Raw genomic sequence first — 72,089 nt, 5'->3', positions numbered from 1 at the left:
CTTTAAAAAGGGATTTAGTGAGAATTAGCTTAGGAACTGCGTGTCACAGCATGACAATGTGAACGCGATTGGTCGACCGTCTCTTGGACGGGCGTTATATACGCTTTGACATTTTCTGGAATAGTTTTTATTTGAAAACTTTTTTGTTTACTTGCCTGCCTATTGAATTTGGAATGCACTGTACTGTTCATCTCTGAAACTCACTGAGATAATTCCTTTGATCCAGCAGTAGCAATACAGGGATATAACATCTACAGTGAAGACAGGAATGCTTATGGAGGAGCTGTTGCTGTATACAGTGCATTTGGAAAGTATTCAGACCCCTTGACTTTTTCCACATTTTGTTACGTTAAAGCCTTATTCTAAAATCGATTTAAATTATTTTTTCCCCCCTTTCATTTAGCTTCTCTGCAGATTCTCTCAAGCTCTGTCAGGTTGGATGGGGAACATCACTGCACAGCTATTTTCAGGTCTCTCCAGAGATGTTAGATCGGACTCATTTCCGGGCTCTGGCTGTGCCAGTCAAGGACATTCAGAGACTTGTCCCGAAGCCACTCCTGTGTTGTCTTGGCTGTGTGCTTAAGGTCGTTGTCCTGTTGGACGGTGAACCTTTGCCCCAGTCTGAGGTCCTGAGCGCTCTGGAGCAGGTCTTTCATCAAGGATCTCTCTGCACTTTGCTCCGTTAATATTTCCCTCGATCCTGACTAGTCTCCCAGTCCCTGCTGCTGAAAAACATCCCCACAGCATGATGCTGCCACCACCATGCTTCACCGTAGGGATGGTGCCAGGTTTCCTCCAGACGTGACTCTTGGCATTCAGGCCAAAGAGTTCAATCTTGGTTTCATCAAGCCAGATAATCTTGTTTCTCATGGTCTTAGAATCTTTAGTTGCCTTTTAACAACCTGCTTGGAGTTTGACATGTGCCTTTTTACTCAGGAGTGGTTTCCATCTGGCCATTCTACCATAAAGGTCTGATTGGTGGAGAGCTGCAGAGATGGTTGTCCTTTTGGAAGGTTCTCCCATCTCCACAGAGGAACTTTGGACCTCTGTCAGAGTGACCATCAGGTTTTTGGTCACCTCCTTGACCAAGGCCCTTCTTCCCCAATCGCTCAGTTTGGCCGGGTGACCAGCTCTAAGAAGAGTATGCCATTTAAGGATGATGGAGGCCACTGTGTTCTTGGGGACCTTCAATGCTGAAGACATTTTTAGGTACCCTTCCCCAGATCTGTGCCTCGACACAATCCTGTCTCAGAGCTCTACGGACAATTCCTTCGACCTCATTGCTTGGTTTTTGCTCTGACATGCACTGTAATATGTGGGACCTTATATAGACAGGTGTGTGCCTTTCCAAATCATGTCTAATCAATTGAATTTACCACAAGTGGACTCCAATCAAGTTGTAGAAACATTTCAAGGATGATCAATGGAATCAGGATGCATCTGAGCTCAATTTCGAGTCTCCATAGTAAAGGGTCTGAATACTTAAGTAAATACATTTGCAAGAATGTAAAAAAAAACTGTTTTTGGTTTGTCATTATGGGGTATTGTGTGTAGAATGATGGGGGGGGGGGGGGGTTTGGTGGGGGGGTGGGGGGGGATTTTTCAATTTTAGAATAAGGCTGCAAAAAAAGGAAGGTGTCTGAATACTTAACGAATGCACTGTATACCACTGGCAGAGTTTTCTACCTCTGGCAGAGTTTTCTACCATTGGCAGTTTTGTATACCCGATACGTGGTATAGAAAAGTCCAATCTTAGGAGAGTGCATGGGAGGCACTATATTGTGTATCTGCAGATGTCTATCTGGTCAAAACCACTGATACAGGAGCCCCTCCACCCTCTGGTGGGATGGATCATGTCTACAGAGAAACTTAGATTCAAATACTTAGATTTGTGTGTATTGTTATGTTGTGAAATTGTTAGATATCACTTGTTAGATATTACTGCACTGTCGGAGCTAGAAATACAAGCATTTCACTACACCCGCAATAACATCTGCTAAACACGTGTAAGTGACCAATAAAATGTGATTTTGATTTGAAATAAACGTCCTATTTATCAAATGTGCTTTTGGTTGGGGTCAACATGACTCCAAAGGATTTGAATTTGTTAAAAGTCCATATTGATACAGAAACACAAAACCATGATTTATATTTATTAAGAACAAGTTGATTGACAAAGTCATGAAAAATTGGAAGGATTGAATAAACCACATTTTGGCTATGATAAAAGATATGCCTCTGGGGTCAAAATGATCCATGTCAGAAGTATGGTTCAATGCAAATGTGTAGTGGGTGTAAAGTTTGCTTTAAATTCTCATTCATTAAACACGAATCAATCAACACATGCTTCTCTTTGAACGACTTAATATAATATTAACCTTTTATTAAATAAATGAAAAATAAACGTTTGGTTCCTCAACTGCGTTGCCCACTCCAGTCAGCAGATGGCGATGTGCGTATTTTAGGTTCAGGCGATGCTGCCAGTCTGACGTATAATCTAGTGGACGGGACGCTCCTTCAACAACAACAGTTAGTCAGACACCTCGGTAGCTTTCTAGCAAACATAGCTACAACATTCACGCTCTTTACAATGTTTTGGTGTATATTAGTCGCTGTGTATTAAACACACTTCTGTCGTATGTACTTGTTGGCCCATTTAATTATATATTTACGTTGTTTATCAGCTAGCTGGTTTGCTAAGTTAGCTTAGAACTAGGCTAGTCGCTAATGCTAGCTAGCTAACATCTCCGACCATGAGTTCACTAAGTTACTCTCCTCCTGCTAAAGAAGGGGAGGTCTGCTGGGCGGAGAAAGAAGCTTTCGTCAAAGAGGAGGAGGAAGAGAAGGATGTTACAATACAAATACAAGTAGAGGGTGAGGCTGTTACTGTGAAAGAAGAAGAGAAAGACGTTACAGTGAAAGAAGAGGAAGACTCGTTCAGAGTGAAAGAGGAGGAAGATGTTACAGTAAAAGAAGAGGAAGAGAAAGGGGAGGATGCCGTTTTTGGAGTGAAAGAGGAGGAGGGGGAGATGACTGTCACATTGAAAGAGGAGAAGGAAGAAGAGGAGGTTGGAGATCTGTTTAACACCAGTAAGTACCGTCTCTGCAGTCGTTGAACCAATATGCAGTAAAGGGGTTCTACACTTTAATGTTGTTCTGTAGGAATGGCTGAAGCTACACTGTAACGTGTAGAACATCAAGAGTGGACCATCAACAAAACGTTAACAATTGATCAAATGCATCCAAATGACAATGCCTGATACTGTAGTCCTCAATATCTCCTATTAGATTAGCCCAGTATGTAGTCTTAAAGGGGCAATCAGCAGTTGTTTCTTGAATAAATCACTTAAAGTGACTCATAGATAATAAACAGAGAGTAGCAGCAGCGTAAAAGAGGGGTCTTCTACACTACCCACAATGCACTATTCCTCAACATCATATGGAGGATCTACTCTGTGCAACCGAGTTTCTATGCTAGCTTGGTAGCTAGCGAAAGCGTGCAAACGTTAGCCACACCTCATGCTTTCATGCACTTTGTGGTTGTGTTATCTAGTAGAAACGCGTTAGCACGGTAGGTTCTGGTGCCTTCTTCCCGTGGGCTCAAAATGAAAGAGAAAGTCATACCTGCTTGCTCCTTTTATTCGGTGTTTATACGGAGTAAAAAAAGCTTTTATTTTGGGTTCTGATGGCGTACGACAGTTTAACATTTATAGGCATTTATAACTCTACCTACATGTACGTATTACCTCGACTAACCGGTGTCCCCGTACATTGACTCTGTACCGGTACTCCCTGTATATAGCCTTGCTATTGTTATTTTAATGCTGCTGTTTAATTATTTGTTACTTTTATTTTGTATTTTTTTACTTAACACTTATTTTTCTTGACTTCTTTTTGGTTAAGGGCTTGTAAGTAAGTCTGTAGCCTTGAATGTTATCCAATGTGTTAATATGGTTACTGTTGTTCCATGTTGTGAATGTTATCCAATGTGTTACTATGGTTACTGTTGTTCCATGTGACGCTTTGAGCACCGAGATGTCTTAGATCTCAGACAATAGATGTCTTAGATCTCAGACAATTGTTTTTACTCCATCACATTAAACATACCTAGATTCCATGCCATTAAACATACCTAGATTCCATTACATTAAATATACCTAGATTCCATTACATTAAAGGCAAAACATACCTAGATTCCATTACATTAAAGGCAAAACATACCTAGATTGTATTACATTAAAGGCAAAACATACCTAGATTCCATTACATTAAAGGTGAAACATACCTAGATTACATTAAAGGCAAAACATACCTAGATTCCATTACATTAAAGGCAAAACATACCTAGATTCCATTACATTAAAGGCGAAACATACCTAGATTACATTAAAGGCAAAACATACCTAGATTCCATTACATTAAAGGCAAAACATACCTAGATTCCATTACATTAAAGGCGAAACATACCTAGATTACATTAAAGGCAAAACATACCTAGATTCCATTACATTAAAGGCAAAACATACCTAGATTCCATTACATTAAACATACCTAGATTCCATTACATTAAAGGTGAAACATACCTAGATTAAATTACATTAAAGGTGAAACATACCTATATTCCATTACATTAAACATACCTAGATTAAATTACATTAGCAAATCTTGGTCAACCAATAGTCATCTGTTCTTTCTACCAATCACCCCATGTGTTTTTATAAAATCAACTATATGTACATAACTTGTCTGATGCTTTAAGCACGATGTTTGATTAAATAATTACAGATACACAAATTACTAGAGGGAGCCAGTCATCAATATAACCTAACCAGAAGAAGAAAATTATACAAATCTAAAAGTAACTTTTATTGCCATTGCCAACTATGTAAAAATAGCCTACATAAAGCCTACAAATAAAAACATTGCAGCCTGCAGGTAGAAAATATTCTGATTAAAAATAAATATCCTATAAATCACATTGGCTGCACAAACTTGAAACATTCTATCAACTGGGTCAGCTGAAACCCGCGATAGCAAGCTTGCGACATTGTATAAAATATTCTGGGCCCTCAGTTTCCCCTTCCAGTGAGTTCGGGACAGACACAGCTTTAGGCTATTTTTGCAAAGGATAAGAAGTCATCTTAAATACGGGATCTTGTTGTCAGACAGTTTTTTCTATTCAGATCTCTGAAATGGACTTGAACTACCTAACATTAAGTGTCTCCTTATGTTACGCTGGGAAAACAGTTTTCATGGGCACAGAAATCCTAAATCATTTCAGAGATCAAATCAAGTTTATTTTATATAGCCCTTCGTACATCAGCTAATATCTCGAAGTGCTGTACAGAAACCCAGCCTAAAACCCCAAACAGCAAGCATTGCAGGTGTAGAAGCACGGCGGCTAGGAAAAACTCCCTAGAAAGGCCAAAACCTAGGAAGAAACCTAGAGAGGAACCAGGCTATGAGGGGTGGCCAGTCCTCTTCTGGCTGTGCCGGGTGGAGATTATAACAGAACATGGCCAAGATATTCAAATGTTCATAAATGACCAGCATGGTCAAATAATAATCAGGAGTAAATGTCATTTGGCTTTTCATAGCCGATCATTAAGAGTATCTCTACCGCTCCTGCGGTCTCTAGAGAGTTGAAAACAGCAGGTCTGGGACAGGTAGCACGTCCGGTGGACAGGTCAGGGTTCCATAGCCGCAGGCAGAACAGTTGAAACTGGAACAGCAGCAAGGCCAGGTGGACTGGGGACAGCAAGGAGTCATCATGCCCGGTAGTCCTGGCGCATGGTCCTAGGGCTCAGGTCCTCAGAGAGAAAGAAAGAGAGGAGAGAATTAGAGAGAGCATACTTAAATTCACACAGGACACCGGATAAGACAGGAGAAGTACTCCAGATATAACCAACTGACCCTAGCCCCCCGACACATAAACTACTGCAGCATAAATACTGGAGGCTGAGACAGGAGGGGTCAGGAGACACTGTGGCCCCATCCGATGATACCCCCGGACAGGGCCAAACAGGAAGGATATAACCCCACCCACTTTGCCAAAGCACAGCCCCCACACCACTAGAGGGATATCTTCAACCACCAACTTACCATCCTGAGACAAGGCCGAGTATAGCCCACAAAGATCTCCACCACAGCACAAACCAAGGGGGGCGCCAACCCAGACAGGAAGATCACGTCAGTAACTCAACCCACTCAAGTAACGCACCCCTCCTAGGGACGGCATGAAAGAGCACCAGTAAGCCAGTGACTCAGCCCCTGTAATAGGGTTAGAGGCAGAGAATCCCAGTGGAGAGAGGGGAACCGGTCAGGCAGAGACAGCAAGGGCGGTGCGTTGCTCCAGAGCCTTTCCGTTCACCTTCACACTCCTGGGCCAGACTACACTCAATCATATGACCTACTGAAGAGATAAGTCTTCAGTAAAGACTTAAAGGTTGAGACCGAGTCTGCGTCTCTCACATGGGTAGGCAGACTATTCCATACAAATTGAGATCTATAGGAGAAAGCCCTGCCTCCAGCTGTTTGCTTAGAAATTCTAGGGACAATTAGGAGGCCTGCGTCTTGTGACCGTAGCGTACGTGTAGGTATGTACAGCAGGACCAACTCGGAAAGATAGGTATGAGCAAGCCCATGTAACACTTTATAGGTTAACAGTAAAACTTTGAAATCAGCCCTTGCCTTAACAGGAAGCCAGTGTAGGGAAGCTAGCATTGGAGTAATATGATCAAATTTCTTGGTTCTAGTCAGGACTCTAGCAGCCGTATTTAGCACTAACTGAAGTTTATTTAGTGCTTTATCCGGGTAGCCGGAAAGTAGAGCATTGCAGTAGTCTAACCTAGAAGTAACAAAAGCATGGATAAATTTTTCTGCATCATTTTTGGACAGAAAATTTCTGATTTTTGCAATGTTACTTAGATGGAAAAAAGCTGTCCTTGAAACAGTCTTGATATGTTCGTCAAAAGAGAGATCAGGGTCGAGAGTAACGCCGAGGTCCTTCACAGCTTTATTTGAGACGACTTTACAACCATCAAGATTAATTGTCAGATTTAACAGAATATCTCTTTGTTTCTTGGGACCTAGAACAAGCATCTCTGTTTTGTCCGAGTTTAAAAGTAGAAAGTTTTCAGCCATCCACTTCCTTATGTCTGAAACACAGTCTTCTAGCGAGGGCAATTTTGGGGCTTCACCATGTTTCATTGAAATGTACAGCTGTGTGTCATCCGCATAGCAGTGAAAGTTAACATTATGTTTTCGAATGACATCCCCAAGAGGTAAAATATATAGTGAAAACAATAGTGGTCCTAAAATGGAACCTTGAGGAACACCGAAATGTACAGTTGATTTGTCAGAGGACAAACCATTCACAGAGACAAACTGATATCTTTCCGACAGATAAGATCTAAACCAGAGTTTGGATTTAACAATGGTTTTAACCGAGAGTCATCCGAGGTTGATTGACAACACCCAAATGGATACTGTCATTAACGCGGTTCTTCAATAATTACACATAATTCTTAATACTGTAGCTGTTTAGTTAGTCACATGTTCAACTATCATCAGCTGATCCAGGAAATCGTTTTCTGAATGCCAGTCAAATGACAAACATCACGACATAGGTATATTTGTTGTTTGGTGACCTTATGGGTCCTACAGTAGGTCTATATTATTGTTAGGTGAAGTTATGGGCCAATTTGGCAAACACTTACACACCCTCATTGTCAGGCTGATGGCAAAGCTAGCCAAAGTATATTTTACTGGTTGAAGTGTTTGCACGCGCCATGAAGACAGGACGCACCTGCTAAAATCGGTTTCCTATTGAACATACTACTTTTAAGAAATATTATAGTTTGATTACATTTGAGGGTATCTGAGGAGTAAATAGAAACGTATTTTGACTTGTTGAAATAAAGTTTTGGGGTAGATTTTTCGATTCCTTTGTCTGCATGTTGAACGAGTGGATTACTCAACAATTGTTTACAGACAGATTATTTCACTTATAATTCACTGTTACACAATTCCAGTGGGTCAGAAGTTTACATACACTAAGTTGACTGTGCCTTTAAACAGCTTGGAAAATTCCAGATTATCATGGCTTTAGAATCTTCTGATAGGCTAATTGACATCATTTGAGTCAATTGGAGGTGTACCTGTGGATGTATTTCAAGGCCTACCTTCAGACTCAGTGCCTCTTTGCTTGACATCATGGGAAAATCTAAAGAAATCAGCCAAGACTTCAGAAAAACAATTGTAGACCTCCACAAGTCTGGTTCATCCTTGGGAGCAATATCCAAATGCCTGGGGGTACCATGTTCATCTGTACAAACAATACTTCGCAAGTATAAACACCATGGGACCACGCAGCCGTCATACCGCTCCTAGAGATGAACGTACTTTGGTTTTGAAAAGTGCAAATCAATCCCAGAACAACAGCAAAGGACATTGTGAAGATGCTGGAGGAAACGGGTACCAAAGTATTTATATCCACAGTAAAACGAGTCCTATATCGACGTAACCTGAAAGGCCTCTCAGCAGGGAAGAAGCCACTGCTCCAAAAGCGCCATAAAAAAAGCCAGGCTACGGTTTGCAACTGAACATGGGGACAAAGATCATTATTTGTGGAGAAATGTCCTCTGGTCTGATGAAACAAAAATAGAACTGCTTGGCCATAATGACCATCGTTATGTTTGGAGGAAAAAGGGGGAAGCTTGCAAACCGAAGAACACCATCCCAACCGTGAAGCACGGGGGTGGCTGCATCATGTTGTGGGGTTGCTTTGCTGCAGGAGGGACTGGTGCACTTCAAAAAATAGATGGCATCATGAGGAAGAAAATAATGTGGATATATTGAAGCAACATCTCAAGACATCAGTCAGGAAGTTGAAGCTTGGTCGCAAATGGGTCTTCCAAATGTACAATGACCGCAAGCATACTTCCATAAGATGAGGCTTAAGGACAACAAAGTCAAGGTATTGGAGTGGCCATCACAAAGCCCTGATGTCTATCCTATAGAAAATGTGTGGGCAGAACTGAAAAAGCGTGTGCGGGCAAGGAGGCCTACAAACCTGACTCAGTTACACCACTCTTGTCAGGAGGAATGGGCCAAAATTCACCTAACTTATTGTGGGAAGCTTGTGGATGGCTACCTGAAATGTTTGACCGAAGTTAAACAGTTTAAAGGCAATGCTACCAAATACTAATTGAGTGTATGTAAACTTCTGACCCACCAGGAATGTGATGAAAAAAATAAAAGCTGAAATAAACCGATCTCTCTACTATTATTATGACATTTCATTTTCTTAAAATAAAGTGGTGACGATAACTGACCTAAGACAGGGAATTTTTACTAGGATAAAATGTCAGGAATTGTGAAAAAACTGAGTTTAAATGTATTGGGCTAAGGTGTATGTAAACTTCCGACTTCAACTGTATATGTACCTAAATGTTTAAATAACCATAAGTTTTATGATTATAAATTTGAATTACACGCCCTCCAGTTTCACTGGAAGTTTCACGCTAGCGGGACACCTAGGCTTAAGAATGTGAGTTTAAATAGACTGAAGAAGTTCATGTGAGTTTCCTTGAGTAGCACTCCTGATCGTGCACTGATAGTGCGCTGGAATATTCAGAAAACATTGTGGAAAACAAATCTTTGCTCACCATTTTTGCTCTAGGCAGATATGCTACATCCAAACTAGCGGTTTCCTCATTAGCATGGAGGAGTTTCTGCAACCAAATTGCGTGTGCATCACCCTCGTGGCTCAATTTTAGCAAACACAGAAAGGGGCCAATATTGGAAACCAAAAGTCGTCTGGCACACTGCTTAGAGTTTCAACAACATGAATAACTTATTTCTAGCCTACAATCATCGATGTTACTACTAATGTGAAAACAAGATGAAAATATGACTATTCTTCCTTATTTTAAGACATTTGTTAAATAATTTTAACATTCATTACAGACGTCAATTGTTGTACAACGTCATGGCTAAGCTGTTGGCATCACCTTTTACAGTGGATTTCTGCAGTTGTGGGCCTTTAACCGTCTGTCTGACTTTGTTGTTCACACAGGAGAGAGACAGGACTATCGTGGGTCCTCTGGGGAGCCTCAACAACCTCATGATGCTGACGAGGCAGAGAAAAGTCTCTCCACATCAGAACACCTCAAGAAACACCCGGAGAGATCCACAGGGAAGAAATCTAGTTGCTGCTCTGACTGTGGGAAATGTTGCAAATCTTCATCAGGACTTAAAATACACCAGCGAGTACACACAGGAGAGAAATCTAACCACTGTTTTTACTGTGGGAAGAGTTACTCATGTTCAGATTCATTAAAAGTACACCAGAGAATTCACACAGGAGAGAAACCTTATAGCTGTGATCAATGTGGGAAGAGTTTTACTCAGTCAGGCTGTCTGATAGTGCACCAGAGAACACACACAGGAGAGAAATCTAACCACTGTTTTGACTGTGGGAAAAGTTTCTCAAGATCAGATTCACTAAAAGTACACCAAAGAATTCACACAGGAGAGAAACCTTTCTGCTGCTCTTACTGTGGGAAACATTACTCAAGATTAAATTCACTACAAGGACACCTGAGAATTCACACGGGAGAGAAATCTTATAGCTGTGATCAATGTGAGAAGAGTTTTACTCAGTCAGGCAACCTGCTAGTGCACCAGAGAACACACACAGGAGATAAACCTTATGGCTGTGATCAATGTGGGAAGAGTTTTACTCAGTCAGGCAGCCTGAAATCACACCAGAGAATACACACTGGAGAGAAACCTTATGGCTGTGATCAATGTGGGAAGCGTTTTACTCAGTCAGGCAGCCTGATAGTGCACCAGAGAGCACACACCGGAGAGAAACCTTATGGCTGTGATCAATGTGGGAAGAGGTTTGTTGCATCTAACTATCTGACGACACATCAGAGAACACACACAGAGAAATCTTATAGCTGTAATCAATGTGGGAAGACTTTTACTCAGCCAAACATTCTGATAGTACATCTGAGAACACACACAGGAGAGAAACCTCATAGCTGTGATCAATGTGGGAAGAAATACTCTGATAAAAGATCTCTGATCAAACATCAGAAAATACATACATGAAGGAGTTGTTTCATGATATCAATGAAATAATGTCACAATGTAGAATGTTTTAACATTGTAGTAGGAGTATTTTAATGATGTCACAATGTAGAATGTTTTAACATTGTAGTAGGAGTATTTTAATGATGTCACAATATAGAATGTTTTAACATTGTAGTATAAGTATTTTAATGATGTCATAATGTAGAAGCCTAAACGTTTGCCCCCTGTTCTATTGATTTCAACATGATATGGATATTAGCCTCAGGGGGAAAATCCAGGCTCTGAATTGAATGAGTACTATTTATGTGATTTAACAAAAAGTGACTAACAAAAAGAGTTGGGTTATACTTTGGTGACACACTTGAATCAAAATGCAGCACATAAATGTAGCGAGCTGTTTTCTAGAAATTGTCCTCTAACCAGTGATGTACACATTATTCCCAGATTCTGTGTGGTTTTTGAGCTGTTAATTTTAACAGGATGTACCCCTTCTCTCGCGCAATATTAGTGATGACAAATAAGTGTTGCGTTTCTCTTAGTGTTGGGGACCCATAAACTCAAAATGTAGCTGCCTGTCTTCTCCAGGTTGTCCTCTAATCAGTGAGGTAAAATATATCTCCCATTTCCATGTGTTTTTTTTAGTTGTGTTAGTTTCAACAGCACGTACAACCTGATTTCCCCCCTAATCAATATCAGCGATTTAATTTCAATGTACTTGCAGCCTATACACATGGACGCAGAATAATACATTTGTCTATAATCATTTTTATTAACAATCTGACATCACTCCAGTATTTCTTTACAACATTCAAGTGCTAATTGTCTTTATTCCACTACTGAAGAAGCATGTCTCAAATCACCTCATATTTCAAACATTCAGCCTGACAAAAGAAACATGTTTTATTATTCCATGCCTTATTTTCCACCATAATTTGCAAATAAATTCATTAAAAATCCTACAATGTGATTTTCTGGATTTTTTTTCTCATTTTGTCTGTCATAGTTGAAGTGTACCTATGATGAAAATTACAGGCCTCTCTCATCTTTTTAAGTGGGAGAACTTGCACAATTGGTGGCTGACTAAATACTTTTTTACCCCACTGTATATATTTATATATATTAAATAAATATTGAAAGATAAATGGCATCGACATACAATTTAATGCAAAATAGAAGAATATATTGGAGAAGGCACTAGCCCATACAGTACTGCCATACAGTAACAGTACTGCCATACAGGCCTAATATCACATTTCAAGATATCTTTGTATACAAATTGTTAAATATTTTATCAGGCTGACTTGAAAGATTATACGCAACATTTTGCTGCGTGGCAATACTGTGTTTGGATTCTGAAGAGCATTTATACAAAAGAGGTAATCTAGACTCTGTATTAATACCATTATGCATTTGAATCCCATCTACAGCTACCGTCTAAGCTATTAATTTCCCTCCACAAGGGGGCGGACATGTAACGTTTCCAAAATGGGACAGTATTGTACATGTAATGTTTCCAAAATGGGATAGTATTGTACATGTAATGTTTCCAAAATGGGATAGTATTGTCCATGTAACGTGTCCAAAATGGGATAGTATTGTCCATGTAACGTGTCCAAAATGGGATAGTATTGTCCATGTAACGTTTCCAAAATGGGATAGTATTGTCCATGTAACGTGTCCAAAATGGGATAGTATTGTCCATGTAACGTTTCCAAAATGGGATAGTATTGTCCATGTAACGTGTCCAAAATGGGATAGTATTGTCCATGTAACGTGTCCAAAATGGGATAGTATTGTCCATGTAACGTGTCCAAAATGGGATAGTATTGTCCATGTAACGTGTCCAAAATGGGATAGTATTGTACATGTAACGTGTCCAAAATGGGATAGTATTGTCCATGTAACGTTTCCAAAATGGGATAGTATTGTACATGTAACGTTTCCAAAATGGGATAGTTTTGTCCATGTAACGTTATGCCCCCTTGTGAGATAATAGTATTGCATGCTGTAGCAGGCTATATAAAGAGGAAGACCTCCATTGACGATTCAGTTCGTTGTAACATCTCGTCTGGACAGGTCACCGTCCTTAGTTAGTTAGTTAGTTGGTTAACGTTAGCTAGTTAATTCTCACAAAAGTGAGAACTGCTCTAGATTGGAAACTTACGTTAATGAGTGTAAAGCCATGTTGGCTTTATGGAAACGATATACAATATATGGGAAAGAATATAGTTCAGGGAAATAATCCAAACCTAGTTCTGCCTAGTTAGGACATACTATAGAAACCTTATGGAAGATATTCACAGAAAACCATCATTGTCTTCGTTATTCATTATTCGTATGTTATATTATTATATATAAATTATTTCGAGACATATTCAGAGCCAAACATCAACCCAAACTTAACCTTTTTAACTGTTGTCGCATCCAAACTTGTCACCATCGTTTTCAGTTGTAATTGCAAAGTTCCCGGAAGAAGTCCAGCAACAACGGAGATCCTCGATGAACCCACCTTCTAACAAGTTCTTTTGGGGCTGTTTTTCATTGACCAAGAACCCTACAATTCTTAGGGGATCTGAGAAGAACTCCAGTTGAACCCTTCATTTTTAGGGTGTAGTCGGCTCTATTTACTCTCAGATTCAAACAACTGATGTTGAACCGGGCAGTCAGCTGCTGCTGCTCCAATACAGTATGAGGTGAGACGGTGAACTGATGTTGAACCGGGCAGTCAGCTGCTGCTGCTCCAATATAGTATGAGGTGAGACGGTGAACTGACGTTGAACCGGGCAGTCAGCTGCTGCTGCTCCAATACAGTATGAGGTGAGACGGTGAACTGACGTTGAATTATAATGATTAAGTTAATAAAAATGTATTAGTGAAACTGTTAAAAAATACTATATGGCCTATTAAATATATTACTCTATTGTTATCATATAGAAACATCATGGAATATTGTACATCATATTAAATATATTACTATATTGTTATCATATAGAAACATCATGGAATATTGTACATCATATTAGCATCAACATACATTATTGTTTCATTCAATATCACATAATAAGGATATTTCATATTTAAAAGTACAGAAGTCCTGCTATGTAAAAGAGACAAAAGAAGGCACAATGGTCAATGCTATCCGGGGTCCTTGGGACATCCCTACCCTAAACCCTACCTTAACCCTTTTAAATGTCAACTTCAACGGGCTAGGGACATCCCAAGGATGTATCTCTACCTGAAAATACATGATCTAAGGGATTGATAGTTGGTATTCAGCAGTCATAAAGCTTTATTCACTTTAATGAACTACTAAAATAGTGATTTTGTCAGACAGCATAGACAGCAGCTCTACACTTTATTGACTGACTGATCCAGTCATCCTTCCATCCCTCCTCAGCCTTCCTCTCCTCTGAAGACCCAGTGAGGGTGGAGCTCAGTCAGAGAGCTGTTGAGGGACTGGTTAGGAAGAACACTTCTGCAGCCAGAGAGGTGAGAGGTCACACATGGTTTAGATGGTAAATATTTATGTCCCCTTAGTGGTTCACCACATCAGCAAAAGGGAATATGTTCCATTATCTATGTTTATTTACATTAGTGCAAATTGTCCACTGATATTGGTGTAATTTCTCACCCCTTTTGGCTGTATGAAAGTTAATTTCCCCTCAGACACACACATTTGTTCTTTGATATTATGAAGGTAATTTGTGTGAAATGTACTTTTCCCCACTCATTCACCCCATTAATTACATTGAATATTTATATTCAGTGGCCTGACTGCATCCAGACTATGTCAAAGGCCCATCCTGGTAGATCTGAACCTAATGCAGCTTAGAGTGATCGGATGACAGAAGTCACATTTAGGTGCCAGGTGTAACTGAGGCCATAGATGCTCCATATCCATTACTTTGAGTGTTTTATATAATATGACTAAATGTGTTTCTTTCTGTGTTGCAGGGGCAGTCAATAAATGGAACGGCAAGACCACAGAACATGACATAATCAGAGCTGTGGGAGACAGCTCAAGCCCCTGGTAGAGCCGGGGGTGGTGTTTACCACTCCACCACGCCTTCAGCAAGCTGGAAAAGTGATACTGTTTTTTATACTAAGAGGGACCCAGAGTCTGTTGATTGGTCGGTCATTGGGTTCATTTGTTGAAATCAAATTAAGCTTTATTTATACAGCACATTTCAGACATGGATGCAACACAATGGCTTCACAAGAAGAAAAAAAATGAAAATAAGCAAAAATATTTAGTACACAACAAACAGAAGACTAACAACTGAAAGACTAATGAACATTAAGGAAATTCCATTGATTAAAATATTAATTGGATGCAATATCCAACCTAAAATATTAGTTTGTTTTTTAGGAGGGGCTCTGAAAGACACTATGGGGGTGTCCACTGGAAGTTGACTAGTAACAACAACTGGGACATAAAAGACACCCACCATGAGACCCATTAAATCTGCCCAAGAAGAGGCAAACAAAAGAAATACCCACACCAAACTTAAAGACAGAAAGCAAACCAAAAAAAGTGGAGCAACTTGTCACACCCTGGCCTCTGTTATATTGATTTTCTTTATTAGTTTAGTTAGGTCAGGGTGTGACATGGGGGATGTGTGTGTGCATTGTTTAGGGGGTTGTGTATGGGGTTGTGTTCAGTATAGAGGTTTAGGAAAGTCTATGGTTGCCTGGTTTGGTTCTCAATCAGAGACAGCTGTTTATTGTTGTCTCTGATTGGGAGCCATATTTAAGGCAGCCATAGGCGATTGTGGGTAATTGTCTATGTCTAAACGTTAGTAGCTTGTGTGTGCACTTTCGTTTTGTAGCTTCACGGTCGTTTGTTGTTTTGTATAGTTTGTAAAAGTGTTTCGTGTTCATCTTCGTTATAAATAAAAGGGAAGATGTATTCATATCACGCTGCGACTTGGTCCACTCTTTCACCAGAAGACGATCGTGACACAACTAAAGGTGTTGACTCTCCACATCTATCAAGACAACTGTGGCACTGGGCCAGACACTCTTAAATAGAACCTGGACCAGCTCAGGTGAAACACCTTCCCACTAACGAGATGGACAAGCCAGCACAGGTGTAACACATACTGACTAACGAGGTGACACCAATCAGTGCGTCCTACGTGCTAACGAGCTACACGTGCTAACGAGCTACACGTGCTAACGAGCTACACGTGCTAACGAGCTACACGTGCTAACGAGCTACACGTGCTAACGAGCTACACGTGCTAACGAGCTACACGTGCTAACGAGCTACACGTGCTAACGAGCTACACGTGCTAACGAGCTACACGTGCTAACGAGCTACACGTGCTAACGAGCTACACGTGCTAACGAGCTACACGTGCTAACGAGCTACACGTGCTAACGAGCTACACGTGCTAACGAGCTACACGTGCTAACGAGCTACACGTGCTGAAGTCCAACCTCAAAACATAAAATGGAAAAACCAAAGCCTGGAACACCTTAAGACAAATATATCCTATATTTTTATTGGAAAAGTTTGCTCACCACCAACAGAAAACAACTTCCATTTCACATAATCAACTACAATGCTTCTACAATATAAACATAGTGTCTACTGGCTGTCAACAAATAAAAACAAGAAAAAACACGTATTTCTAAATAATAATATACAATCGTATTATTTTTAAAATCCTTTTTCTTTCAATAGAATCCTAAAACTCATTAGCTTCTAGAACTCTCCTCTTCCTAAAACTCACTAGCTTCTAGAACTCTCGTCCCCTTGGAACGAGCCCAAAAAAAACTAGTCTCCAATACGGAAAAACGTGCAGTCAAAATAAATTGTGATCCATGGCAAATCACTGGCTAAACGCAAAACTTGTTGACTGCCCAGCCTTGAGACAATCAGCAACCAACTCCTGCAATATCCGTAGTAACTTTCCACCTCACTTCTCTCTCCCTTTTCAGGGTTCACTCGATAGGCATGTTGTTGGATCGGGCCCAGTCCCCAATGTCATGCATTTGGGTTAGCACATCTGAGAATGAATCCTAATATTCTAAAAGCAGGGCAACATTGTCAATATAATTGTACCCGAAAATGGTCAGCTGGTTGCATAAATAATTATGATTACTAAATGCTACATAAATTGTAAATATGAAAATCAAAACCAAATGTTCACCCCTTTGTTAATATGTATTGGCAATACTTCACTTAAGGGTGAGGCATGGAATAATAAAACATATTTTGTCAGGCTGAATGTTTGAAATTTGAGTAGGTGATTTGAGTCATGCTTCTTCAGTAGTGGAATGAAGACAATTAGCATTTGAATGTTGTCAAGAAATACTGGAGTGATGTCAGATTGTTAATAAAATTGATTATAGACCAATTTATTATACTGCTTTCATGTGTGTATATACATCATATTACATGTATTTTTTTAAACAAGCTGCTTTTTCAACTTGTAGAAAACAGCTAGCTACATTTTGAAGTGTTGCATTTTGATTAAAGTGGGTCACCAACGCAGTAAGTGTAACACATCTCTTTTTTTGTTAGTCACTTTTTGTTAAATAATACTCTTTCAAGTCAGAGCCTGGATTTTCCCCTGAGGCTAATATCCATATCATGCTGCAATCAATTGAACAGGGCAAACGATAAGGTAGAACATCATTAAAATACTCCTACTACAATGTTAAAACATTCTACATTGTGACATTATTTCATTGATATCATGAAACAACTCCTTCATGTATTTTCTGATGTTTGATCAGAGATCTTTTAGTAGAGTACCTCTTGTCACATTGATTACAGCTATGAGGTTTCTCTCCTGTGTGTGTTCTCTGGTGTATAGTCAGATTGCTAGATGAAACAAAACTCTTCCCACATTGATCACAGCTATAAGGTTTCTCTCCTGTGTGTGTTCTCTGGTGTATAGTCAGATTGCTAGATGAAACAAAACTCTTCCCACATTGATCACAGCTATAAGATTTCTCTCCTGTGTGTGTTCTCTGGTGTATTTTAAGGTCTGATGAATATTTGCAACCTTTCCCACAGTTAGAGCAGAAGTGAGATGTCTTCCCTGTGGGTCTCTGCTGGTGTTTCTTGAGGTGTTTTGATGTGGAGAGACTCTTCTCTGCCTCGTCAGCATCATGAGGTTGTTGAGGCCCCCCAGAGGATCCACGATAGTCACGTCTCTCTCCTGTGTGAACAACAAGTCAGACAGGTGGTTTAAGGCTCACAACAGCAAAAATCTACTGTAAAAAGGTGATGCCAACAGTGTAGCCATGATGTTGTACAAACAATGACGTCTGTAATGAATGTTCATTATTTGACATTTATCTTAAGACAGTCAAGTGAACAACAATAGTCATATTTTGTCTTGTTTTCCCATTAGTAGTAACATCGACAATTGTATGCTAGAAATACATTTTTAAAGTTGTTGAAATCCTAAGCAGTGTGCCAGACAACGTTTGTCTCCAATATAGGCACCTTTCTGTAGGTCTATGTTGTTGTTAGGTGAAGTTATGGGTCCTACAGTAGGTCTATGTTGTTGTTAGGTGAAGTTATGGGTCCTACAGTAGGTCTATGTTGTTGTTAGGTGAAGTTATGGGTCCTATAGTAGGTCTATGGTATAACTAGCGGTTTCCGCATTAGCTTTGAGGAGTTTCTGCAACCAAATTGCGTTTTAGCAAACACAAAGGGCAGAGAGCGATGCAGAAAGCGATGCACCTATTTGGGGATGTCTGATAGTATTTACACACCACCACTTATGATTTGTGGAGCTACTCAAAGTAATTTTCTCTTTACCTCAAACAGCAAGTAAACAAAGTCTTACTAAAATCAAATTGGCGAATGACAATAGTTCCTCAAAGTATTTGTAAAATATTTCCAGCTCTCACTCTTGGTAAACACTTGACATGAAAGAGAAAAATGCTCTGATCCAGTGGATATGTCTAAAAATACCTGATTACTTCTTATCCCTTACACAAATAGCCTACAGCTGTGTCTGTCCCAAACTCACTGGCGCGGGAAACTGAGGGCCCAGAATATTTTATATCAAGTTTCGGACCGACCTAGGTGATAGAATTTGAAACATTGTATAAACTATGTAGACAGGCCATGAGCAGCCAATGTGATTTATTTTTATCTGGATATTTTCTAGCTGTTTTCATTTGTTGGCTTTATGTAGGCTATTTTTACATAGTTGGCAATTGCAATAAAAGTTATTTAGATTTGTATAATTTTCATTTAGATAGAACGTAGATTAATCATAGATAATGATTTTGAGATACAATGACTATTATAAATTAAATGAAACTGTTCCAGTAAAATGTGAATATGAAAATCATAACTGGCACCAGATCAGTAGAAATGGTCAGATAAATTGGCACTGCAAATGGAAAAGGTTGATGACTGCTGTTGTAGCCTATTACTGAAAACTTCAGGGGCATAACGTCAGAATTTACGAAGGCCAGCAGCAGCGGGAGGAGGAAGAGTATTTTTCTTATGGTTAGGCTATCTTGATCTCTGGTTCCCTCAAGTCATTTGTGTGTCTCAATTATTTAATAAAAACAGGTGATTCCTATGTTGATGATGTAAAGAATATTTGCTGCTCTGTGGTATGTAATGAAGAGCAACCAGACGCTGCACGCATTTATGAAATTGCTTATTCCAGTTACTAATAAGCATGCACCCATTAAGAAAATGACTGTAAAAGCTGTTAAATCCCAGTGGATTGATGAGGAATTGAAAAATGGTATGGTTGAGAAGGATGAGGCAAAAGGAATGGCAAATAAGTCTGGCTATACAACCGATTGGCAAACATCCTGCAAATTGAGAAATCATGTGACTAAACTGAATAAAAAAAAGAAAAACGACACAATGAAACAAAGATAAATGACACAAAGAATGATAGTAAAAAGCTTTGGAGAACCTTACATACAATTTTGGGAAAAAATGAACTGAATCAGATGGCTCATTCATCACAAAGCCCACTACTTTTATGATTTTTTCCATTGGCAAGATTAGCAAACTTAGGCATGACATACCAGCAGCAAACGCTGACACTACACATCCAAGTATATCTGACCAAATTATGAAAGACAAGCATTGTAATTTAGAATTCCGTAAAGTCAGTGTGGAAGAGGTGAAGAAATTATTGTTGTCTATCAACAACGACAAGCCACCGGGGTCTGACAATCTCGATGGAAAATTACTGAGGATAATAGCGGACTATATTGGCACTCCTATTTTCCGTATCTTTAATTTAAGCCTACTAGAGAGCGTGTGCCCTCAGGCCTGGAGGGAAGCTATCATTCCACATGCGCTATGCTCTGCATAGTTAGCTCCAGGTAAAATGTTGCACTTATTCAGCCATTCTGTGACCAAAAACAAGCTACATATGGACAGTACTAAAATAAACTGACTCTGGAAATGACAAAGCGCCTCGTAACCTATTTGGAAATGGGACAAACGGACCCCTTCTGTGGTAACAGACTGGGACGATTTGTAATCAAATCTAATTCCCAGGAACGGGGTTCATATGAACCACGGAGACTGTGTGGGATAATAACATGGCCGTGTCCAACCCTGCTTGTTCCCTCGACTCCACTACCAACCACCAATCTCCAACAGGGCCCTTAACCTGTATCACTAGACACTTCATAGTGAGCTACAGGTAGGAATCAGCAATGAATCCCAATAATGAGCCACCTATGGGAGGGGTAACCCTTTGTGGACAAATCTCTCAACGTATTACTGCTACCCTGGGGAGATTGATATACCCCTTGAACATCGGCTCCAACCCTCGTCGGATGTGGCAGGGCTTGCAAACTATTACAGACTACAAAGGGAAGCACAGCCGATAGCTGCCCAGTGACACGAGCCTACCAGACGAGCTAAATCACTTCTATGCTCACTTCGAGGAAAGTAACACTGAAACATGCATGACAGCATCAGCTGTTCCGGACGACTTTCTGATCACGCTCTCCGCAGCCGATGTGAGTAAGACCTTTAAACAGGTTAACATTCACAAGGCCACATGGCCAAACGGATTACCAGGACGTGTACTCCAAGCATGTGCTGACCAACTGGCAAGGGTCTTCACTGACATTTTCATCCCCTGTCTGAGTCTGTAATACCAAGATGTTTCAAGCAGACCACCATAGTCCCTGTGCCCAAGAACACTAAGGTAATCTGCCTAAATGGCTACCGACCCGTAGCACTCACGTCTGTAGCCATGAAGTGCTTTGAAAGGCTGGTCGTGGCTCACATCAACACCATTATCCCAGAAACCCTGGACCCACTCCAATTTGCATACCGCCCCATCAGATCCACAGATGATGCAATCTCTATTGCACTCCACACTGCACTTTCCCACCTGGACAAAAGGAACACCCATGTGAGAATGCTTTTCATCGACTACAGCTCAGCGTTCAACACCATAGTACCCTCAAAGCTCATCACTAAGCTAAGGACCCTGGGACTAAACACTGAGCACGCCCCCATTCTCATCGAAGGGGTTGTAGTGGAGCAGTTGAAAGCTTCAAGTTCCTTGGTATCCACATCCTTGGTGTCCACATTATAGGCTTAGTTAACTGGTGAACTGTTGAAATCATGGAAACATAATGACGATTCTAATTCTAGATTTGGAATAGAATGTGCAGAACCTTGAATATATTGTTGTTTGACTACCAATTAATAAACCAGGGAGGAATTACTGACAGAGTAGGAGCATGGTGGAGACATCCAAGAGAGGGAAATCAGGAAGGGAAATGACAGCAAGTAGTGCAGACGAAAGGGATAACAAGTTCGTGAAGCAACAGATTGTGCTGGAATGAAAACAATATAGATGGAATGAGAACAATATAGATGGAATGAGAACAATATAGATGGAATGAGAACAATATAGATGCTACTTTGAGAACACAAACTCTCACATCTTTCACAGCACAGAGCGAGGGAGTCCAGGCGATGACTGGAGGAGCAATGGAGGAAGTACTATAGGATTCTCTTGGCGTGAGTACAGTTGTTGAGACTGAGTGGACGATGGTGACGAACAGTGGAGTGAAAAGGGCTAAAGTTGGTAATTAACAGCAGTTTAGGGTTGGAGTGGGAATCATCAGCAAGGATGTTTTTGTGGGTGACCTGTTAACGGTCTCAAAGATGGTGAAGGATGAATTGGGTAAAGTGGAATCAGTTCGAGTGACCAGGAGCGGTATGATACTGATTGTGTGTCAACAGCGCAAAAGGAGAAAGCTTTATGTGGTTTAGGCTAAACATTTCAGGTAGACGCACGTTGATTAAAATGAATGATAGACGGAAGGTTTTACTGTGGTTTGGTGAAGCGGTTCTCCCATCTTATGTAAAACCTGGGTAAGTGAGATATACAGAAGCCGCTGCAGTGTTACAATTGTAAAAAAGTTTGGACATGTGGCAAGTGTTTGTCGAAGGAATAAATATGTCGTAGTCAGATGAAGCATGTTGTAATTGTGATGGGAATCACGTTCCCGAGTTCCCGGAGTGCCCTGTACGGATGAAGGATGTCACAGTAGCTAGGATGATCAGGCCCATCCAGCAGGTGTCCTATGTGGAGGCAGTGAAAATAGCTGAAGGAGTAGAGAGGAGAAGGTAGCTCATTTCCCACAGTCTGCAGTGAAGCCATGCAGGAGAAGGATCCCAACACACTAATAGTGAACAAGTTGGACTTTGTTGTGTTTATAGAGCAAGTGATAAATTGCATTAATAAATTATTATTAACCTTCGTCCAAAACTAGCAGTTTCCGCATTAGCTTGGAGGAGTTTCTACAACAAAATTGTTTGCATTGCCCTCACTGCAGCAGTGATAAATTGAATTAATAATGAACTAATAAAACATCTAAGAAGCTAGACATCATTGTGAAGGCGGCAAATAGATTTCTGGATCTCCAGGACTTCACAGACGAAATGTTACAGGGAGTACTGAATGAAGACGTTCCACCCCTCCCAGGTTCCTGAACCTGTGTAGGGATCTGAATAGTACCATTTTTGTTTGAAATTCAGGGTAGTGGAGTGAATTTGGTTCGTGTTAATTTTACATAATTAGTATGATTTGTTAATCCAAATTTTTTGGGCGTTTTGGATATTTTTTACAACCCTGTACAGTAGGTGGCAGCAATACACCTGATGAGTGTAGTCTGACAATAAACCTCAGAGAAGAAGACATGGTAGGAACCAAAGTGTTGGTCAGTGTTTCCAGTTGACCCTAATTAGATGTTACATTACATGTTGTTTTCTTACTTCAAGTAGCCGGCTAGCTACCCAACATATTCATACTTCGCTTACTCCTCTCTGATAAGATACCGCTGCACAAACATGCTTATCTAGGCCTACACCAGCACTGGTACCAGGCAGTATTAGCTAGCTACGTTTGCTCTGACTCTTAATACATTTAGCAAGCTAGCTAGCCCGCTAACTAGCATTTAGCAGCTAACATTATTTGAGCAACACCTTGCTAAGAAAATACAATATTTCGACTTTAATGTAATGGCATGAAAAGAATTGCCAAAATATTATACAATGACTTATCAACACCTGTAACAATTTGACCCCAACAGGAAATCTACACTGGCAGTTATAGAAAGAACCATTTGCTATATAACCATTGATTCTTGAAGAATATAACTTATAAATGCCTCAAATGTTTCAACCGTATTACCCCACCAGAAACCAAAACATAAGCTCATATAACGCCACTGTTTGTAAACAAATACTATATGGCTGAGGAGTAGGGTTGATCCAAGCGTTCTGACCTCACAATGACAGTAAAGCACCCAAGCTAACTGGCTAACGTTGGATAGCTTGCTAGACAAATCAGAGAAAACCTCACTCTTACCATTTTACTTGCCCTAGCAGAGCTGGTTAGGCTGTTTTCATGTTATCCAGAGCGTTGGTCCCATGTGAGAGACGCAGACTCGGTCTCAACCTTTAAGTCTTTACTGAAGATCTCTTCAGTAGGTCATATGATTGAGTGTAGTCTGGCCCAGGAGTGTGAAGGTGAACGGAAAGGCTCTGGAGCAACGAACCGCCCTTGCTGTCTCTGCCTGGCCGGTTCCCCTCTCTCCACTGGGATTCTCTGCCTCTAACTCTATTACAGGGGCTGAGTCACTGGCTTACTGGTGCTCTTTCATGCCGTCCCTAGAAGGGGTGCGTCACTTGAGTGGGTTGAGTTATTGACGTGATCTTCCTGTCTGGGTTGGCGCCCCCCCTTGGTTTGTGCTGTGGTGGAGATCTTTGTGGGCTATACTCGGCCTTGTCTCAGGATTGTAAGTTGGTGGTTGAAGCTATCCCTCTAGTGGTGCGGGGGCTGTGCTTTGGCAAAGTGGGTGGGGTTATATCCTTCCTGTTTGGCCCTGTCCGGGGGTATCATCGGATGGGGCCACAGTGTCTCCTGACCCCTCCTGTCTCAGCCTCCAGTATTTATGCTGCAGTAGTTTGTGTCGGGGGGCTAGGGTCAGTTGGTTATATCTGGAGTACTTCTCCTGTCTTATCCAGTGTCCTGTGTGAATTTAAGTATGCTCTCTCTAATTCTCTCCTTCTCTCTTTCTTTCTCTCTCTCTCGGAGGACCTGAGCCCTAGGACCATACGTCAGGACTACCGGGCATGATGACTCCTTGCTGTCCCCAGTCCACCTGGCCTTGCTGCTGTTCCAGTTTCAACTATTCTGTCTGTGGTTATGGAACCCCTACCTGTCCCAGACCTGCTGTTTTCAACTCTTAATGATCGGCTATGAAAAGCCAACTGACATGTATTCCTGAATATTATTTGACCATGCTTGTCATTTATGAACATTTTGAACATCTTGGCCATGTTCTGTTATAATCTCCACCCGGCACAGCCAGAAGAGGACTGGCCACCCCTCATAGCCTGGTTCCTCTCTTGGTTTCTTCCTAGGTTTTGGCCTTTCTAGGGAGTTTTTCCTTGCCACCGTGCTTCTACACCTGCATTGCTTGCAGTTTGGGGTTTTAGGCTGGGTTTCTGTACAGCACTTCGAGATATTAGCTGACGTACGAAGGGCTATATAAAATAAACTTGATTTGATTTTGATTTGTTGGTGACTAACTGTGCTGCTGGCAACAATTTAATTTGAGCTTTTTTTGCAGATGTTTACTGACACCGGCCATATTCAACGGGTGTTGAGCGTTATTAAATTAATTGGTTATTCTGCGCTCTAATCAACTCAATAAACATTGGGTAGTTAGTTAGAATATAGTTACTATACTGGCAAGTTTGATGTATAAGTAGCCAACTAACGTTAGGTAGCTAGCTCACATACTGCTGTAAAGATATGCTATGCGTTTTGTAAAGATAGTGTAGCTAACATAACGTGTAAGGTAACTTATTTGAAAAGTCATTACTTTATTGCATTGCATCAACATTTGTCATAATTATTTCAAGCAGTTCATTTGTATCCGCTCTCTCGTTGGACTTCGGTTGCATATTTTCCCCCCCATTTTCTTCTAATTTGAAAACGTTGAAGCCACGCCCATTTCCTGAAGAATTGCATTATGGGCCCTAAAGTACTGCGCGTTTACGTCATATTTTGGCGAATTTAGTACGACATCTGGGAACTTTTGGCATACTAACTACATCATACTCTGACCCATAAGCAGACTATATACTCTATTAACATCATATATAGTGCGGTTAGTATGAGTATTCTAACACAGCTCAGGACTCTGGGCAGCCATTTTGTTTGTTTAAAAACTAGGTTGTCCCTTTAAAAAAGCGACACAACAATCAATCAACCAATATGCAGTTCAACCAATAACCAAGCAGTAATTCCACCACTGTTTTGGTAATAAGATGATGGATGGGGCTGGAGGAATGTAACTACTCTCAAATTCATAGACAGACCCATGCATGAAAGGACTGACCATCCATGATATCAACATTATAGTTTTAACCATGTTGATTTACATTGTTGCTTCTAAACATTGGAGTACATTGGAGTTAAAAAAAAAGCTTATTTGGGGTTCTGATGGGGCAAACAGTTGAACTAAGCTCATGAGGCATGTATTATATTCTTCAAGAATCAATGGCTATAAATAAATAATTTAAAAGTCAAAATATGGATGTAGCAATTGTAGATTTCCACTTTAACACCAAGCATCAGTTCAACAACCACAGAGTTTGTGCTTCTGTTAAGACAGTACTTACTAGTGTTAATCAGGGCCCGTTCATCGTCAGTCTCCTCTTCTTTAACTGAAACTTATTTCTCTTCTTCTTTCACTGTAACAGCCTCACCCTCTACTTGTTTTTGTATTGTAATAGGCTCCTCTTCCTCTTTCACGAGAGCTTCTTTCTCCATCCAGCAGACCTCCTCTTCTTCAGCAGGATCGGGGTTAAGTTTGAGACTGGAGCTATGAGGCATGTACTGAAATCGCTAAGCGGTATAATTCAAAGCAGTGTCACTTTATCAGCAGCACGTGATCAATGACGTCTGAAGAATAATTTCGTCGAACACCTGATTGGTTTGGTATTGGGCTCGTTCGACATTGCAGCCGATATTGCAGGTGGCTGCTGACTGCTGACTGACTAATTTACAAATCACCTTGCATCATAAATAACTACTCATTATTATTTATAAATCAGTCAGCCAATCACCGTTTACCCACAACGCAGCATGGATTTGATGCTCTCGAACACGGCCAGTGGTTTAATATATGACATAATGGCTACGCTGCTACGGCGTGTGACTTCATCTATAAAAATGTGGCTGTTTTAAATTCTGTGTCGATTCTAAGCTTTGAGTAATGAACCTATTTTTGATACAATTGGCTGGAAAGAGCCAATGCTTCAGGAAGCTGTGTTTCCATCACTACTTTTCAGCATGTTTTCTGTGAATTAGACCACGGGAGTTTTGTAACTTTTTCTCCAGTAGTTGGTCTCGCTGACCATAACCGTGCTGGTTAGGCTAATAGCTAGTTGGCTAAATAGCTAAGATAACTGCATATAGCTCATGTTAGCTGGCTGGCTAAGATAACTGCATATAGCTCATGTTAGCTGTTCTGGCTAAGATAACTGCATATAGCTCATGTTAGCTGGCTGGCTAAGATAACTGCATATAGCTCATGTTAGCTGGCTGGCTAAGATAACTGCATATAGCTCATGTTAGCTGGCTGGTTAAGATAACTGCATATAGCTAACGTTAGCTGGCTGGCTAAGATAACTGCATATAGCTAACGTTAGCTGGCTGGCTAAGATAACTGCATATAGCTAACGTTAGCTGGCTGGCTAAGATAACTGCATATAGCTAACGTTAGCTGGCTGGCTAAGATAACTGCATATAGCTAACGTTAGCTGGCTGGCTAAGATAACTGCATATAGCTAACGTTAGCTGGCTGGCTAAGATAACTGCATATAGCTAACATTCTTTGATATTTGGTTAGATGGAGTTATGTATTTACAAAACTGTGGTTTACTTTAATCACTCAAGTCATGAGTGCAAATTATTGGTTTAATTTAAAGTTATACATTTTAAGTTATTTCTGTTGTAGTATACATCATAGGGAATAGGCTGGTCCTCCATATTACTTCACACCTGACTTTGGCATTCTTCTAAATTCTGATTGGTTTATTGTAATAACTCCAAAAAATAGAACTGTGATGTGTTAATTTGCATTGGAAATGTTTGAATATTTTATTTGATATTTTATAAACAATACAAAACATACACATACAAACAACATCATAGAAATATTAATGGAGATGGAGGTGTGTTATAGTGGGTCTAGGCAGGTGTGATGTAGTTAACTACATCACACCTGCCCAGACCCACTAGAACACACCTCCATCTCCATTAACTACATCACACCTGCCCAGACCCACTAGAACACACCTCCATCTCCATTAACTACATCACACCTGCCCAAACCCACTGGAACACACCTCCATCTCCATTAACTACATCACACCTGCCCAGACCCACTGGAAGACACCTCCATCTCCATTAACTACATCACACCTGCCCAGACCCACTAGAACATACCTCCATCTCCATTAACTACATCACACCTGCCCAGACCCACTAGAACACACCTCCATCTCCATTAACTACATCACACCTGCCCAGACCCACTAGAACACACCTCCATCTCCATTAACTACGTCACACCTGCCCAGACCCACTAGAACACACCCCCATCTCCATTAACTACATCACACCTGCCCAGACCCACGAGAACACAGCCCCATCTCAAGCGCCCACATCAGCACCATTTAATTTCTCTCCATCACTTTAAACTTTTAGATAATAAAGCATTTGACCTTTCTTTTATATTAACAACAGAGCATTGGTTGATTTCCAGGTTTAATTAAGTATGATATTTAAGATGATTGATGAGAAAAGTATCGTCCAACTCTGGGGTATCTCACTGCACCCTCAAATGCCATGTTTTGAAATATACAGACATACAGATTAAAAGTAATTTTACATTGTATAATTGTACTTCTGACAGCCAACTTTCTAACTCCGCCCATAACTTCATGACGTCATAACATTCCCAGAAGGATTATTGAGTCATTGTTAGTTTTACACTGAAGACGTGACTCTGCCGTTGTGCTGTAGAATTTGTGGATTTTGTCTCTTGTATAATAAGGGACTATCATTTGTCCCAACATCACAGGCCACAGACTTTGATGCAGTTAAAGACTTCCAAAAGTTTTTCTGCAGTTTAAGATCAACTGAGTTTTAATTAATGGAGTTTCTCCCTGTGCACCTTCCAATGATAATCCTTTGAACGAGACAAGTTACCAGACAGGACATATTGCTAATGTTCTTCCCATTGGGCGGTGGTGGTGATGACGTCCTATTCGATGACGTCGTCCATTGGGATTCCCCAAAAAAGAAGACGCTCTGGATTGATCACTGGAGTCAGATGTGAAGGAGGAGGTTGATCATCAGGAGTCAGATGTGAAGGAGGTTGATCATCAGGAGTCAGATGTGAAGGAGGAGGTTGATCATCAGTGAACCTCTAGGATTGTGGCTGGGCTGGCGTTTCCACTTCCAAATTGGTCATATATTTTGATACATTGAATGTTGATATTGTGAATCTATGTTATATATTTGTACCTCCTGTTTCATGAAGTGATGTCACTAAGTACTGCCCTTATATATACAATGCATTCGGAAAGCATTCAGACCCCTTCACTTTTTCCACATTTTGTTATGTTACAGCCTTATTCTAAAATTGATTCAATCATTTTTTCCCCACATCAATCTACACAATACCCAATAATGACATCACAATACCTCATAAGACATCACATTGCCCCATAATGACATCACAATACCCCATAATGACAAAGCAAAAACAGGTAAATAAATGAAAAAATTTGATTTTCTTTAAAAAACAAGGACATTTCTAAGTGACGCCAAACTTTTGAATGGTAGTGTAAATCTACATGATATATTGTTACACCATGTAGGAGCAGTATAGACCTAGTCTGTTCATTATATACATCTACATGATGTATTGTTACACCATGTAGGAGCAGTATAGACCTAGTCTGTTCATTATATACATCTACATGATGTATTGTTGCACCATGTTGGAGCAGTATAGACCTAGTCTGTTTATTATATACATCTACATGATGTATTGTTACACCATTTGGGAGCAGTATAGACCTAGTCTGTTCATTATATACATCTACATGATGTATTGTTACACCATGTAGGAGCAGTATAGACCTAGTCTGTTAATTAAATACATCTACATGATGTATTGTTACACCATGTAGGAGCAGTATAGACCTAGTCTGTTCATTATATACATCTACATGATGTATTGTTACACCATGTAGGAGCAGTATAGACCTAGTCTGTTCATTATATACATCTACATGATGTATTGTTACACCATGTAGGAGCAGTATAGACCTACAGTAGCTAGCTACTTATTTAGATTTAGTTTGACTTAATGTAACTGCCTAAAATGTGCTGTAGTAACCATTTTTTATTCGCACGAATCAATCAACACATTCCTGTCTTTGTATGTCTCTATATAATGGTATTATTTAATTAAATCCATTAACAATAATCTTTGTCTGAAAATAAAATATGATCCTCAACTGCGTTTCCCCTCCAGTCAGCAGACGGCGATGTGCGTCTTTCAGGCGATGCTGCCAGCGTGACGTATAATCTAGTGGACGGTTCTTCAGAAACAGCTCGTCAACCACCTCCGTAGCTTGCTAGACGACATAGCCGAAAGATTCAAGCTATTTATACTCTTTCGGTGTATATTAGCTGCTGTGTTTTAGACACACTTCTGTCGTATCTACTTGTTAACCTATATCATTTAATATTACGTTATTTTTTATTAGTCAGCTATAGTAGCTGGCTGGTTAAGTTAGAACTAGCCTAGTCGCTAATGATAGCTAGCTAGCTAACATCCCTGAACATGAGCTCCCTAAACTTCTCCCCTCTTGTTAAAGAAGAGGTGGTCTGCTGGACGGAGAAAGAAGCTCTGGGGCTGAACATTGTCGTGAAAGAGGAGAAGGAAGAAGAGGATGTCACAGTAAAACAAGAAGTAGAGGGTGAGGCTGTTACCGTGAAAGAAGAAGAGAAAGACGTTTCAGTGAAAGAAGAGGAAGACTCGTTCAGAGTGAAAGAGGAGGAGGATGTTACAGTGAAAGAAGAGGAGGATGCCGTTTTTGGAGTGAAGAAGGAAGGGGAGATTACTGTCTCATTGAAAGATGAAGATGAAGAGGAGGAGAAAGGAGATCTGATTAACACCAGTAAGTACCGCCTTGAATTTGTTTTTAACTTTGGATATTCAGAGTTGGCTCGTCAATACCTCTTCAACGGAGGGCCCAGGATGATGACTGATATGTCTAGAATCAGACGACGTAGAGAACAAGCTACCCCTTGTTTTCTCCGTTCCGTTTCCAAAAAGTGACTTAACATATATATTTGAGAAGGGTCTATCTGCTGACCGTAGACTGGGGGGCACGGCATGTAGTGATTTTCATGTAGTGATGATTTACTACCCACCGTGCCCCCCAATAGTGCCATGTGAGAGTTGGGTTGGCTACAACAAAGATTATGGATATACTGACAAGATGTCTCTCCGCCCTAACAAGGGGAGTCGTTGTCCACAAAGCGGCACTGTGGGTTGTCTAGCTCCGCCTATCCTGTCTTTGGATTGGTGGATTCATCTTATTATTGTAATCTATTGTTTATATTATATGAGGGTTGTTGACGTCAACCGCCTGTATTCAATGGAGAGATGCTAAGCTACTAGCATGAATATGCATAGCGATCTGGAGACAACTCCTATAGTGTTTTTATCAAAGTTGTCGGTATGTCACGTGTCCACATAACAACTTCAGCATTACGAAACTTCTGTTGGTTCAAGTAAACCTCACGTAGCAAATAAGCCATTCATTTTGTTGTTGACCAAATTCGACACTTTCCACATTGGGTTGATAATTGTTTCCACTTGGATACAACCTACTGTAACCTTCTGGCATGACCTAGAGAGATACAACCTACTGTAACCTACTGGCTTGACCTAAAGAGTTACAACCTACTGTATTCTACTGGCATGACCTAGAGAGTTACAACCTACTGTATTCTACTGGCATGACCTAGAGAGTTACAACCTACTGTAACTTACTGACATGACCTAGAGTGTTACAATCTACTGTAGCCTACTGGCATGACCTGGAGAGATACAACCTACTGTAACCTACTGGCATGACCTAGAGAGTTACAACCTACTGTAACCTACTAGCATGACCTAGAGAGTTACAACCTACTGTAACCTACTGGCATGACCTAGAGAGATACAACCTACTGTAACCTACTGGCATGACCTAAAGAGTTACAACCTACTGTAACCTACTAGCATGACCTAAAGAGTTACAACCTACTGTAACCTACTAGCATGACCTAGAGAGTTACAACCTACTGTAGCCTACTGGCATGACCTAGAGAGTTACAACCTACTGTAGCCTACTGGCATGACCTAGAGAGTTACAACCTACTGTAACTTACTGACATGACCTAGAGTGTTACAACCTACTGTATTCTACTGGCATGACCTAGAGAGTTACAACCTACTGTAACTTACTGACATGACCTAGAGTGTTACAACCTACTGTAGCCTACTGGCATGACCTGGAGAGATACAACCTACTGTAACCTACTGACATGACCTAGAGAGATACAACCTACTGTAACCTACAGGCATGACCTAGAGAGATACAACCTACTGTAACCTACTGGCATGACCTAGAGAGATACAACCTACTGTAGCCTACTGGCATGACCTAGAGAGTTACAACCTACTGTAACTTACTGACATGACCTAGAGTGTTACAACCTACTGTATTCTACTGGCATGACCTAGAGAGTTACAACCTACTGTAACTTACTGACATGACCTAGAGTGTTACAACCTACTGTAGCCTACTGGCATGACCTGGAGAGATACAACCTACTGTAACCTACTGGCATGACCTAGAGAGTTACAACCTACTGTAACCTACTGGCATGACCTAGAGAGTTACAACCTACTGTAACTTACTGGCATGACCTAGAGAGTTACAACCTACTGTATTCTACTGGCATGACCTAGAAAGTTACAACCTACTGTAACTTACTGGCATGACCTAGAGTGTTACAACCTACTGTAGCCTACTGGCATGACCTGGAGAGATACAACCTACTGTAACCTACTGACATGACCTAGAGAGATACAACCTACTGTAACCTACAGGCATGACCTAGAGAGATACAACCTACTGTAACCTACTGGCATGACCTAGAGAGATACAACCTACTGTAGCCTACTGGCATGACCTAGAAAGTTACAACCTACTGTAACCTACTGGCATGACCTAGAGAGTTACAACCTACTGTAGCCTACTGGCATGACCTAGAGAGATACAATCTACTGTAACCTACTGGCATGACCTAGAGAGTTACAACCTACTGTAACCTACTAGCATGACCTAGAGAGATACAATCTACTGTAACCTACTGGCATGACCTAGAGAGATACAACCTACTGTAACCTACTGGTATGACCTAGAGAGTTACAACCTACTGTAGCCTACTAGCATGACCTAGAGAGATACAATCTACTGTAACCTACTGGCATGACCTAGAGAGATACAATCTACTGTAACCTACTGGCATGACCTAGAGAGATACAATCTACTGTAACCTACTGGCATGACCTAGAGAGATACAATCTACTGTAACCTACTGGCATGACCTAGAGAGATACAATCTACTGTAGCCTACTGGCATGACCTAGAGAGATACAACCTGCTGTAGCCTACTGGTATGACCTAGAAAGCTAAAGTTTTGAAATTCCTGGATTTTAAATGAATGTTTTCCATAATAATGATAATATCTATCTTCCGATCCACATGTGGGATCCCTCTCGTTTGTCGTTCTCTCTACACCAATAACAGACAACTACTCTGGGACTCCCAATCACAGCTGGATGTGATACTGCCTGGATTCGAACCAGGGACTGTAGTGACGCCTCTTGCACTGAGATGCAGTGGCTTAGACCGCTGCGTCCGTGTGTGTGTGTGTGTTAACTATTTAACTGTACTAGAATGCTTCAAAGGCAGCAAAACATTTTTATATCGGTTATCGGTTTTGTTTTTTGGGCATGGAAAATATTGGCCAAAAATGTAATATCGGTGCATCCCATTATTCTAAAATTGATTATATTATACTTTTTTCCCTCATCAATCTACACACAATACCCCATAATGACATCACAATACCCCATAATGCCAAAGCAAAAACAGGTTTAGATTTTTTGCAAATGTATTAAAACTATTCCTCATGATAACTAGTCTTAGTAATGTAAGTCTCAGATAGTTTTAACCCATTACATCAGATTTAAATGATAGTTTTACAGTCTAAGCCTTGTCTGAGGGTTATTCTAAGCTATATGTAATTGTTTTAAGATTTAAATAACATGAAGGACTTCCCATTTATTGTACTGTTTTAAGAAGGTTATACCAAGGATCATTTTGCTATTTGATTTTGAACTGTAAGACCCATGGAAGTATCAACAAAAAATATTTATCCATACTGCTATAACCCATACTAACACATTGGATAACATTCACAACATGGAACAACAGTAACCATAGTAACACATTGGATAACATTCACAACATGGAACAACAGTAACCATAGTAAAACATTGGATAACATACACAACATGGAACAACAGTAACCATAGTAACACATCGGATAACATTCACAACATGGAACAACAGTAACCATAGTAACACATCGGATAACATTCACAACATGGAACAACAGTAACCATAGTAAAATATTGGATAACATTCACAACATGGAACAACAGTAACCATAGTAACAGATTGGATAACATTCACAACATGGAACAACAGTAACCATAGTAACACATTGGATAACATTCACAACATGGAACAACAGTCCATACTGCTATAACCCATAGTAACAGATTGGATAACATTCACAACATGGAACAATAGTAACCATAGTAACACATTGGATAACATTCACAACATGGAACAACAGCAACCATAGTAACACATTGGATAACATTCACAACATGGAACAACAGTAACCATAGTAACACATTGGATAACATTCACAACATGGAACAACAGTAACCATAGTAACACATTGGATAACATTCACAACATGGAACAACAGTAACCATAGTAAAATATTGGATAACATTCACAACATGGAACAACAGTAACCATAGTAACACATTGGATAACATTCACAACATGGAACAACAGTAACCATAGTAACAGATTGGATAACATTCACAACATGGAACAACAGTAACCATAGTAACACATTGGATAACATTCACAACATGGAACAACAGTCCATACTGCTATAACCCATAGTAACAGATTGGATAACATTCACAACATGGAACAATAGTAACCATAGTAACACATTGGATAACATTCACAACATGGAACAACAGCAACCATAGTAACACATTGGATAACATTCACAACATGGAACAACAGTAACCATAGTAACACATTGGATAACATTCACAACATGGAACAACAGTAACCATAGTAACAGATTGGATAACATTCACAACATGGAACAACAGTAACCATAGTAACACATTGGATAACATTCACAACATGGAACAACAGTCCATACTGCTATAACCCATAGTAACAGATTGGATAACATTCACAACATGGAACAATAGTAACCATAGTAACACATTGGATAACATTCACAACATGGAACAACAGCAACCATAGTAACACATTGGATAACATTCACAACATGGAACAACAGTAACCATAGTAACACATTGGATAACATTCACAACATGGAACAACAGTAACCATAGTAACACATTGGATAACATGGAACAACAGTAACCATAGTAACATTGTTTCCCCCAGAACATCTAAAGGACGTTTGTTCTGAAGTGTCTGTCTTATATCTAAGAGATGTAAAAAATTATATATCTATTTTTTACTTGTCTTTAACCCCCTTTTTTGTCACTTAAGTCTTTCCACATTTTGTTACATTACAGCCTTATTCTACAATGGATTAAATAAATACAAATCCCCATCGGTCTACACACAATACCCCGTAATGACAAAGAGAAAATAGGTTTGGAGAAAAAATGTCACATTTATTAAAAATAAAAAACAGAAATACCTTATTTACATAAGTATTCAGACCCTTTGCTATGAGACTTGAAATTGACCTCAGGTGCATCCTGTTTCCAATGATCATTGTTTAGATGTTTCTACAACTTGATTGGAGTCCACCTGTGGTAAATTCAATTGATTGGACATGATTTGTAAAGGCACATACCTGTCTGGCTACCACAGCATTCTAAAGCGATACGCCATCCCTTCTGGTTTGCGCTTAGTGGGACTATCATTTGTTTTTCAACAGGACAATGACCCAACACACCAGGCTGTGTAAGGGCTATTTGACCAAAAAGGAGAGTGATGGAGTGCTGGCCTTCACAATCACCTGACCTCAACCCAATTGAGATGGTTTGGGATGAGTTGGACCACAGTGAAGGAAAGCAGCCAAAAAGTGCTCAGCAAATGTGGGAACTGCTTCAAGACTGTTGGAAAAGCATTCCAGGTGAAGCTGGTTGAGAGAATGCCAAGAGTGTGCAAAGCTGTCATCAAGGCAAAGGGTGGCTACTTTGAAAAATCTAAAATATATTTAGAATTGTTTACCATTTTTTTGGTTACTACATGATTCCTTATGTGTTATTTCATAGTTTTGATGTCTTCACGATTATTCTACAATGTAGAAAATGGTAAAACAAATAATTATAACCCTTGAATGAGTAGGTGTGTCCAAACGGTTGACTGATACTGTATATCTCATGAATATTTTTTACATTCAGTTACATGAAGTCACTTTCTTACCACTTCTTCCATAGTCAAACATGTAAGGAAAGCGTTCAAAAATGTATTGAATTCAAATGGATTTACCCAGCCTGCAAAGCACTACAGCCACTCTGTGATGACCAGTTCTGCTCTTTTATTGAGGGATCTAGTCTAGATTAAACTTCATAGGAAGACAGTTTTATCATGTGGAGGTTTCATTTAGGTCTCTGTTTAACGACATACTCTGTGTGTCTTTGCAAGGAGAGAAACCAGACTCTCACTCTGACAGCGGGAAGAGTCATTCAGGGGAACCAGACCCAGAGATGCCCAAACCAGTGAGACAACACCACTGCTCCCACTGTGAAAATAGTTTTTGCTCGTTAGGGAACCTAAAACTGCATGAGAGGACACACACTGGAGAAAAGCCTTTCCAATGCTCCCAGTGTGGAAAGAGTTTTGCTGTGTTAGCTAACCTGAACAGGCACAAGAGAATACACACAGGAGAAAAGCCTTATCACTGTTCCCAATGTGGAATGAGTTTTAATCAGGATGGGGACCTAAAAGCTCATAAGAGGAAACACACAGGAGAAATGCCTTTCCAATGTTCCCAGTGTGGAAAGAGTTTTACTAAGATATGAAACCTAAAAAAGCATGTTTGACTACACACAGGAGAAAAGCCTTATCACTGTTCCCAATGTGGAAAGAGTTTTACTCAGATAGGGCACTTGAAAGCTCATGAGAGGATACACACAGGAGAAAAGCCTTACCAATGTTCCCAGTGTGAAAAGAGTTTTACCATGTTAACTAACCTGAAAAGGCATGAGAGAATACACACAGGAGAAAAGCATTTTCTGCTCCCAGTGTAAAAATAGATTTTCACGAATGGTGTACCTTAAAGCTCATGAGAGGATACAGAGGAGAAAAGCCTTTCCAATGCTCCCAGTCTGGAAAGGGTTTTACCTGTTCAAGTAACCTGAAGGAGCATAAGAGGATAAACACGGTAAAAGTCCTACCACTGCTCTCTGTGCGGAAGAACATTCAGAGATCCTGAAATCAAATGAGAGAATAGAAAGGCTGTATTCTGACTTCTATTTTTGACTGAGAGTTTTTGTTTGTGCCACATGAAATCATATTGTGTATGATTACACCTGTCTATATAAGGTGCCACAGTTGACAATGCATGTCAGAGCAAACACCAAGCAATGAGGTCGAATAAGTTGTCCTTAGAGCTCCGAGACAGGATTGTGTCGAGGCACAGATCTGAGGAATGGTACCAAAAAATGTCTGCAGCATTGGTCCCCAAGAACACAGTGGCCACCATAATTTTTTAATGGAAGAAGTTTGGAAGACTCTTCCTAGAGCTGGCCACCCGGCCAAACTACGCAATCGGGGGAGAAGGGCCTTTGTCAGGGAGGTGACCAAGAACCCGATGGTTACTCTGACAGAGCTCTAGAGTTCCTCTGTGGAGATGGGAGAACCTTCCGGAAGGACAACCATCTCTGCAGCACTCCACCAATCAGGCCTTTGTGGTAAAGTGGCCAGACGGAAGCCACTCCTCAGTAAAAGGCACATGACAGCCCGCTAGGAGTTTGCCAAAAAGGCACCTAAAGACTCTCAGACCGTGAGAAACAAGATTATCTGGTCTGATGAAACCAAGATTGAACTCTTTGGCCTGAATACCTTTTGGCAACCTCCAAGCTGGCTGTCATGTGCCTTTGGCCGGGTGACCAGCTCTAGGAAGAGTATTCCATTTAAGAATGATGGAGGTCACTGTGTTCTTAGGGACCTTCAATGCTGCAGATTTTTTTTTGGTACCCTTCCCCAGATCAGAACTTTTATTGCCATTACCAACTATGTAAAAATAGCCTACATAAAGCCAACAAATAAAGCCAACAAAAATATTGTAGCCTGCAGGTAGAAAATATCCTATAAATCACATTTGCTGCACATGGCCTGTCTACAACAAACTACAACGAAATCGGCCCAAAACTGGAGATAACAAGCTTTGTATAAAATATTCTGGGCCCTCAGAGTTTCCCGGCACCAGTGAGTTTGGGACAGACACAGCTGTCGGCTATTTGTGCAAAGAATAAGAAGTAATCAGGTATTTTATGACATTTCCACGTTAAATTTTTCCCTTTTATGCTGAGTGGTTTACGAAAGGGCGAGAGCTGGAAATCTTTTATTAAATACTTTGAGGAACTATTGTCATTCGCAATTGATTTTGATTACACTTTGTTTACTTGCTGTTTGAGGTGAAGAAAATTTTTATTTCAGAAGCTCCAACTCATTAGTGGTGGTGCGTTAAGACAATCAGAAATACTATCAGACATCCCCAAATGGTTACATTCATAGGCCTACATTTGCGCGCAGGCCAGGTAGACTAATCCTAATTCTTTATGCGTATTCAGGTAGACTCATCCTACTTCTATATGCGTAATCCGTTTTGTCACTAAACCCCCATATACCACCCACAACTGCGACCTGTATGCTCTTGTTGGCTGGCCCTCGCTACATATTCGTCGACAAACCCATTGGCTCCAGGTCATCTATAAGTCTTTGCGAGGTAAAGCTCCGCCTTAACTCAGCTCACTGGTCACCATAGCAACACCCACCCGTAGCATGCGCTCCAGCAGGTATATCTCACTGGTCATCCCCAAAGCCAACACCTCATTTGGCCGCCTTTCCTTCCAGTTCTCTGCTGCCAATGACTGGAACGAATTGCAAAAATCGCTGAAGTTGGAGACTTATATCTCCCTCACTAACTTTAAGCATTTAGCTGTCTGAGCAGCTTACCAATCGCTGCAGCTGTACACAGCCCATCTTTAAATAGCCCATCCAACTGCCTACCTCATCCCCATATTTCTATTTACTTTTTTGCTCTTTTGCACACCAGTATTTCTACTTGCACATCTATCACTCCAGTGTTAATTTGCTAAATTGTAATTACTTCGCTACTATGGCCTATTTATTGCCTTACCTCCGTACTCCATTTGCACACACTGTATATAGATTTTTCTATTGTGTTATTGACTGTACGTTTGTTTATCCCACGTGTAACTCTGTGTTGTTTTTGTCTCACTGCTTTGCTTTATCTTGGCCAGGTCGCAGTTGTAAATGAGAACTTGTTCTCAACTGGCCTACCTGGTTAAAAACTTCTTAGGGCTGAGATCCCGTTAACGGGATCGATATGACAACAGCCAGTGAAAGTGCAGGGCGCCAAATTCAAAACAACAGAAATCTCATAATAAAAATTCCTCAAACATACAAGTATCTTGTTGTTAATCCCACCACATTGTCCGATTTCAAATAGGCTTTACAGCGAAAGCACCACAAACGATTATGTTAGGTCAGCCAGCACCTATTCACAGAAAAACACAGCCATTTTTCCAGCCAAAGAGTCGAGTCACAAAAATCAGAAATAGAGATAGAATGAATCACTAACCTTTGATGATCTTCATCAGATAACTCATAGGACTTGATGTTACACAATACATGTATGTTTTGTTCGATAAAGTTCATATTTATATAAAAAAATCTCAGTATACATTGGCGCTTTGTTCAGTAGTTCCAAAAACATCCGGTGATTTTGCAGAGAGCCACAACAATTTACAGAAATAACTCATTCAAAATGTTGATGAAAATACAAGTGTTATATAGATAAACTTCTACTTAATGCAACTGCTGTGTCAGATTTCAAAAAAGCTTTACGGAAAAAGCAAACCATGCAATAATTTGAGTACGGCACTCAGAGACCCAACCAGCCAAAAAGATATCCGCCATATTGTGCAGTCAACAGAAGTCAAAAAAGTCAGAAATAACATTCTAAATATTCACTTATCTTTGATGATCTTCATCAGAATGCACTCCCAGGAATCCCAGTTCCACAATAAATGTTTGATTTGTTCGATAATGTCCATAATTTATGTCCAAATAGCTACTTTTGTTAGCGCCTTTGGTAAACAAATTAAAACTCAAGAAGCGCGTTCACTAGTTGCAGACGAAATGTCAAAAAGTTCCGTTACAGTCCGTATAAACATGTCAAACGATGTATAGAATCAATCTTTAGGATGTTTTTAACACAAAACTTCAATAATGTTCCAACCGGAGAATTCCTTTGTTTTCAGAAAAGCAAATGGAACGGGAGCTACCTCTCATGTGAATGCACGTGACCAGCTCGTGGCTGCTGGCAGACCTCTGACTCATTCCCCTCTCATTCAGCCCCCCTTCCACATCTAGTGGAAGCCTTAGAAAGTGCAACATGACCAATATCCCACTGTATCTTCAATAGGGGCTGAGTTGAAAATCGACCAACCTCAGATTTCCCACTTCCTGGTTGGATTTCTTCTCAGGTTTTTGCCTGCCATATGAGTTCTGTTATACTCACAGACATCATTCAAACAGTTTTAGAAACTTCAGAGTGTTTTCTATCCAAATATACTAATAATATGCATATATTAGCAACTGGGACTGATGAGCAGGCAGTTTACTCTGGGCACCTTATTCATCCAAGCTACTCAATACTGCCCCCAGCCATAAGAAGTTAAATAAAGGTGAAATTTAAAATTTAAAATCATAACTTTATTGACAACACCCAAATGGATTCTGTCATTAACGCGGTTCTTCAATAATTACACATAATACTTAATACTGTAGCTGTTTAGTTAGTCACATGTTCATCTATCATCAGCTGATCCAGGAAATAATTTTCTGAATTCCAGTCAAATGACAAACATCACGACATGCAACAACAACCAAAGTGCTTCTTCATTCATTACTCTGGTAAAGACAGTTATGCCGTGCTCCACGTTGGATCCAACATCCCTAACAAATTGATGTTTATAATGTGTTATTGTCTGCTTGATTAGACAAAGTCTTCTGGCACACTGCTTAGAGTTTCAACAATATGAATAACTTATTTCTAGTCTACAATCTTAGATGTTACTACTAATGTGAACTTTTAGACAAAATACGACTTGTTGCTCATTTTAAGACAATTGTCAAATAATTTTAACATTCATTACAGACATCAATTGTTGTACAACATCATGGCTATGCTGTTGGCATCACCTTTTACAGTGGATTTCCGCTGTTGTGGGCCTTTAATCATCTGTCCGACTTTGTTGTTCACACAGGAGAGAGACGGGATTTTGGTGGATCCTCTGGGGAGCCTCAACAACCTCATGATGCTGAAGAGGCAGAGAAGAGTCTCTCCAGATCAGAACACCTCAAGAAACACCAGCAGAGACCCACAGGGAAGAGAACTCACTGCTGCTCTGACTGTGGGAAGAGATTCACCTCCTCATCAGACATTAAAATTCATCAGAGAACACACATAGGAGAGAAATCGTATAGCTGTGGTCAATGTGGGAAGAGTTATACTCAGTCAACCAGCCTGATATCACACCAGAGAATACACACAGGAGAGAAATCTTATAGCTGTGGTCAATGTGGGAAGAGTTTTGGTCAGTCTAGCACTCTGACTCTACACCAGAGAATACACACAGGAGAGAAACCTTATAGATGTGGTCAATGTGGGAAGAGTTTTAGTCGATCTGGCTCTCTAACTGTACACCAGAGAACACACACAGGAGAGAGACCTTATAGCTGTGATCAATGTGGGAAGAGATGTACTACATCTGGCCAGCTGACATTACACCAGAGAACACACACAGGAGAGAAACCTTATAGCTGTGTTCAATGTGGGAAGAGTTATACTCAGTCAACCAGCCTGATATCACACCAGAGAATACACACAGGAGAGAAATCTTATAGCTGTGGTCAATGTGGGAAGAGTTTTGGTCAGTCTAGCACTCTGACTCTACACCAGAGAATACACACAGGAGAGAAACCTTACAGCTGTGGTCAATGTGGGAAGAGTTTTGGTCAATCTTGCCATCTGACTCTACACCAGAGAATACACACAGGAGAGAAACCTTATAGCTGTGATCAATGTGGGAAGCGATGTACTACATCTGGCTCTCTGACTCTACACCAGAGAACACACACAGGAGAGAAACCTTATAGCTGTGGTCAATGTGGGAAGAGTTTTGGTCAATCTGGCCAGCTGACATTACACCAGAGAACACACACAGGAGAGAATCCTTACAGCTGTGATCAATGTGGGAAGCGATGTACTACATCTGGCTCTCTGACTCTACACCAGAGAATACACACAGGAGAGAAACCTTACATCTGTGGTCAATGTGGGAAGAGTTTTGGTCGATCTTGCCATCTGACTCTACACCAGAGAATACACACAGGAGAGAAACCTTATAGCTGTGGTCAATGTGGGAAGAGTTTTGGTCAATCTGGCCACCTGACAATGCACCAGAGAATACACACCGGAGAAAAACCTTACAGCTGTGGTCAATGTGGGAAGAGTTTTGGTCGGTCTGGCCAGCTGACATCACACCAGAGAATACACACAGGAGAGAGACCTTATAGCTGTGGTCAATGTGGGAAGAGTTTTACTACATCTGGCTCTCTGACTCTCCATCAGAGAACACACACAGGAGAGAAATCTTATAGCTGTGATCAATGTTACAAGAGATACTCTGATAAAAGATCTCTGATCAAACATCAGAAAATACATGAAGGAGTTGTGTAGTGATATCAGTGAATTTATGTCACAATGTAGAATGTTTTAACATTGTAGTATGAGTATTTTAAGGAATTTCACAATGTAGAACCCTAAACGTTTGCCCCATTCAATTGATTTCAGCGTGATATTAGCCTTTAAAAATATATATATATATGATTATTGTGGCAGATGTTTGTGTATATAGTACATTTTATGTTTTCAATTTATCACAAACTGTTTCTGCATTTGGACTATTGATTTGGACACGTTAAAACTGTGACATTGGGGATATCCCACCTAGCAAAATGTCGTTGAAAATAAGACTATGCCCGAGGTACAATATAAGTTCGGTTTTAGTTGAAAGTGAAAGTTGAAAAGAAGACAATTTCATTTCAATGTACTTGCAGCCTATACACATGGTCGCAGTATAATGAATTGAGTCTATAATCAGTTTTAGGGACAGGAGTCCAGCTAGTTATACACATGGACGCAGTATAATGAATTGAGTCTATAATCAGTTTTAGGGACAGGAGTCCAGCTAGTTATACACATGGACGCAGTATAATGAATTGAGTCTATAATCAGTTTTAGGGACAGGAGTCCAGCTAGTTATACACATGGACGCAGTATAATGAATTGAGTCTATAATCAGTTTTCGGGATAGGAGTCCAGCTAGTTTTACACATGGACGCAGTATAATGAATTGAGTCTATAATCCGCTAGAGGGACAACTTCCTGTTGGAATAAATCATCATAAATATTATGGATTTTAATCATTTATGAACATACAAGTGTCTTATATCGGCTGAAAGGTTAAATTCTTGTTAATCTAACTGCACTGTCTGATTTACAGTAGCTATTACAGCGAAAACATGCCATGCGATTGTTTGAGGATAGCGCTCCACATCAAAATATTTTTCCACTGGCACAGGCTTCATGCATTCACAATTAACGATTAAATATTCACTTACTTTTTGAAAATCTTCCTCTGATTTGTCATCCAAAGAGTCCCAGCTATAACATGTAGTGTCGTTTTGTTAGTTAAAATCCTTCTTTATATCCCAAAAAGTCTGTTTAGTTGGCGCCATCGATTTGAGTAATCCCCTCGTTCAACATGCAGAGAAAGGAATCTGAAAATCTACCCCTAAACTTTGTTTCAACAAGTCAAAATGCGATTCTATTTACTCCTCAGACACCCTAAAATGTAATCAAACTATAATATTTATTTTGGAAAGAAGTATGTTCAATAGGAAGCCGATTTATTTTAGCAGGTGCGTAATGTCTTTGTCCAAGACTGTGTCCCTCTACTAAAACTGATATTTCTTATTCGTTTTTGAAGTTACAAGCCTGAAACCTTGAACATAGACTGCTGACACCCGGTGGAAGCCATAGGAATTGCATGCAGGGAGCTAATTTTCAATATGACCTTTCTCTTGCAGGATGGTTTCTGGAAAAAAACAATTCTGGTTTTCGTTTTTCTTTGGATTTTCTCCTACCATGTCTATTATGTTATATTCTTCTACATTATTTTAGCGTTTCTACAAACCTCAACGTGTTTTCTTTCCAATGGTACCAATTATATGCATATCCTGGCTTCAGGGCCTGAGCTACAGGCAGTTTACTTTGGGCACAAAATAATGTATGAGACTATAACACAATTGATATGGCAGGCGAAAATCCAAAGAAAACCAACCGGAATTGTTTTGGAACTCCTAGGCTCTTATAATGAAAAGCTATGGGTTCTATGTAATTCCAGCTCCCAGATTGCAATTCCTATAGCTTCCACTAGATGTCACCAGTCTTTGTTCATTGTTTCAGGCTTGTTTCTTCAAAAACGAGCAAGAATTTGAAGTTTTTGTACAAAGAGTCCCGGTACAATATCAGTCTGTTGGCGCGCGATGAAGAGGACGCGCGCTTGCTAATTTTACTTTTCTATTGAACATACTTCTTTCCGTATTAAATGTTATAGTTTATTTATATTTTAGGATACCTGAGAATTAAATAGAGATGTAGTTTGACTTGTTTATACAAAGTTTAGCGGTAGCTTTTTGGACTCCTTTGTCTGCACGTTGAATTAGTGGATTACTGAAATCGATGGCGCCAACTGAACTGACTTATATCATGTTGTAGCTGGGACCCTTGGGATTGCAAACAGGAAGATTTTCAAATATAAGTGATTTATTTAATCGCTATTTGTGATTTTTATGAAGCCTGTGCTGGTTGAAAAATATGTTGTGGGGCACCGTCCTCAAACAATCGCATGGTTTCGATGTAAAGCCTATTGTAAATCGGACAATGCAGTTAGATTAACAATAATTTAAGATACTTGTATGTTCATAAATGTTTAATATTATGATTATTTATTTGAATTGCGCGCCCTCCAATTTCACCGGATGTTGTTGACAGGTGACCCGCTAGCGGGAGGCCTTATTAAGGGGGAAGGTGTTACAGGCTTTGGTTTTTCCATTTATGTTTTCTTGCTGGGGAACGTAACAACAAACAATGTAGTAAAAACAAGCTGATATTTTGGGTTGGATATTGCCTCCAATTGTTCATATTTTAATCAATGGCATTTCCTTAGATTGTTCATTAGTCTTTCAGTTGTTAATCTTCTGTTTTTTTATCCTCTTATGTTTGTTGTGGTAAATATTTGTTTATTTTCATAGTTTTTTTCCTGTGAAGCCATTGTGTTGCATCATGTCTGAAATGTGCTGTATAAATAAAGCTTGATTTGAACATATTGTAAAACAAATGAACCCAATGACCAACCAATCAACAGACTCTTGCTAAACCAATGAACAAATATGTGCAAAAGCAAAACATATCTTGGTCCATCTTAGTATGAAAAACAGTGTAAATTCAGTATATCTTCCACTATGTAAAAATAGTGCATGGTATGTAAGTTTAATATCACTTTTCATCCAACCTAGTTCATTTGTTGAAAATTTAAATATTTGAAATCAGCAATACCTCAAAGGATTCAACTACTGAAAACTGAAACACAAATGGATCAAACAGATCAATCCCACTTTTCAAGCCTGCTGAAGGTGTGGTGGAGTGGTAAACACCACCCCCGGCTCTACCAGGTGCTTCAGGTGGTCTCCCACAGCTCTGCTGGTGGAGTGGTAAACACCACCCCCGGCTCTACCAGGGGCTTGAGGTGGTCTCCCACAGCTCTGCTTATGTCATGTTCTGTGGCCTTGCTGTTCCATTTCTTGACGGCCCCTGCAACACAGAAACACATTTAGTCATATTATATACAACACTCAGGGCCGGTTTCACAGACAAGGCTTAAGTTTAGTCCCAGACTAAAATGAGCTGTCTTAACTCAAAGCGACTTGCACAGACTTATCTTAAAATAGTGGTAGATTTAGCCTGTTCTGGACTCAACAAAGCCGATTGCAAGAGGGAGGATTAGAGCTACTTTAGGACTAAATAAAAGCTTAAATGAATCTTTCAAAGAGGCAGGTTTAATTTCTGCTTCGTGCTGTTTGTGAGGGAGCCTGGACTATGTGGAATGTCTAAATGAAGACCAACATGCAATACAGAGGCCAGACCAGTACTGGTGGATAGGAGTCATCCATTACATTACTTTGAGACCGCTTTCCTATGTACAAAGAAAATGCATTGGAGATAATATCTCTGCTTGAGCCTCGACTTTCCTCTCTGTCTCAAAGAGGACGGCGTTCACCCAATTCTCTCCAAGTTCTGATCACTTTGAGGTTTTTGGCATCTGGAATCTTTCATCGTGAAACTGGTGATTTGTGTTTAATTGTTCACAAAGTCTGCAGGGCCATTTGTGAACTGAATCTTTACATCTAGTTTCCTGATGCTGCTGGTTAAGCCAACTATAAAGTGCAATTCTATGAATAGAGTATATTAGGGTGAGAAACATGGTCTACTAATAGTTACTACATAGTAACATGGTCTACTAATAGTTACTACATAGTAATATGGTCTACTAATAGTTACTACATAGTAACATGGTCTACTAATAGTAACATGGTCTACTAATAGTTACTACATAGTAATATGGTCTACTAATAGTTACTACATAGTAACATGGTCTACTAATAGTTACTACATAGTAATCTGGTCTACTAATAGTTACTACATAGTAATCTGGTCTACTAATAGTTACTACATAGTAACATGGTCTACTAATAGTTACTACATAGTAATATGGTCTAATAATAGTTACTACATAGTAACATGGTCTACTAATAGTTACTACATAGTAATATGGTCAACTAGTAGTTATTACATAGTAATATGGTCTACTAATAGTTACCACATAGTAACATGGTCTACTAATAGTTACTACATAGTAACATGGTCTAATAATAGTTACTACATAGTAATATGGTCTAATAATAGTTACTACATAGTAACATGGTCTACTAATAGTTACTACATAGTAATATGGTCAACTAGTAGTTACTACATAGTAATATGGTCTACTAATAGTTACTACATAGTAGCATGGTCTACTAATAGTTACTACATAGTAGCATGGTCTACTAATAGTTACTACATAGTAATATGGTCTAATAATAGTTACTACATAGTAACATGGTCTACTAATAGTTACTACATAGTAATATGGTCTACTAATAGTTACTACATAGTAATATGGTCTACTAATAGTTACTACATAGTAACATGGTCTACTAATAGTTACTACATAGTAACATGGTCTAATAATAGTTACTACATAGTAATATGGTCTAATAATAGTTACTACATAGTAACATGGTCTACTAATAGTTACTACATAGTAATATGGTCAACTAGTAGTTACTACATAGTAATATGGTCTACTAATAGTTACTACATAGTAGCATGGTCTACTAATAGTTACTACATAGTAACATGGTCTACTAATAGTAACATGGTCTACTAATAGTTACTACATAGTAATATGGTCTACTAATAGTTACTACATAGTAATATGGTCTACTAATAGTTACTACATAGTAATATGGTCTACTAATAGTTACTACATAGTAATATGGTCTACTAATAGTTACTACATAGTAACATGGTCTACTAATAGTTACTACATAGTAATATGGTCTACTAATAGTTACTACATAGTAACATGGTCTACTAATAGTTACTACATAGTAATATGGTCTACTAATAGTTACTACATAGTAACATGGTCTACTAATAGTTACTACATAGTAATATGGTCTACTAATAGTTACTACATAGTAATCTGGGTCAACTAGTAGTTACTACGTAGTAACATGGTCTACTAATAGTTACTACATAGTAACATGGTCTACTAATAGTTACTACATAGTAATATGGTCTACTAATAGGTACTACAGGGTAGCATTCCTTTCCTCTGGAAAAAGAACACGGAAGAAGCACAAATAAACTCATGTGATCCTTAGAATGAAGAAGAATAAAGACTCAGACAGTGGAATATATTAACCAAAGGAGGTAACCAATTTACTGTCTTTGGTATATGATAATCATGCAGATATCTCACCTCTAGTTGTTGTTTCTTCTTGTAATCCTGATAATAATGCAGATATCTCACCTCTAGTTGTTGTTTCTTCTTGTAATCCTGATAATAATGCAGATATCTCACCTCTAGTTGTTGTTTCTTCTTGTAATCCTGATAATAATGCAGATATCTCACCTCTAGTTGTTGTTCCTTCTTGTAATCCTGATAGTAATGCAGATATCTCACCTCTAGTTGTTGTTTCTTCCTGTAATCCTGATAATAATGCAGATATCTCACCTCTAGTTGTTGTTTCTTCTTGTAATCCTGATAATAATGCAGATATCTCACCTCTAGTTGTTGTTTCTTCTTGTAATCCTGATAATAATGCAGATCTCACATCTAGTGGTTGTTTATTCTTGTAATCCTGATAATAATGCAGATATCTCACCTCTAGTTGTTGTTTCTTCTTGTAATCCTGATAATAATGCAGATATCTCACCTATAGTTGTTGTTTCTTCTTGTAATCCTGATAATAATGCAGATATCTCACCTCTAGTTGTTGTTTCTTCTTGTAATCCTGATAATAATGCAGATATCTCACATCTAGTGGTTGTTTATTCTTGTAATCCTGATAATAATGCAGATATCTCACCTCTAGTTGTTGTTTCTTCTTGTAATCCTGATAATAATGCAGATATCTCACCTTTAGTTGTTGTTTCTTCTTGTAATCCTGATAATAATGCAGATATCTCACATCTAGTGGTTGTTTATTCTTGTAATCCTGATAATAATGCAGATATCTCACCTCTAGTTGTTGTTTCTTCTTGTAATCCTGATAATAATGTAGATATCTCACCTCTAGTTGTTGTTTCTTCTTGTAATCCTGATAATAATGCAGATATCTCACCTTAAATTTTGTTTCTTCTTGTAATCCTGATAATAATGCAGATATCTCACCTGAAGTTGTTGTACTCTTCTTGTGGTCACATTTCCATTGAATTCACAGCAAATTGCAGCCCAACCCTCTTGTTCTACTGCTCAGTAGCAGCAGTGTGGTTTTTACCTTCAATAACTGGATGGTTTGACAACATTTGTTTTGGAGCGTTTTTTCATACACACAAAAGTTTTTTTTGAACAAATTATTTTTGCCTGCCGTTGTTTCATCTCAAGATTCACACCAGTATTGGTGTTTTCTATTCCGGGTTTTAATGAGCACCATTAGACCAACAGCATGTGTTCATAATGAACCTAATCAGGATTAACCCAGATGTTCATACTGAACCTAATCAGGCTTAACCCAGGTGTTCATACTGAACCTAATCAGGATTAACCCAGGTGTTCATACTGAACCTAATCAGGATCAACCCAGGTGTTCATACTGAACCTAATCAGGATCAACCCAGGTGTTCATACTGAACCTAATCAGGATTAACCCAGGTGTTCATACTGAACCTAATCAGGCTTAACCCAGGTGTTCATACTGAACCTAGTCAGGATTAACCCAGGTGTTCATACTGAACCTAATCAGGCTTAACCCAGGTGTTCATACTGAACCTAGTCAGGATTAACCCAGGTGTTCATACTGAACCTAATCAGGATTAACCCAGGTGTTCATACTGAACCTAATCAGGATTAACCCAGGTGTTCATACTGAACCTAATCGGGATTAACCCTGGTGTTCATACCGAAACTAATCAGGATTAACCCAGGTGTTCTCATTTAGGCTTCCTTACCTGACTCCAGGACTCCAGTCACCGACTAACTAAGCCTAATTTAAACCACGCTCACGTAAGCTACTTAAATGTCCTAGTTTAACTAGTCCTGGCTTAATCTAAGCCCTGCAGGGCCTGAATGAAACCCAGTGTCCACCTGGTACACTGACAGGGTCTGAATGAAACCCAGTGTCCAGTGGGATTGATCTGTTTGATCCAATTGTTTGTTTCAGTTTACAGTAGTTGAATCCTTTGATGTATTGTTGATTTCAACATTTTTCAGTTTCAACAAATGCACTGGGTTGGTTGAAAAGTGACACTGTTTTGACATAGTGGAAGATATACTGAATTGATACTATTTTTCATACTAAGATGGACTAAAATATGTGCTCATTGGTTATGCAAGAGGGCGGCAGGTAGCCTCGTGGTTAGAGCTGACAAGGTAAAACTATGTTGTTCTGCCCCTGAACAAGGCAGTTAACCCACTGTTCCCTGGTAGGCAATCATTGTAAATACGAATTTGTTCTTAACTGACTTGCCTAGTTAAATAAAATAAAACATTATTAAGTCTGTTGATTGTCAGTCATTGGGTTAATTTATTTTGCAATATGTTCAAATCAAATCAAGCTTTATTTATACAGCACATTTCAGACATGGATGCAACACAATGGCTTCACAGGAAAAAACTAATAAAAAACAATGAAAATAAACAGAAATATGTACTACACAACAAACATAAGAGGATAAAAAACAGAAGAATAACAACTGAAAGACTAATGAGCATTCTAAGGAAAATCCATTGATTAAAATATTAACAATTGGATGCAATATTCAACCATAACGAGATGGACAAGCCAGCACAGGTGTAACACATACTGACTAACGAGGTGACACCAATCAGTGCGCCCAACATGCTAACGAGCTATACGTGCTAACGTCCAACCTCAAACCATAAATGGAAAAACCAACGCCTGTAAAACCTTCCCCTTTAAGACAACAAATATATCCTATATTTTTTGTTGGACAAGTTTGCTCACCACCAACAGAAAACAACTTCCATTTCACATTATAATCAACTACAATGCTTCACCAATATAAACATGGTGTCTACTGGCTGTCAACAATGAAAAACAATACAAAACATTTTTAAATATATATATATCTATACAATAGTATTATTACTCACCTTTTTCTTTCTATACTGATTTTGAAAAAAACTCACTAGCTTCTAGAACTCTCGTCTTCCTAAAACTCACTCGCTTCTAGAACTCTCCTCCCCTTGGAACGAGCCCAAACAAAACTCATCTCCAATACGGAAAACCGTGCAGTCAAAATAAAATGTGATCCATGGCAACGCACTGGATAAACTTAAAACACAAATATTTTCGACTGCCCACCCTTGAGACAATCAGAAACCAAGTTGTCCTTACCACAGACATGTCTGATTTCAAGAGGAAACTCCTGCAATATCCGTAGTAACTTTCCACCTCACTGCAGAGCTTCTCTCTCTTTTCAGGGTTCACTAGATAAGTATGTTGTTGGATCGGGACCCAGTCCCCAATGTCATGCTCTAGTACATTTGGGTTGGCACATCTGAGAATGAACCCTGATATTCTAAAATCAGGGAAACAATGTCAATATAATTGTACCAAAAATTGTGATTTGGTTACATAATAATTATGATGACTAAATGTTACATGAAATGTAAATATGAAATATTTGGTTGCATAGTCTTATTTTCAACGGCTTTTCAATTACATGGTGCTAGGTGGGATATCCCCAATGTCAAAACACATTTTTAACGTGTCCAAATCAATAACCAATATGCAGAAACAGTTTGGGATAAATTGAAAACCTAAACATAAATAGTGCTATATACACAAACATCTGCCACAATAATCATATTACTTGTAATTTTTAAAACAAGCACCTTTTAAACTGCACAAGCACCAAAAATGCTGTTGTTTTGACAAGTAGCAATAAATCACTGATATCGATTCGGGGGAAATCAGGTTGTACGTACTTTTGAAACTAACACAACTAAAAAAACAAATGGAAATGGGAGATATCTTTCACCTCACTGGTTAGAGGACAACCTGCAGAAGACAGTCAGCTACATTTTGGAGTGATGCAATTAAATTTAGGGGTCGCTAAACAAAGGAATGCAACACTTATTTGTCATCACTCATCGATATCATGTTGAAATCAAATGTGCCGAGAGGAGGGAGATGAGGTTGCATGTCCTGTTAAAACTAACAGCTCAAAAACCACACGGAATCTGGGAATAATGTGTACATCACTGGTTAGAGGACAATTTGTAGAAAACAGATCTCTACATTTTGAAGTGGTGCATTTTGATTCAAGTGGGTCACCAACATGGTAAGTGTAACACAGCTCTTTTTGTGTTAGTCACTTTTTGTTAAATCACATAAATAGTACTCTTCCAATTCAGAGCCTGGATTTTCCCCTTGAGGCTAATATCCATATAATGCTGAAATCAATAGAACAGGGGACAAACGTTTAGGGTTCTACATTGTGACATCATTAAAATACTCCTACTACAATGTTAAAGCATTCAATATTGTGACATCATTAAAATACTCCTACTACAATGTTAAAACATTCTACATTGTGACATTAATTCATTGATATCATGAAACAACTACATGCATTTTCTGATGTTTAATCAGATATCTTTTATCAGAGTATCTCTTGTCACATTGATCACAGCTATGAGATTTCTCTCCTGTGTGTGTTCTACGGTGTACCTTCAGCTGGCTAGATATGATAAAACTCTTTCCACATTGATTACAGCTATAAGGTTTCTCTCCTGTGTGTGTTCTATGGTGTACCTTCAGACACCAAGAATTAACAAACCTCTTCCCACATTGGGTACAGCTATATGGTTTCTCTCCTGTGTGTGTTCTCTGATGTGATATCAGGCTTCTTGACCAGGTAAAACGCTTTCCACATTGATTACAGCTAAACGATTTCTCTCCTGTGTGTGTTTTCTGGTGTCTCTTCAGACAGCTAGAACGAACAAAACTCTTCCCACATTGAATACAAATAAAAGGCTTCTCTCCTGTGTGTGTTCTCTGATGTGATATCAGGCTAGCTGACAGGGTATAACTCCTTCCACATTGATTACAGCGATAAGGTTTCTCCCCTGTGTGTGTTCTATGGTGTACCTTCAGACCGCTAGAACGAACAAAATTCTTCCCACATTGAGTACAGCTAAAACGTTTCTCTCCTGTGTGTGTTCTATGGTGTACCTTCAGCAGGCTAGATGAAATAAAACTCTTCCCACATTGAGCACAGCTATATGATTTCTCTCCTGTGTGTGTTCTCTGGTGTCTCTTCAGACAGCTAGAACGAACTAAACTCTTCCCACATTGAGTACAGCCAAAAGGTTTCTCTCCAGTGTGAATTCTTTGATGTAATTTAAGTTTTACTGAAGAGTTGAATCTTTTCCCACAGTCAGAGCAGCAGTGAGATTTCTTCCTTGTGGGTCTCTGCTGGTGTTTCTTGAGGAGTTCTGATCTGGAGAGACTCTTCTCTGCCTCATCAGCATCATGATGTTGTTGAGGATCCCCAGAGGATCCAGGGTAGTCACGTCTCTCTCCTGTGTGAACAACAAAGTCAGACAGATGGTTAAATGCCCACAACAGCAGAAATCCAATCCACTGTTTATTTGAGGTAAAAAAGGGATGACCAGAGAGCTCCTCAGTCCCAGTTGCTAATATATGCACATTATTATTCGTATTGGATAGAAAACACTCTGAAGTTTCTAAAACTGTTTGAATGATGTCTGTGAGTATAACAGAACTCATATGGCAGGCAAAAACCTGAGAAAAAATCCAAACAGGAAGTGGGAATTCTGAGGTTGGTCGATTTTCAACCAAAACCCTATTGAATACACAGTGGGATATGGGTGAGTTTGCACTTCCTACAGCTTCCACTAGATGTCAACAGTCTGTAGAACCTTGTCTGATGCCTCTACTGTGAAGGGGGGCCGAATGAGAGGGGATTGAGTAAGGTCTATCATGACCTGACCATGCTCTGACCATGCGCGTTCACATGAGAGGGAGCTCTGTTCCATCGCACATCTGAAGTCAATGTAATTCTCCGGTTGGAACGTTACTGAAGATTTATGTTAAAAACATTCTAAAGATTGATTCAATACATCGTTTGACATGTTTCTACTGACTGTTACGGAACTTTTTGACATTTTGTCTGCTTTTAGTGAACGCGCTTCCTGACTTTTGATTTGTTTACCAAACACGCTAACAAAAATAGCTATTTGGACATAAATGATGGACATTACCGAACAAAACAAACATTTATTGTGGAAGTGGGAGTCCTGGGAGTGCATTCCGACAAAGATCAGCAAAGGTACGTGAAGATTTATAATGCTTTTTATGAGTTTTGTTGACTGCACAATTTGGCGGATAACTGTATGGCTTCCTTTTGTGGCTGAACGCTGTTCTCAGATTATTGAATATTGTGCTTTTGCCGTAAAGCTTTTTGAAATCTGACACAGCGGTTGCATTAAGAACAAGTTAATCTTTAATTCTATGTAAAACATGTATCTTTCATCAAAGTTTATGATGAGTATTTCTGTTATTTGACGTGGCTCTGCAATTTCTCCGGATGTTTTGGAGGCATTTCTGAACATGGCGCCAATGTAAACTGAGGTTTTTGGATATAAATATGAACTTAATCGAACAAAACACATATGATTGAAGTCCTATGAGTGTCATCTGATGAAGATCATCAAAGGTTAGTGATTAATTTTCTCTCTATTTATGCTTTTTGTGACTCCTGTCTTTGGCTGGAAAAATGACTGTGTTTGTCTGTGATTTTGCGGTGACCTAACATAAACGTTTTTTGGTGCTTTCACTGTAAAGCCTATTTGAAATCGGACACTTTGGTGGGATTAACAACAAGATTACCTTTAAAATGGTATAAGATACATGTATGTTTGAGGAATTTTAATTATGAGATTTCTGTTGTTTGAATTTGGCGCCCTGCACTTTCACTGGCTGTTGTCATATCATCCCATTAACGGGATTGCAGCCATAAGAAGTTAAATGATTTGACAAGACTGTCTTAAGACAGTCAAGACCGAAGCAGTGTGCCAGACGACTTTTGGCCTCCAATATAGGCCCCTTTCTGTGTTTGCTAAAATTGCTGCAATGCACACGCAATTTGGTTGCAGGAACTCCTCCATGCTAATGAGGAAACCACTAGTTATGGATGTAGTATATCTGCTAACGAGGAAACCACTAGTTATGGATGTAGTATATCTGGTAATGAGGAAACCGCTAGTTATGGATGTAGTATATCTGGTAATGAGGAAACCACTAGTTATGGATGTAGTATATCTGCTAATGAGGAAACCACTAGTTATGGATGTAGTATATCTGCTAATGAGGAAACCACTAGTTATGGATGTAGTATATCTGCTAATGAGGAAACCACTAGTTATGGATGTAGTATATCTGGTAATGAGGAAACCACTAGTTGTGGATGTAGTATTTCTGCTAATGAGGAAACCACTAGTTATGGATGTAGTATATCTGCTAACGAGGAAACCACTAGTTATGGATGTAGTATATCTGGTAATGAGGAAACCGCTAGTTATGGATGTAGTATATCTGGTAATGAGGAAACCACTAGTTATGGATGTAGTATATCTGGTAATGAGGAAACCATTAGTTATGGATGTAGTATATCTGGTAATGAGGAAACCACTAGTTATGGATGTAGTATATCAGCTAATGAGGAAACCACTAGTTATGGATGTAGTATATCTGGTAATGAGGAAACCACTAGTTATGGATGTAGTATATCTGCTAATGAGGAAACCACTAGTTATGGATGTAGTATATCTGCTAATGAGGAAACCACTAGTTATGGATGTAGTATATCTGCCTGGAGCAAAAAAGGTGAGCGAAGATTGTAGTTTTTCACAAAGTATCCTGAATATTACAGCACAATATCAGGAGTGCTACTCAGGGAAACTCACATTAACCTCTGGTGTCTATTCACTAATTCACCACTGTGGGGGAAAACTCAGGGGAGTTCTCATAGGCTGACAGCAAAAATAGCCTCCATTTCCAGGTTACTTATGAGTGTATTTCACATTACTTTGGATTATAATTGTAAGGCTAGTTTGAATCTCCAACTTAACTTTGTGTTATTGTCGCAAATCAACTGCTTTATACTTAAACACTTCAACCAGTAAACTGCTCTTTAGCTTCGCCATCAGCCTGACAATGAGGGTTTGTACACTAAGTGTTTAACAAATTGGCCCATAACTGCACCAAACAACAATAACTACAGACATACTGTAGGACCCATAACTTCACCTAACAACAACATAGACCTATTGTAGAACCCATAACTTCACCTAACAACAACATAGACCTAATGTAGGACCCATAACTTCACCTAACAACAACATAGACCTATTGTAGGACCCATAACTTCACCTAACAATAACATAGACCTACTGTAGGACCCATAACTTCACCTAACAACATAGACCTACTGTAGGACCCATAACTTCACCTAACAACAACATAGACCTAGGACTATAAATCATTTCATATTTCAGGTGAAACATGGAAACTAAAATGAATTTGTCATGACATTTCATAACCAGATAATTTTGTGAATAATCCCACTAGGCTACTCTGTAATGTGATGTCATTCTAAATGTCCTGAATAAAGGAAAATAGCTCTGTGTGTTGTACAATAGCCTATCCATCAAGGAACAGTTCTCTACACATTATGAGCAAAGTATCTCTGTCTCCAAACAGACTAACGAGACCCTACTATAAATCAAGCAGACGATAACATTATAAACATTATAAACATAAATTTGTTAGGCATGTTGGATCCAACGTGGAGCACGGCATAACTGTCTTTACCAGAGTAATGAATGAAGGGGCACTTTGGTTGTTGTTGCATGTCGTGATGTTTGTCATTTGACTGTCATTCAGAAAATGATTTCCTGGATCAACTGATGATAGTTGAACATGTAACTGTAACCAAACAGCTACAGTATTAAGAATTATGTGTAATTATTGAAGAACCGCGTTAATGACAGTATCCATTTGGGTGTTGTCAATAAAGTTAAGGTGACTCTCGGTTAGAACCATTGGATTTTGCAAACTCTGAAATGATTTCGGATTTCCGTGCCCATGAAAACTGTTTTCCCAGCTTAACATAAGGAGACACTAAATGTGACGTAGTTAGAGAGCATTTTCAGAGATCTGAATACAAAAAAATTGTCCAACAGCAAGATCCCGTATTTAAGTTGAAGTTCATCATATGACAAGCGTAACATTATGACTATAACTACTGTTCCCTGAAGGAGGGAAACTAGGTACAACATACTATTAAATCCACATGTTATGACTATAACTACTGTTCCCTGATGGAGGGAAACTAGGTACAACATACTATTAAATCCACATGTGATGACTATAACTACTGTTCCCTGAAGGAGGGAAATTTGGTACAACATACTATTAAATCCACGCCTCGCTGGAAGCCCCGCCTTCCACAGGTGATGAGCATGAGACTTCGATTTATTCCTTAAATTTAATACCGCTCTTCACCAACCCAGGAAGTGGCGGGGCCAAACAGGTGTTGTAACTCGTTCATAACTGGCACGCAGATCGGTAGAAATGGTCAGATAAATTGGCAATCTATATGGAAATGGAAAAAGTTTGCCACAGAAACTTCAGGAGCATAACGTCAGAATTTAGGAAAGCCAGCAGCAGGTCGGTTGGTTATTTCCTTCTGGTTATATTGATCTCTGGCTTCATCAAGTCATTTGTGTTAATTATTTAATCAAACTCTTGAAGCATCAGTTCAGTTCAAGTTCCGCACAAACAGTTGATTTGATTCAACACATACAGTTGATTTGATTCAACACATACAGTTGATTTGATTCAACACATACAGTTGATTTGATTCAACACATACAGTTGATTTGATTCAACACAAACAGTTGATTTGATTCAACACATACAGTTGATTTGATTCAACACACAGTTGATTTGATTCAACACAAACAGTTGATTTGATTCAACACATACAGTTGATTTGATTCAACACATACAGTTGATTTGATTAAACACAAACAGTTGATTTGATTAAACACATGGGGTGTGTCTATATGGAAAAATACACGTCATAACATTTCAACCAATCAATTGGTAGAAAGAAAATACTATTGTTTTTTGTTATCTGGGACACCCCTAGAACATACAACATACATGCATTCAGACCCCTTCCCTTTTTACACATTTTGTTACGTTAACAGCCTTATGCTGAAATTGAATTTTTTGTTACGTTACATTCTAAAATGGATTATATATTTTTTTAATTATCAACATTCAGACAGTACCTCATAATGACATCACAATAACCCATAAAAGTGAGAAAAAAAGTTTAGAAATGCATACCAGTGGTTGTATCTCTCTCCCTGTAGGACATGCCAGTAGGTTACAGTAGGTTGTAACTCTCTAGGTCATGCCAGTAGGCTACAGTAGGTTGTAACTCTCTAGGTCATGCCAGTAGGCTACAGTAGGTTGTAACTCTAGGTCATGCCAGTAGGCTACAGTAGATTGTATCTCTCTAGGTCATGCCAGTAGGCTACAGTAGGTTGTATCTCTCTAGGTCATGCCAGTAGGTTACAGTAGGTTGTAACTCTAGGTCATGCCAGTAGGCTACAGTAGATTGTATCTCTCTAGGTCATGCCAGTAGGCTACAGTAGGTTGTAACTCTCTAGGTCATGCCAGTAGGCTACAGTAGGTTGTAACTCTAGGTCATGCCAGTAGGCTACAGTAGATTGTATCTCTCTAGGTCATGCCAGTAGGCTACAGTAGGTTGTATCTCTCTAGGTCATGCCAGTAGGTTACAGTAGGTTGTATCTCTCTAGGCCATGCCAGTAGGCTACAGTATGTTGTATCTCTCTAGGTCATGCCAGTAGGTTACAGTAGTTTGTAACTCTCTAGGTCATGCCAGTAGGCTACAGTAGGTTGTATCTCTCTAGGTCATGCCAGTAGGTTACAGTAGGTTGTATCCAAGTGGAAACAATTGGAAGTAAGGTGGAAAGTTACTAGGGATATTGCAGGAGTTGGTTGCTGATTGTCTCAAGGGTGGGCAGTCAACACGTTTTGCGTTTAGCCAGTGCGTTGCCATGGTTCACAATTTATTTTGACTGCACGTTTTTCCGTATTGGAGACGAGGTTTTTTGGGGCTCGTTGCAAGGGGACGAGAGTTCTAGAAGCTAGTTAGTTTTAGGATTCTATTGAAAGAAAAAGGATTTAAAAAATAATACGATTGTATATTATTATTTAGAAATACGTGTTTATTCTTGTTTTTAATTGTTGACAGCCAGTAGACAATATGTTTATATTGTAGAAGCATTGTAGTTGATTATGTGAAATGGAAGTTGTTTTCTGTCGGTGGTCAGCAAACTTGTCCAACAAAAACATAGGATATATTTGATGTCTTAAGGGGGAAAGTGTTACAGGCTTTGGTTTTTCCATTTATGTTTTGAGGTTGCTCGTTAGCACGTATAGCTCGTTAGCAAGTATAGCTCGTTAGCACTTAGAACGCACTGATTGGTGTCACCTCGTTAGTCAGTATGTGTTACACCTGTGCTGGCTTGTCCATCTCGTTAGTGGGAAGGTGTTTCACCTGAGCTGGTCCATGTTCTATTTAAGAGTGTCTGGCCCAGTGCTCCAGTTGTCTTGATAGATGTGGAGAGTCAACACCTTTAGTTGCTCCACCTTTTTGGTTTGCTTCCTGTCTGTAAGTTTGTTGTGAGTTTTTCTTTTGTTTGCCTCTTCTTGGGCAGATTTAGTGGGTCTCATGGTGGGTGTCTTTTAGTTCCCAGTTGTTGTTACCAGTCAATTTTCAGTGGACACCTCCATAGTGTCTTTCAGAGCTCCTCCTAAAAAACAAGTTATATTTTGGGTTGGATATAGCATCATATTGTTAATATTTTAATCAATGGCATTTCTTTACAATGCTCATTAGTCTTTCAGTTTTTCTTCTGTTTTTTTCTCTTAAGTTTGTACTAAATATTTCTCTTTATTTTCATTGTTTTTTCCTGTGTAGCCATTGTGTTGCATCCATGTCTGAAATGTGCTGTATAAATTAAGCTTGATTTGATTTGAACATATTGCAAAACAAATTAACCCAATGAATGACCAATCAACAGACTCTTGGTCCATCTTGGTATGAAAATCAGTCTCATTCCCACTTTTCAAGCCTGCTAAAGGCGTGGTGGAGTGGTAAACACCACCCCCGGCTCTACCAGGGGCTTGAGGTGGTCTCCCACAGCTCTGCTTATGTCATGTTCTGTGGCCTTGCCGTTCCATTTCTTGACTGCCCCTGTAACACAGAAAGAAACACATTTAGTCCTATTATATATAACACTCAAAGTAATGGATATGGAACATCTATGGCCTCAGTTACACCTGGCATCTAAATGTGACTTCTGTCATCTGATCACTCCAAGCTGCATTAGGTTCAGATCTACCAGGATGGGCCTTTGACATAGTCTGGACGCAGTCCGGCCACTGAATATGCATAAGCAATGTCAAAAGATGAGCGGGGAAAAGTACATTTTACACAAGTGACCTTCATAATAATTTAAATGTTATTTGTCACATATGTATGTTATTGCGGGTGTAGCTAAATGCTTGTGTTTCTAGCTCCAATAGTGCAGTAATATCTAACTAAATGCTTGTGTTCCTAGCTCCAACAGTGCAGTAATATCTAACTAAATGCTTGTGTTTCTAACTCCAACAGTGTAGTAATATCTAACTAAATGCTTGTGTTCCTAGCTCCAACAGTGCAGTAATACATAACTAAATGCTTGTGTTCCTAGCTCCAACAGTGCAGTAATATCTAACAATTTCACAACAAATACCTAATACACACAAATCTAAGTAATGGAATAAGAATATATCAAATCAAATGTATTTATAAATGTAGAATCAAATCAAATGTATTTATAAAGCCCTTCTTACATAAGCTGATATCTCAAAGTTCTGTACAGAAACCCAGACTAAAACCCCAAACAGCAAGCAATGCAGGTTTAGAAGCACGGTGGCTAGGAAAAACTCCCTAGAAAGTCCAAAACCTAGGAAGAAACCAGGCTATGAGGGGTGGCCAGTCCTCTTCTGGCTGTGCCGGGTGGAGATTATAACAGAACATGACCAAGATGTTCATAAATGACCAGCATGGTCAAATAATAATAATCACAGTAGTTGTCGAGGGTGCAACAGGTCAGCACCTCAGGAGTAAATGCTCCTGCTGTCTCTAGAGACCTCATAGCAGCTTGCTAGCCAACATAGTCGAAAGATTCAAGCTACTTATACGGTTTCGGTGTATATTAGCTACTGTGTTTTAGACACACTTCTGTTGTATCTACTTGTTAACCTATTTAATTTAATATTGCGTTATTTTGTATTAGTCAGCTATAGTAGCTGGCTGGTTAAATTAGCACTAGCCTGGTAGCTATTGATAGCTAGCTAGCTAACATCCCCGAACATGAGCTCTCGAAACTACTCCCCTCCTGTTAAAGAAGAGGGGATCTGCTGGACGGAGAAAGAAGCACCAGGCGGAGATACAGCCTGACAGGATGCTCTCAATTGTACACCTGTAAAGGTTTGTGAGGGTTTTAGGTGCCTAGCCAAATTTCTTCACCCTCCTGAGGTTGAAGAGTTGCTGTTGCGCCTTCTACACCACACTGTCTGTGTTTGGTGGACCATTTCAGTTTCTCAGTGATGTGTACGACGAGGAACTTTAAACTTTCCACCTTCTCCACTGCGGTCCCATCGATGTGGATAGGGGGGTGCTCCCTCTGCTGTTTCCTGAAGTCCACGATCATCTCCTTTGTTTTGTTGATGTTTGGTGAGAGGTTATTTTCCTGGCACCACACTCCCAGGGCCCTCACTTCCGCCTGTAGGCTGTCTCATCATTGCTGGTAATCAGGCCTGTTGTGTCGTCTGCAAACTTGATGATTGAGGCTTGCGTGGCCACGCAGTCATGGGTGAACAGGAAGTACAGGAGGGGGCTGAGCACCCTTCCTTGTGGGTATCAGCGACGTGGAGATGTTTTTTCCTACCTTCACCACCTGGGGGTGGCCCGTCTAGTGATACAGGTTAAGGGCCCTGTTGGAGATTGGTGGTTGGTAGCGGAGTCGAGGGAACAAGCAGGGTTGGACAGGGCCATGTTATTATCCCACACACAGTCTCTGTGGTTCATATGAACCCCACTCCTGGGAATTAGATTTGATTACAAATCGCCCCTGTCTGTTACCACAGAAGGGTTCCGTCTGTCCCATTCCCAGCTAGGTTACGAGGCGCTTTGTCACCAGTACCTATGACTGGTTGATAGGGGAAACCTCCATGCTTATTATAGAACAAGTAATTAGGGGAAAACTATTTAGTAAACTGAAATAAAATAATAAACCTGTTTGAAAAATGAAAACTATTCCAAAACTATCTTTGACTCCAAAACTAAAATAGCCTAAAATAATAACCAGCATGAATTCTGTTCCGTTTGAATAATTTATATCTTAACATATAATATTTTTTATGTGGTTTTAAATCTTCTGAACCTGGTGGCTGGTAAATGCTGCCATGGGATGGCAATGTTTCAAATAGACCTAGCTTGTGTATCACTATCACTTGCTATCACCAGAAATACTTTAAAAAATGAGGATATTGGAAACTCCTTTCGATTCGTATTAACAGCTTAATTCATAGGGATGGGGGGCAGTGTTTCCACTTTGAACAAATTGCGTGCCCAAACGAAATTTCCTCCTACTCTGCCCCAGAAGGTAATACATGCATATTATTATTACTATTGTATAGGAAACACTCTGAAGTTTCTAAAACTGTTTGAATTATTTCTGTAAGTATAACAGAACATCATTTGGCAGACAAAAACCTGAGAAGAGGTCAAAACAGGAAATGAGAAGTCGATTTTCAAAACAGTGTCAAATGGTACCCTGTCTAGATATGGCTGAACAAACACTGCCTAGGGATTCCACTAGAGGTCGTCGTCTTTCGATTTTAGTCTTATTATTCTACTATAAAGGAGGGGCTCATGGGAGCTGTTCTAGTGAGTGGTCGTCAGAAATTCTCAGTCAGGATTTGCGCGCGAGGGAGAGAGAGAGCTCTCGTGCCAATGCTCTTTCTTCAGACAATGAAATTCTCCGGTTGGATCCTTATTGATGATTAATGTAAAACACATACTAAATATGGATTGCAAACATCATTTGACCTGTTTCTACGACCTGTAACGGAACTTTTTGAGTTTTTGTCTGGATGGATTGTTCGTGCGTGGATTCCTGGGATGAACATGCTAACAACAAGTGGCTAAATGATGGGCTTTATGGAACTTTTCAGTCATTTATTGTCGATCTGGGAATCCTGGGAGTGCCTTCTGATGAAGTTATTCGAAGGTAAGTGCATATTTATAGTGTTTTTGGAGCTTTTGTTGACACCAAAATGGCAATTATTTCTTTGGCTGGATTGTGCTCTAAAACGCCGTTCTCAGATTAATCTTTTTCCGTAAAGTTTATTTTGAAATCTGACACAGCGGTTGCATAGAGGATAAGTTTATCTTTAATTATGTGAATAACACTTGCATCTTTTATCAATGTTTATTATGAGTATTTCTGCAAAATCACCAGATGTTTTGGAATCAAAACATTACTGCGTGTAACGCGCCAATGTAAACTGAGATTTTTTTAATATATATATATGCACATTATCGAACAAAACATAAATGTATTATGTAACATGATGTTATATGACTCATCTGATGAAGAATTTCATCTATCTCTATTTGGGGGTTTTGTGCAAGCTACCTGTGCTGTGAAAGAAATGTCTGTGCTCTTTTGTATTTTGTGGTGAGCTAACATAAATATACGTGGTGTTTTCGCTGTAAAACATTTAAAAAATCGGACATGTTGGCTGGATTCACAAGATGTTTATCTTTCATTTGCTGTATTGGACTTGTTAATGTGTGAAAGTTAAATATTTCAAATAAATATTTTTTGAATTTCGCGCGCTGCCTTTTCAGTGGAATGTGGGGGGGTTCCGCTAGCGGAACCCCGGGTCTAGACAGGTTAAAGAAAAGAACATTGGCATTAATTACCCTCTGTGAACAAGAAGTACAACATTACAAATATTTTCAGAGATGTGAGATAATTAACTTGTTCTCTGTAATATCGTATAGCTTTGCAATCGTGACGTTATGTACTTTCAAGGAAAATAGGCATGTTTCTCGACTCATACCCTGACTTTAAAAAGGGATTTTGTGAGAATATGCTTAGGAACTGTGTTTCAGCATGACAATGTGAACGCGATTGGTCGACCGTCTCTTGGACGGGCATTATATACGCTTTGACATTTTCTGGAATAGTTTTTATTTGAAAACGTTTTTGTTTACTTGCCTGCCTATTGAATTTTGAATATACTGTACTGTTCATCTCTGAAACTCACTTAGATAATTCCTTTGATACAGCAGTAGCAATACAGGGATATAACATCTACAGAAAAGACAGGAATGCTTATGGGAGAGCTGTTGCTGTATACAGTGCATTCTGAAAGTATTCAGACCCCTTGACTTTTTACACATTTTGTTACGTTAAAGCCTTATTCTAAAATTGATTAAATTATTTACCCCCCCCCTTTCATTTAGCTAATTTATTTGGCACACCTGCATTTGGGGAGTTTCTCCCATCCTTCTCTCCAGATCCTCTCTAGCTCTGTCAGGTTGGATGGGGAACATTACTGCACAGCTATTTTCAGGTCTCTCCAGAGATGTTAGATCAGGCTCAAGTCCGGGCTCTGGCTGGGTCACTCAAGAACATTCAGAGACTTCTACCGAAGCCATTCCTGCGTTGCCCCAATATCATGTTCTTGTGTCCCCACCTAAAGTACATCTTGGTCAACCAAGAGTTGTCTCTTCTTTCTACCAAACGATTGGTTTGAAATGTTATAACATATATTTTTCCATATATAGACACACCCCATGTGTTTTAATAAAATAAACGATATGTACTGAACTGGTCTGATGCTTTAAGCACGCTGTTTGATCAAATAACTAAAACACACAAATGACTCGAGGGAGCCAGAGATCAAGATAACCTAACCAGAAGAGAGAAATTCTGCCGTTATGCTCCTGAAGTTTCCTGTAATGGGCTACACCAGCGGTCGGCAACCTTTTCCATTTGGAGTGCCAAGTTATCTTACCATTTCTACCAATCCGCGTGCCAGTTATGATTTTCACATGCACATTTTCGTGGAACAGTTTCATTTCATTTATAGTAGTATCTCAAAATCATTGTCTGTGGTTAATCTACATTTAATCTAAATGAAAATTATACAAATCTAAAAGTAACTTTTATTGCCATTGCCAACTATGTAAAAATAGCCTACATAAAGCCCACAAATAAAAACATTGCAGCCTGCAGGTAGAAAATATCCTATAAATCACATTTGCTGCACATGGCCTGTCTACAACGAACTTGAAACATTGTATCAACAAACAACTGGGTCGGCCCAAAACTCGAGATAGCAAGCTTGCAACATTGAAATATTCTGGGCTCTCAGAGTTTCCCGCGCCAGTGAGTTCAGGACAGACACAGCTGTTGGCTATTTGTGCAAAGAATAAGAAGTAATCAGGTATTTTATGACATTTCCACTGGATCAGAGCATTACATTTTTCCCTTTTATGCCGAGTGGTTATTGAAAGGGCGAGAGCTGGAAATCTTTTATTAAATACTTTGAGGAACTATTGTCATTCGCAATTGATTTTGATTAGACTTTGTTTACTTGCTGTTTGAGGTGAAGAAAAAATGTATTTGAGAAGCTCCACAACTCATTAGTGGTTCAGCGTTAAGACAATCAGAAATACTATCAGACATCCCCAAATGGGCACATTTATAGGCCTACATTTGTGCTCAGGACAGGTAGACTAGTCCTACTTCTATATGAGTAATCAGGTAGACTAGTCCTACTTCTATATGCGTAATCAGGTAGACTAGTTCTACTTCTATATGCGTAATCAGGTAGACTAGTCCTACTTCTATATGCGTAATCAGGTGTGCGTCCTTACTCAACATTGACAGGAGTGTTTCAAACAAAAGACAATAAATAAATTGACAAAACTGACACATCTTGTAGGGTCAGGTCTGGGTGGTCTGCCAGAGGCCGTTTCATTTAGTATCAGTTTGGGTCGGCATGGGGAATGATTGTATTTCCCCATAGTATGTTGTACCGAAGTTGACCGACTGAAAGGGAGTGTAACTTTATGACTATAATTACTGTTCCCTGAAGGAGGGAAACGAGGTACAACACCTGTTTATCCCCGCCCCTTCCTGGGTCGGTGAAGAGCGGTATTAGATTGAATATGACCTAAGGCTCGTAGTTCTGTGTTTATTATATTATAATTAAGTCTATGATTGGATATTTGATAGAGCAGTCTGACAGAGGTGGTAGGCAGCAGCAGGCTCGTAAGCATTCATTCAAACAGCACTTTCCTGCGTTTGCCAGCAGCTCTTCGCAATTCTTGAAGCAAAGCTGTGTTTATGACTTCAAGCCTATCAACTCCCAAGATTAGCCTGGCAATACCAAAGTGCCTATAAGAACATTCGGGGCGGCAGGGTCTAGTGGTTAGAGCGTTGGACTAGTAACCGAAAGGTTGCAAGTTCAAATCCCTGAGCTGACAAGGTACAAATCTGTCTTTCTACCCCTGAACAGGCAGTTAACCCACTGTTCCTAGGCTGTCATTGAAAATACTAATTTGTTCTTAACTGACTTGCCTAGTAAAATAAAGGTACAAAAATATATTAAATAATACACTGCTCAAAAAAATAAAGGGAACACTTAAACAACACAATGTAACTCCAAGTCAATCACACTTCTGTGAAATCAAACTGTCCACTTAGGAAGCAACACTGATTGACAATAAATTTCACATGCTGTTGTGCAAAGGTGGAAATTATAGGCAATTAGTATAATTAGACACCCCCAATAAAGGAGTGGTTCTGCAGGTGGTGACCACAGACCACTTCTCAGTTCCTATGCTTCCTGGCTGATGTTTTGGTCACTTTTGAATGCTGGCGGTGCTTTCACTCTAGTGGTAGCATGAGACGGAGTCTACAACCCACACAAGTGGCTCAGGTAGTGCAGCTCATCCAGGATGGCACATCAATGCGAGCTGTGGCAAGAAGGTTTGCTGTGTCTGTCAGCGTAGTGTCCACAGCATGGAGGCGCTACCAGGAGACAGGCCAGTACATCAGGAGACGTGGAGGAGGCCGTAGGAGGGCAACAACCCAGCAGCAGGACCGCTACCTCCGCCTTTGTGCAAGGAGGAGCACTGCCAGAGCCCTGCAAAATGACCTCCAGCAGGCCACAAATGTGCATGTGTCTGCTCAAACGGTCAGAAACAGACTCCATGAGGGTGGTATGAGGGCCCGACGTCCACAGGTGGGGGTTGTGCTTACAGCCCAACACCGTGCAGGACGTTTGGCATTTGCCAGAGAACACCAAGATTGGCAAATTCGCCACTGGCGCCCTGTGCTCTTCACAGATGAAAGCAGGTTCACACTGAGCACATGAGCACATGTGACAGACGTGACAGAGTCTGGAGACGCCGTGGAGAACGTTCTGCTGCCTGCAACATCTTCCAGCATGACCGGTTTGGCGGTGGGTCAGTCATGGTGTGGGGTGGCATTTCTTTGGGGGCCGCACAGCCCTCCATGTGCTCGCCAGAGGTAGCCTGACTGCTATTAGGTACCGAGATGAGATCCTCAGACCCCTTGTGAGACCATATGCTGGTGCGGTTGGCCCTGGGTTCCTCCTAATGCAAGACAATGCTAGACCTCATGTGGCTGGAGTGTGTCAGCAGTTCCTGCAAGAGGAATGCATTGATGCTATGGACTGGCCCGCCCGTTCCCCAGACCTGAATCCAATTGAGCACATCTGGGACATCATGTCTCGCTCCATCCACCAACGCCACGTTGCACCACAGACTGTCCAGGAGTTGGCGGATGCTTTAGTCCAGGTCTGGGAGGAGATCCCTCAGGAGACCATCCGCCACCTCATCAGGAGCATGCCCAGGCGTTGTAGGGAGGTCATACAGGCACGTGGAGGCCACACACACTACTGAGCCTCATTTTGACTTGTTTTAAGGACATTACATCAAAGTTGGATCAGCCTGTAGTGTGGTTTTCCACTTTAATTTTGAGTGTGACTCCAAATCCAGACCTCCATGGGTTGATAAATTTGATTTCCATTGATAATTTGTGTGATTTTGTTGTCAGCACATTCAACTATGTAAAGAAAAAAGTATTTAATAAGAATATTTCATTCATTCAGATCTAGGATGTGTTATTTTAGTGTTCCCTCAATTTTTTTGAGCAGTGTATAAATATATTAAATAAATCAATAAAAATGTTCATGAAATAGAGAGAAATAGTTATATGTTAAAAGCCTTTTTTTACATGAGCTTTTTTATGGCTCATATTGCACTTTTACTTTCTCAAAGCTTGCCAAAGAGCATTTTACTGGCTGAAGTGTTTTTTTAAAGTGTAAAGTAGTTTATTTGCGACAAAAACACAAACATATTAAGCAGAACATTCAAGTGAGTCTTACAATTATAATCCAAAAGTAATGTGAAATTCACTCATATTCAACCTGGAAATGGAGGCTATTTTTGCAGTCAGCCAATGAGAACTCCCCTGCGTTTTCCCCCATGGTGGTGAATTAGTGAATAGACACAGAGCTTAATGTGAGTTTCCTTGAGTAGCACTCCTGATCTTGTGCTGTAATATTCAGAATACATTGTGAAAAACTACAATATTCGCTTACCATTTTTGCTCCAGGCAGATATACTACATCCTCATTAGCAGGGAGGAGTTTCTGCAACCAAATTGTGTGTGCATTGACCTCGTGACGCAATTTTATCAAACACCGAAAAGGGCCAACATTGGAGACCAATAGTTGTCTGGCACACTGCTTAGTGTGCATCTTTAATAACTTATTTCTAGTTACCACTAATGTGAAAACAAGACAAAACATGACTTGTTACTAACTTGACTGTCTTAATTGTGAAATTTAACAGACAGTGGATTTCTGCTGTTGTGGGCCTTTAACCATCTGTCTGACTTTGTCATTCACACAGGTGAGAGACGGGACGATCGTGGATCCTCTGGGGAGCCTCAACAATATCATGATGCTGAAGAGGCAGAGAACAGTCTCTCCAGATCAGAACTCCTCAAGAAACACCTGCAGAGACCCACAGGGAAGAGAACTCACTACTGCTCTGACTGTGGGAAGAGATTCACCTCATCAGGCATTAAAATTCATCAGAGAACACACAAAGGAGAGAAACCTTTTAGCTGTGATTAATGTGGGAAGAGTTTTACAACTTCTGGCTATCTGACAGTGCACCAGAGAACACACACAGGAGAGAAACCATATAGCTGTGATCAATGTGGGAAGAGTTTTGGTCAATCTGGAGAGCTGACAGTGCACCAGAGAACACACACAGGAGAGAATCTATATAGCTGTGGTCAATGTGGGAAGAGTTTTGCTCACCTACGCAGCCTGATATCACACCAGAGAACACACACAGGAGAGAAATCTTATAGCTGTGACCAGAGATAATCTGATAAAAGATCTCTGACTAAACATCAGAAAATACATGAAGGAGTTGTTTCATGATATCAATTAAAGGATGTCACAATGTAGAATGTTTTAACATTGTAGTAGGAGTTATTTAATGATGTCACAATGTAGAACCCTAAACGTTTGATTTCAACATGATATGGATATTAGCCTCAGGGAGCAAAATCCAGGCTCTGAATTGAAAGAGTTACTATTTATGAGATTTAGTAAGTACACATTATTCCCAGATTCCGTGTGGTTTTTGAGCTGCTAGTTTTAACAGGACGTGCAACCTCATCTCCCTCCTGTCGCACAAAATATTTTAGCATGATATCGATTAGTTATGACAAATAAGTGTTGCGTTCCTTTGTTTAGCGACCCCTACATTTAAATGCATTCCAGCATCACGTACAACCTGATTTCCCCCCTAATTGATATCAGTGATTTATTGCTACTTGTCAAAACAACAGCGTTTCTGGTGCTTGTGCAGTTTATAAGGAGCTTGTTTAAAACTTCTTCTCAATAGGGGGTGCTGTTTGCACTTTGTAATAATTTCGTTCCCAAATTAAACTGCCTCGTACTCAATTCTTGCTCGTACAATATGCATATTATTATTACTATTGGATAGAAAACACTCTCTAGTTTCTAAAACCGTTTGAATTATATCTGTGAGAACTCGAGTTGGAGCATTTTTCCTATGAGGATGTGAGAATGCTGAATTCTGCAAGCTGTTCTCAGGTCAGTTTATTAATTTGCCTGTCTTCTATTGGTTGAGATGCACTGCATACGCCTTCCCGTGGATGTCAGTGAATAGTGAGAATTGAAATGGTGTTTCTAGGCAGATCTGAGAGGTTATAAATGGCCTGGGAACGTGGGGTCCGGCCTTTGTTCACTTCGCTCTGACGCAGGAAGGACCTCTGGCTATCGTTATAGAAAGCTCCCTTTATAGCTCTTAGATATATCCGGCTCTGTTTTTATTTGATATAGGTGTTAAAGACATCATAATGTTGTTATATTAAACCGAGTTATATCAGTTTATATCGGTATATTGCGATTTTCTGATATTTATTTGTACTGCGTTTTAGTGAGTCGGACACGTCTTTGCCACATGGCTAATGTTTACTGCTAATTCGAACGTTGAAGAGGACAATCTACAACCAAGCAACGATTATTTTGGACTAAGGACACCTTGCCCAAGATTCTGATGGGAGTTCATCAAAAAGTAAGAACTATATATGATGTTAATTCGTTGTTCTGTTGAAAAATGTAGAACTCATATTCTGCCATTAATCTAGGTGCGGTCTCGCTTTAACGCACGCTGTATGTTGTAGTAACGTTAATTTAAAAAATCTAACACAGCGATTGCATTAAGAACTAATGTATCTTTCATTTGCTGTCCAACCTGTATTTTTTTGTCAAGTTTATGATTAGTTATCGATTAGAATAGGTGCCTCTCCCAAGATTTCTCCCGACATTTTGTTTGCATTTTGGCTACTATTCATATTGTATAACCACGATTTGTGCCGCTAAATATGCACATTTTCGAACAAACTCTATATGTATTGTGTAATATGATGTTATAGGACTGTCATCTGAAGAAGTTTGAGAAGGTTAGTGAAAAAATTAATATCTTTTGCTGGTTTATACGTTATCGCTATTTTTGGCTTGAATCAATGCTGTTGTGTGGTTGGCTATTGTAGTAAGCTAATATAATGCTATATTGTGTTTTCGCTGTAAAACACTTAAAAAATCTGAAATATTGGCTGGATTCACAAGATCTTTGTCTTTCATTTGCTGTACGCTGTGTATTTTTTAGAAATGTTTTATGATGAGTATTTAGGTAATTCACGTTGCTCTCTGTAGTTATTCTAGTCGCTTTGGTGAGAGTTGTGATGGTGGCTGCAATGGTAAACTATGATTTATACCTGAAATATGCACATTTTTCTAACAAAACATATGCTACACAATAAATATGTTATCAGACTGTCATCTGATGAAGTTGTTTCTTGGTTAGTGGCTATTTATATCTTTATTTGGTCGAATTTGTGATAGCTACCTATGCAGGAAAAAAATGGTGGAGTAAAAAAAGTTGTCTTTTGCTAACGTGGTTAGCTAATAGATTTAC

General features: G+C 39.6%; 1 pseudogene; it reads left to right on the top strand.

The window, feature by feature from the left end:
• The first annotated feature begins 36,982 nt into the window (after positions 1 to 36,982).
• On the top strand, positions 36,983 to 43,191 carry LOC120032545 (annotated as a pseudogene).
• Positions 43,192 to 72,089: the final 28,898 nt, after the last annotated feature.

The sequence above is a fragment of the Salvelinus namaycush genome, chromosome 39, assembly GCF_016432855.1.
Source record: "Salvelinus namaycush isolate Seneca chromosome 39, SaNama_1.0, whole genome shotgun sequence".
Taxonomy (NCBI): Eukaryota; Metazoa; Chordata; class Actinopteri; order Salmoniformes; family Salmonidae; genus Salvelinus; species Salvelinus namaycush.
Note: the sequence above shows the minus strand (reverse complement) of the source record. Positions and strands in the feature narration are given on the sequence as shown.